Source organism: Astyanax mexicanus, chromosome 20 (assembly GCF_023375975.1).
Source record: "Astyanax mexicanus isolate ESR-SI-001 chromosome 20, AstMex3_surface, whole genome shotgun sequence".
Lineage (NCBI taxonomy): Eukaryota > Metazoa > Chordata > Actinopteri > Characiformes > Acestrorhamphidae > Astyanax > Astyanax mexicanus.
The window spans coordinates 10,922,823-10,978,507 of NC_064427.1; the positions used below are offsets into that span (position 1 = coordinate 10,922,823).

General features: G+C 38.3%; 1 protein-coding gene across 1 annotated transcript; it reads left to right on the forward strand.

Moving 5' to 3' along the window:
• Window positions 1–3,270: 3,270 nt before the first annotated feature.
• LOC103046216 (LHFPL tetraspan subfamily member 6) lies at window positions 3,271–50,928 on the forward strand. Its single transcript, XM_007259451.4, has 5 exons — window positions 3,271–3,444; window positions 5,275–5,367; window positions 10,312–10,703; window positions 49,203–49,301; window positions 50,304–50,928. The coding sequence occupies exons 3-5, from the start codon at window positions 10,319–10,321 to the stop codon at window positions 50,420–50,422; spliced, it is 603 nt and encodes a 200-aa protein (XP_007259513.1). The 5' UTR covers window positions 3,271–3,444; window positions 5,275–5,367; window positions 10,312–10,318; the 3' UTR covers window positions 50,423–50,928.
• Window positions 50,929–55,685: the final 4,757 nt, after the last annotated feature.

A 55,685-nucleotide genomic window follows, 5' to 3' on the forward strand; every position in this document is an offset into this window, starting at 1 on the left:
ATAGTGCAGCAGAGTATGCCTTATCTGTGTAAGGGTCTGGATTTTTTTTATTTGGCTTTATGCAACCAACACTTTTATAATTGTCCCGAATAAAGAAGATCGCACCCTGGACTGATTCTCAGCTCGTTTAGGGAAGGAGCTCATTTAACTTTAGGGATGCTCAGCACTTCACCATGCAGGAGCTTCTTCAACCATGCAACTGGTCTCTTATTAGAAGATTTTAGATATATGCAGGCCAGCACAAGATGGAAGTTTATCACCATGCTGTCAGTACCTGCACTCACTCCACAAAGCTGAACTTATTACAGGACTGACCAGTCCTGTGAATGTGTGAGTTTATTAGGCATTAGGTATTATTATACTGATGGAAAGGGATGTAATGCATGGAAGTAGTCATGTTACAAAATGAACCAATGCCATGACCTCACATGCAGCACTGGGAGCAGATTGCTTACACCATGCTTGATTCTAGGCAAAGGCTGGTTGTCTTCATAATTCTCACCAGGGTGCCACCACAGATTTTGTACATCACCTGAGCCAAACAAGTTTATCTTCAGTTTCTGGAAATGGCACTTAACTTGGTGGACTCTGGCAAGGCCTGGTCAGAGTGGAACCTTTCCTGGAAAACTGCTGTATAGCCTTGATCAATGTGCTGTATTTAGTTTTAGTGTGTTAGCAATATTCTTATAGCATAGGTCATCTTTGTTAAGAGCAATGACTCTGTTTTTACATCCTCAGAATGTATATGAAGTTTCATGTTGAATACCCAGTGGCCATTATGAGAAAACTGTCTCCATTTACACCTGGAATCTTGTAAGTCTAGTGAGTCACATGTCACCATGCAAGCACAATGACAAAATTGAGCACAATCTGGACATGTTCACTGTGAGTTTTACTCACCTGTTTTGCCACTGTGTGTTTAGTTATTTTCAGAAGACAGGGATTCTATACTGTTGTACAAGAGGTACACTGACTACACTTATATTTAAGTTTCATTTCTATAGTGTTGTGCCGTGAAAAGATGCGATCAAATATTTGCCGAAATGTAAGGGGTGTAATTACTTTTGTTAGATACTCTTCACAAAAAATGACATGTTTGTTTAAAAAGCAAATTAATAGGTCTACCAAATCTGAACCCAGTGAAATGTTTAACAATGTGCAGAAGGAAAAACTCAATAAATACAAAATTTCCTTTTGAAAACTCGTTGTTCAGTATAAATCTCATAAAATATTTATACTTTAGAGTTATAGTAAGACTTTGTTTTTGTGTACACAGGCAGCATACACTCATACATTCTGGTCCAAGAGCTAAAATAATCTGACTTTTTAAAATTGATTTGAAGCCACATTTGTTTTCTTCTGTGTGTGTTTTTGGGGCAATAAAAGTGATAACTTACTATACAAACTATAATTCTAAAATATTACCAATTATATTGTTTTTTAGGCTAAACAAACAACACAAAGCATTTTTTGTTTGTTTTTGCTGTTTTGTCATGCTGAGCTTTTGTCGTTATTTTAAGATGTGAAGAATACTTTGTCTGGTTATGTTGAGCAGCCTGTGTTCAAGCTTGTTAGAGTCCTGATTCTGGAGCCTCGCTTCCACATGGGTTTTATTGTTTGATTACAGTTACAGCACACCTGATCAGACTGATCAACTAACTGATAGGCCTTTGCTGAGGTGAGCTAAGTGTTTTACAGCAGGAAAGCACTAAAACAACAGGACAGGGTTACCCCAAAAGCAGGCATTAAACACTGTATCACACTTCACCAGTGTAGATGAGTGCTATTAGCATGTTTAATGAGAAAAGAAACATCACCAATCAAACTGCCCAACAACCCTGGGTATACTGACTGACCAGCCAGACCATTAAACTCAAATAATTCCAAATGCTGTGCCGGCCAAGAACTAAGCTACTCAACATATTTAACAGGGTATCATGGATGTGCAGCTTTGACCATCATGGACCAGCTTAAATAAAACATTATAAACAGAAGCTAGTGTTTATCTATGAACTTAGTTCTTCATCTAGTTAGATCTGTGGGTCTCAGTCTCAGCTCTGGGTTACGACTGTGCTGCTTGTTTTGGTGTTTTCCTGCTCTAACACTCCCAGTACTCCTCAGCCAGGGCTTTTTAAGATGTCCATACACTACACGACTTTAAAAAGACTCTGAAAAGACTTTTAATAGACTAAAGTCTGACACCCTCTCACATCTAATGACTAGATGCAGACTTTTTAGTCACAGAATAGCATAGCATTCTGCTCATTGAAAAATTCAGCTTAGACATAAAACACCACATATGGGCATAAACAATATGGTGCATAGTACTAAATGATGATAGGACTGCAGTGGTGTATGTTGGTAATCCCATATTACATTTCCACAGAACAAAATGTGTAAGGTTCTGAATGTATTCTGTCTATCTATTATATTGTCTAGCAATTATGACTGCTTCTTTCTTATGCATATTATTTATGAATATATACAGAGAGCCAAATATGTTCAGGTCAAGGTCTACAGAATGACTCACAACTTTAGAGGTCTATGATAGTTTTACTGCAAAAATAAGGAAATCATACTAATACACCTAAATCAGTATTTATAAATGTAAAGTAAAAGTATTATATTATACAGTTAGTAGCAGATTGTAGAGTAGAATATAGTCTACAGCCCTGGGAAAGTTTCTTTGATTTTAGCAAATTGAAAACCTCTAAAATATAATCAAGAGGAAGATGGATGATCACAGTCCATCAAACCAAGCTAAACTGCTTGAATTTTTGCACCAGGAGTGGCATAAAGTTATCCAAAAGCAGTGTGTAAGACTGGTGGAGGAGAACATGCCAAGAAAACCAGGGTTATTCCACCAAATGTGTGTATTTCTGAACTCTTAAAACTTTAAGAATATGAACTTGTTTTCTTTGCGTTCTTTGAGGTCTCAAAGCTGTGAATCTTTTTGTTATTTCAGTCATTTCTTATTTTCTGCAAACAAATGCTCTAAATTTGGGAATTTGTAAAAAAAAATGTTGTCTGTAGTTTATAGAATAAAACAACAATGTTCAGTTTACTCAAACATATACCTATAAATCAAAGAAACTCCACAGCTGTATACACGTGTAATGAAACGTTTGCCGTTGAGCTCTTCATTTCCGTTCATTTTTATTCTCGTCTCCGTGTCGGCCTCTGGCGGTGCAGTGCGGTACTGCAGTGTTCATGTTTTATTACAGTGGGGGGGAGTGGTCCGTCTTGCCCCGCCCCCCTTTTACCCCTCCTTGTACCCCAGCGGAGGCGCGTGGCCGGGCAGGCGGTGGCGCGCGGTGCTCTCTCGCGGAGGACGGGCGGTGTTATAACCCGGCGGAGGGTGGAAACTTCAGGGGAAAGATCTGAGACTGAGGAGGGATCAGCGCTGCTCGGCTGGAGTCGGATCTTTTCGGAGACTCGAAACATGTAAGATCTTTACTGCTGTTTGTTGCTGTGGGACGTTTTGAGGGACTCTGAGTACTTTGTGGCTCTGATGCCAGTTTCAGCTGGGTCTGATGCTACTGGGATACTGGATTATACTGGTTATTAATTTAGAGAAGAACAGACTCCAGTACAGACTGAATATGGCCAGCAATTCAGTGTTTCCTTCTTACTGTCAGATAAAAGTAGTGAATGTTTAACCAGCTCACGTGTGTTTTCTTATACTGGGTCTGCTGGAGCTGTAGTGGCAGGTGTATAGTAACTTACTGCATCATCAGGTGGATAAATGAGAAACGGTGAACTGATTTCCAGAAGTCATGAAGTTTATGACAACATCAACATCAAACGTGCTAAGTGTATTATTTATTTTTGTACACTTCCATATTACTTCATAAACTAAACGAGCATCATGCACAAGTTTGAGTACATTAAAGGAGAATTCTGGTGTGAAATGGACTTGTACTGTAGTAAAACATGATAATGAGTATGAACTTTTGTCTACTAGTCTGCCTCTGTTCACCCCCAGTATTTATACAATACAGCACTTTTAGCCGATGCTCCCAACAGACAATGTTAGGAATATAGGCATAGCGTTGCCCAATTTTTTAAAATATTTTTTCACCATTAACAAGCTCAAAGTAGCTTCACGCTTCATTGGTACAATTCTGAGGTCCTGACATTTAAAACGAGGTACTGAGAACCTGTACAGGTGGTTTATTTAAAATACTGTATGCATTTCCCCACAATGAATTTTGCAATTCGTTCGTGCTCAACAGTTGACTTTTCATAAGTTGGAGTATGTAACAGTATTTTTTATAATTAATCTATTCAAGAAAGCAGATACTTTAATAAATTTCATTATGCTCACAGTGTCCAAACATCTCAGATAGCTGTCTCAATAATATACAATAAAATAGCGAAGGTCATACAATTTGTGTTTCAGAGTTTCCCTTTGTAATTTAACAGTATAATTTATCACTTCCCCAGGATGTAAATCACCATTTTTTTTGTTATATTTTTACTGAATTATTTTAAGACAAAAAAATATGTACATTAAAAGCAGGGACATTACTCCAATACAAATAGGAGAAAAGGAAAGATCCAAGTCAGAGGTCATTAGGTTTACAAGAAATCTGTCTTACATAAGCTAGCCATTTAGACCTAATTAAATTTGTCAGTTTGATTTCTTAATGAATAAGTAAGTTACATAAACAACATCATACCACTCTTGAATTATGAACAGTATTTTTCAATAAACTACCTGTGCACTTTCAAAGTTCTCAGCACCTCAGTTTAAATGTTAGGGCCCTCAGAATTCTGGCAGTGAACTGTGGAGCTACTTTGAGTTTGTTAATGGTGTAAGAATAGTGATTTCTTTGCAAATTTACAGATTTTTAGGTTAGTTTCTCAATGTAATTAAGTAATGACAGTGGGATTGATATAAAAAACAAAACAGAACTCTCACTTAACTTCAAAAGACTTCACGGAAAAAGACTGCACGTTTCCTGCATCCTCAGCACTAATTTAGCATCAGATGTTTTTAAAGGAACATCTAAACAAACCTGATGCAATGCATGTTCTGTTGGCTGATGAAGTTAAAATATAAAGTTTTTGGACATAATGTGCATAGTAGGTGCTGTTTGGAAAAAGGCACATCTTCAGCTGTTAAGCATGAGGGTGGGTGGATCATTCTTACAATGATATTTTGTTGTTATAAGCCTATAGTGTAGTAGACCTGCAGCAGAGCCAGTAGACATCTAGCTGGATGGTTTATGACCATGTTTTATGTGTTTCAATCTCTGTTATCTGTTCCAGGTCTGAACTAAAGATGCAGTGAGATGTGCCAGTTCTCCAACACACACACAGGAGATGTGTACTAACAGAGCATAGGACACACACATACACTCGGTAAGTGTATCTCTTAGGAAGCAGCAGAGTGTAATTTAATAGATAGTATCTGAATGCTTGACCAGAACTGTGGAGAAGTGATTAGTGCAGGCAGTGACTGTGAGTGTGTCTCTAATAAACTGGGTCTCAGAAGCTGTTAAATGTTTATACTCATTTCAACTGGTCTGATGGGAACAGAACAGATTTAATTCTTTGAATCTCAGCAATTATGGTGTGTTTTTTCTCCGTTTTTGTCAGTTACCTTTTCACTTGTTATAACACAGTTATGTTTAAAAACAGACACATGCTATTATTGTTCTTTATCCAAGAAGACATTGAGCATCTTCATGGAATTGATCTTGGTTTGATCTATATTTTACCCAGCGCCTGTTTTTTATTTACTTATTTTTAAATGTACAGAATTCAAACCAATTCACACAAGAGTTTTCTTTTCAGTAACAGTTAGACTAGGGTGTATATTAGTTGAAAGTATGAGGATTTAGATTACATGGCTTATTGTGACAGAATACAAAAGCAGCACCCGGCAGCTTTATTTTTCTTGATTTTCCCACCTCAGATTGCTAAGAGCTTGAGTCATAGCAGTAAGAGTAACAATTATCATAAAGATTTCTTCAAATAAATGATCAGATAAATACTCTTTTATTATAATACACACAACATTTAAAACTACAACCCCTGGCAAAAAGTATGGAATCACCAGTCTTGGATGAGCACTCCTTCAGACATTTCATTCTGTAAAACAAACTCTGATCAAAAACATGATACAATAATAAGGTCATTCCAAAGTGCAACTTGTTGGCTTTCAGGAACACTCAAAGAAATGAAGAAAAAACATTGTGGAAGTCAGTGAATGTTACTTTTATTGACCAACCACAGGGAAAAAAATATGGAATCACTCAATTCTGAGGAAAAAAGTATGGAATCACTCAAATTGAAGGTAGAAAATAAGGACACACCCAGTCAATTTCCTTTCCCTAAATGGACACCTGCCTCAGATTAGATCTGCTCGTTAGTCTGCAGTTAAAAACACCTGCAGTCATGACACCTTGGAGGGCTGCTGGACGAATTAGAGTGGCAAGAACCATGGCTCCAACAAGAGAAATGTCTCTTGAAACAAAAGAGAGGATTGTGAAACTTCTTGAAGAAGGTAACTCTTCACGCATGGTTGCTAAAGATGTGGGCTGTTCACAGTCAGCTGTATCCAAGATATGGACCAAATACAAACAGCATGGAATGGTTGTTAAAGCCAAGCGTACTGGTAGACCGAGAAAGACATCAAAGCGTCAAGACAAGCAACTTAAGGCCATTTGTCTTGAAAATCAAAAAAGTACAACTAAACAGATGAAGCATAAATGGGAAGAAGCTGGAGCCAATGTATGTGACCGAACCGTAAGAAATCGCCTAAAGGAAATGGGATTTCAATACAGGAAAGCTAAAAGAAAACCATCATTGACACCTAAACATAAAAGAACAAGACTGCAGTGGGCTAAGGAGAGGCAATCATGGACTGTGGATGACTGGATGAAAGTTATCTTCAGTGATGAGTCAAGAATCTGCATTGGACAAGGTGATGATGCTGGAACTTTTGTTTGGTGCCGTTCCAGTGAGATTTATGAAGAGGCCTGCCTGAAGAAAACAACCAAATTTCCACAGTCCTTGATGATATGGGGCTGCATGTCAGGCAAAGGCACTGGGGAGATGACTGTGGTTAATTCTTCTATCAATGCACAAGTTTACATTGACATTTTGGACAGTTTTCTCATCCCTTCAATTGAACAGATGTTTGGAGATAATGAAATAATTTTCCAAGATGACAATGCATCGTGCCATAGGGCAAAAACAGTGAAGGCATTCCTTGGAGAAAGACACATTCAGTCGATGTCATGGCCTGCAAATAGTCCAGATCACAACCCAATTGAAAACCTGTGGTGGAAATTGAAAAAAATGGTCCACAAGAAGGCTCCGACCTGCAAAGCTGATCTGGCAACTGCTATCAAAGAGAGTTGGCACCAAATTGATGCAGAATACTGTTTGTCACTCATCAAGTCCATGCCTCAGAGACTGAAAGCCGTTATAAAAGCCAAAGGTGGTGCAACTAAATACTAGTGATGTATTTTGAATCATCTTTAGTTTATCTGTTTTTCATGATTCCATACTTTTTTCCTCAGAATTGAGTGATTCCATATTTTTTTCCCTGTGGTTGGTCAATAAAAGTAACATTCACTGACTTCCACAATGTTTTTTCTTCATTTCTTTGAGTGTTCCTGAAAGCCAACAAGTTGCACTTTGGAATGACCTTATTATTGTATCATGTTTTTGATCAGAGTTTGTTTTACAGAATGAAATGTCTGAAGGAGTGCTTATCCAAGACTGGTGATTCCATACTTTTTGCCAGGGGTTGTATATACAAATATACAGGGGTTGGACAATGAAACTGAAACACCTGGTTTTAGACCACAATAATTTATTGTCCTGACAGACAGTTCTTGTGGAAACAGGAGAGTTGAGATACACATTGAATTCTGCCGTGATTTGGGCAGCTGTGGTTTTATGTTTTTTTGGATACAATCCGGGTTAGCACCCAAACATCCCTTTCAGACAGCTTCCTCTTGCATCCACAGTTAATCCTGTTGGATGTGGTTCGTCTTTCTTGGGCGTATGCTGACATTACCCTGGATAACGTGGCTCTTGATACACCACAAAGACTTGCTGTCTTGGTCACAGATGCGCCAGCAAGACGTGCACCAACAATTTGTTCTTTCTTTTAAACTCTGGTATGTCACGCATAATGTTGTGTGCATTGCAATATTTTAAGCAGAACTGTGCTCTTACCCTGCTAACTAAACCTTCACACTCTGCTCTTACTGGTGCAATGTGCGGTTAATGAAGATTGGCCACGAGGCTGCTCCAATTTAGCCATGAAACCTCCCACACTAAAATGACAGGTGTTTCAGTTTCATTGTCCTACCCCTGTATTTGAGTACAATGTGTAAACGTTGCAGTGTGCAAGTGGCTATAATCAGGATATAATCCAAATAGTAGTCATTACGTGACAAAGTTTAAACAGGGTCTGAATGGACAGAAGTGTCAGCACACACGTTTTAATCAATTAATTCAGGTGTTTAGTTCAGTCCCACTGTTACAGGTGTATAAAATTAAGCACTTAGTGATCCACTTAGTGTTCTCTCTCTACACACTTTAGTGAAAAAATGGGTGGTTTGTGAAGAGCTCACTGAACTCCAGGGTGGTATTGTAATAGGATGGCATCATTGCAACAAGTCAGATGGTAAAATTCTACCACCAGCTGGAAGTGGTATTATTGAAATGCGGAGGTGTTTAGGAACCACAGCAACCCAGCCATGAAGTTTCAGACCACGTAGTGACAGAGTAAGATCACAGACTGCTAATGCCAGTGCTAGTGCTAAATACGTGCTTAAAAGTCTCTAATGTTCTGCTGACACAATAACACCTGCACAATAACACCTGCTGTTCACATAGGTGTAATGTACAGGTGTTGTAAAAGTTTTCCCCATATATTGTATGTTTAAGTAATAGAACACGAGAGGGAGTGTGTTATCACGAATAACATGCCTGCTTTGCTGGGTGGTGTTGGTTTTAGCTAAGTTAGCTGGACTGTGGTTAGGTTAGCGTAGCTCGCTTTAGCTCACCTCGCCTTCGGCTCGTGCCTACGACAGAAACACAGCCGTGATGTTATTCGTGATAACACACGACCTCGAGTGTTCTATTGCTTTTATACAACAGTTTTTTTTTACAAAATGAATAAAGAAAATAAATCAAAGAACTTTAAGAAATTAAGTTTGAATATGCTTTAACATGGACTGTGCCTTCCGCCAAAAAGTAGTTCCACAAAAACTGTAACAGAACTGAAACTTAACTACAAAACGGTGCATGGTTCATACAGACTAACACCAAGAAAGTTAGCTTGAAATCAAAATTGGGAATAAACGAAGATGGTAAACGTTAGGAACGTGAAATAACGCTGATACTCTCCTCTCCTGCTCTGTGGAGTCGTCTTCAGGTGAAAGCTGTGCATTTTTTGAGCATTTCTGCTTGTTTTGCTGGGTGGTGTTGGTTTTAGCTAAGTTGGCTGGACTGTGGTTAGGTTAGTGTAGCTTGCTTTAGCTCAGCATTACCTTAGCTTAGCCTAGCCTGGCTGGTTAGCGCTCTGGCTCTCAGACGGCATTAACCGAGCGATTTTCTTTCTTTTTTTTCCACAAAAGTCGAGCCAGTGCTGCGGGCGAGCGTGCCGCGGCTGAGCGCTAGCCTGTGCTAAGCTAACGCTGCTGCGGGTGTCCTGTGTATATACGCCATTACTAGGCAACACGTCGGCGGAGTGTTACAAGTTTGATGAAGGCCTTGATGTTTTCACAAATATCATCACGGCTAGAACACTTCTCAACCAATCAGATTGTGAGGTCGGAACTAACTGTTTTATAAATTGACTTAATAGATTAAGGTGTGTATAAGTTCTAGTCACATCCTGCTAGCTCTAAAAAAGACATTAGAAAATAGTAAGGTGGAAATAAATGATGACTATATTTGTTTCTGACACAAAAGAATTAAATGTATAAAAAAGAAGATTTCAAGGACTTCTAGACCTGATGTGGAGCTTCTTAGTTCCTGTAGTATTTTTCAGTGCAGAAGATGATGTGTGTAACTCAGTTTTTCTCAATTTGCACATCTTTAGCTCCAGAATGAGACGTGTGATTTACAGTAAAGCAGTCTAAGCTGCACCAACACAATCAACTCAAACACAGTCAACTTAAACCCAGAAAAGAGAATCGGGAGATAAATATTGCTTAATAAAATTTCCATTGCTCACCAATGGAAGTCACCACTGGGGTAGAAGATAAATAATAAGCATTTAAAGCATTGTGTGAAACAGTATAGCTGTGTTTATGACCTGCCTCTGTCTGCTTGTAGGTGAGAGATGGGCTCCAGTCTGACGTGTGCAGGGGTGCTGTGGGCGTTGTTGTCGCTGCTGTGCGCCTCTGCGTCCTGCGTGGGCTTCTTCATGCCCTACTGGCTGCTGGGATCTCAGATGGGGAAACCCGTGTCGTTCGGGACGTTCCGCAGGTGCTCGTACCCGGTGCGGGATGAGGCACAGGGGGGCACAGTGATGCTGGAGCAGTGTGGACGATATGCCTCTTTCCAGGGAATTCCAAGCCTGGAGTGGAGGATCTGCACGGTGGTCACGGGGACAGGCTGCGGCCTACTGCTGCTGGTGGCCCTGACTGCTATTATGGGCTGCTGCGTTACTGACCTCATCTCACGCACCATCGGACGAGTCGCCGGTGGGATACAGTTTGTAGGAGGTGAGTTGAAGGATAGATTGTGGATGGATGGATGGATGAATGAGTGAGATGAATGATTGATTATCGACTAAACATTTTTTTTTGGAAGCAATTCAGTGCATCACAACATACTAGATTTCACTACATTACAAAAAAAAAAATTATTATTCAGTGTATCAATAAATGTCACCATGATTTGATTTGATTCTTTTGAAGTGATGTAGTGTATCTTAAGATTAAATATTTTATTACAATTCTGTTAAAGTAGTGATTTAGCAAATATTTAAATTAGGGGTGGGCGATATGGCTCTAAAATAATATCACTATATTTCAGGGTATTTTTGCGATAACGATATACTTGGTGATATAGGAAAACAGAAAAATAATTAATTAATTTCAGGAATAGAGTATAATAGAATAACAGCATAATCATAATGTGGCAAAATAAATAATATAGCATAAAATAATATAATGCAGCAAAAAATATTGCAGAATATTTAGTGCATGCATATAAACTGCAAACTAAAACAACTATACAATAAATAAACCTAAAGCTTCACAGTAAATAACAGACTACTTTTAAGACAGAACAGCCCTATTATCACGATATGGATTTTTAATATCACAATATTTCGGTGTCACGATATATTGTATACTATATAATATTGCTCACCCCTAATTTAAATCTCACACTTTACAACGATTCTGGTTTACTCTTTAGTTAATGTTTGTTATTCATAAGCAATTTTTATATATATTGTTTGGTATAAAAATCCTACCTACTTTTTACTAGGAATTAATTCTGTTTATTAACAAAATTATTAATTGCAATCTTCATTCTGTCATGATTTTATCAGGATTTAGTTTGTTTCTCTTTGGGAGGATTAAGCACAGCATAAAAAGCCCTTTCACTATAATTTGATTCATTGACAAATGATTCAGGTTTATTCAGTTATGTTCTTTAAGGAAACACATCTGTGAATCATTAGGTATTAGTGATGTTTTTTACTAACTAATTAGGTCATTAGTTTGGTTTGATTAAATAGGAGTTCTGTATTAAAATATCCAGTTTCACCATGATTCAATTAAATGTAATTAAAGACATCAGATTTCTCTACAATACAGTTTGATTCGTTTCAAGATGATTCATTACACCTTGAAATCACACTATTTGCTTTGGTCTGATTTAATTGTGAGAACCTGCATTTACAGATGTGGCGGGAGGGTGGTGTTTACTGGACATTATGCTTATTTGGATATAAAAGCTGTCAAATGCTGTACTGTCAATAACAGACACACACAAATATTGAGATATTGAGAGAGGCAGTGTGGAAGACTGTCTGTGCTATTCTGAGACGCTGGTCTGTGTGAGTGTCTGATTGAGCTGAAGGTATGAGTCTAGCAGGTTGGTGATAAAGAGCGTTAGTTTGGTGACAGTCAGTAATGAGAGACAAACAGACGAACTGTGTTTTTTTTCTCAACTGCACTCGAAATGCCAAAACATGAACTCGTACAGATGTGTGCCGATCAACTTTTCTCTCCTTCTTGCTCTCTATTACTCTTTGTTTCTTACCTTTTTTTCTTTTACTCCCTCCTTCCCAACAACAAGATTAGATTCCTGTCACATCTACTCTTTTACACCCCCCCCCCCACACACACACATATATGCAAGCAATGTGTTCAGTCTTGTCATGCGTGAAAGTGTGTGTGACAGGCAAATGTGTGCAGCCGTGTGTGTGTTTCATACATGGTGTTTACTGCTGGATTAATGGGAACCGTATGCCCGATCAGCAAGGACACCAGACTGCTGTGACCTGTGTTCAGTGTTCAGAAAGAATTAAAGCTGTAGTTCTGCTAAAAACTCAGAATACCGCAGCCAGTGCTAAACACAGATTATTTCATTTGGATTCTGTATTAAGTGTATTAAATAATTTTTAGTGGATATTAAATATTTTTAGTAGTTCATCAGTAATTCATAGTGGATACTGAATAATTCATAGTAGATACTGAGTAATAGTATTGATAGGACTTTCTGAATGATAAGCATTGAGAATATGACAATATAATTAACAAATTCTGTATATATAGTACATCAGCAGTTTAGCAGATAAATCCACCTTCTCCACCTACAAGACTAAAGATGTCAAGTTCTGTTATAGCTTCTAATTGGTGAGGTTTTCAAAAGCTTGTTTTCTGTCACCTGATGTTCAGAGAGATCTGTGTGTGTTTGTGAAATGTTTGTGAAATGTGTAAGGAGGGCAGGTGTCCTCTCATTTTCCAGCAGCCATAATCCTGAATCATAACATGAGCTGACTGATAAGCATCCACCTGACCTTTAACTAACATCCATCTCCATATAAATGATGCTCCCATTTCAGATTCTACCTATTTTCATGCTTACATGCTTACATTCCTATGGTTCCATCACCCTGTTTCCATAGCTGGGCTACATCCATTATTATAGTTAAGTTACACCTCGTTTCATCATTACAATACAGTAATTGTCATTGATCATTGATCATTTCCATTGGGACATGAGTCAATGACACCAACACAAGGTTCTTAGGGTTGTGCTGGCATGTGCTTGTGTGTGTGAGAGTACAGGCCAAAAGTACCACATGTTAATTCATAGTTTTGATGCCTTCATTGAGAATCTACAATGTAAATAGTCATAAAAATAAAGAAAACGCATTCAATGAAAAGGTGTGTTCACACTTTTGGCCTGTACTGTATATGTATGTGTTTTACTTTAGCAGCCCCTGTGGCTGGTGCTGGTTGAATGTGAGAAACTGTGGTGACCTCTGGATGACAAAGTGATACTGAAGTACATGTGTGTATGTGTGAGTGAGAGTGTGTGTTTGTCAAGGGTCTCCTTCTGAGGAATGTTAGGAATGTCTTGTGCAGAAGTACAGAGAGAAAGAGAAGCTGCATTCCTAATCACAGGCTGCAGTCAAGGTAGGCTGGGTACTCTGTAGGACTGTCCTGTGAACACTTCTACTCAGTAGCCTATTGGTCATACAAATAGTAGAGTCCAACAAGACTTTGTTATGATGTCATCAGATAGGTCCTGCCTCTTGCAAATGTGGCACAAAACTTTTCTTTGCATAAATAAATTATATTTATGAAAAAAAAAATATGGAACACAAAAACTCAATGATACTTCTTGGCATCTGTGTTACTGAAGATGATAAAATATTTCTAAATTAGTAAATACCAAGAATTATAAATTTATTGGTGTCAGTTTCACAGAATTTAACAAGCAGGTTAACCCTATTCATCTGATTAGCGCCACCATGTGGAGTAATGAAGCAGTAACTTTAATATATCACACGGGGGAGCGAATCTTAGGAAGTTTAGAGTTAATGTTTTAATAAAAATATCTATATTTGACGCCATCTATCAATATGATATATATGATATACCATTTTATTGTTCCAACCCTATTCTATTACATAGCTGTTTTGAAACAAAGGGACAAGTGGGGGAGAAAGAAGTACACCAAACGAGAGAGAGATAAATGTGTTTGAAATGAATGAATTACACTGAAAAGGAGAAAAAGGAGAGAGAAGAACAGAGAGAAAGACAAATGCACGTGACAAACAAGTACAGCGATAAGAGGGAGATGAAGGAAGGAAGGAGAGGAGAAAAAAAGGAACAGAGAGAGAGAGAGAACTTTCGAAAATTGAAAAGGCTCTTTATAAATGGTTTAAAGTATACCCTGTGTTTGTTAACTTTTTTTTTTAGCCTAAATAAATGTATTAATACTGTATATGTTTAGTGTTTTTAATTATTAAGTTTAATTATTAGTAAAGTCTCTTGATTTAGTCCCACAGTGGAGTTATGATACTAATATAGCTTAAAAAAGATACACCGAAAATCTGGCAGAAATGCAGATTAACTGAAAAATATTTTATACTTAAATAATTGTACTAATACTGTCTATGTTTATTGTGTTTAATTGTTAATATTATAGTTATATTATTGGCTGCTGTCCAAATGTACCTGGTAGTACAGCCCAATGGTATTTTAAAAAAGTATGGCACAGTCTCTTTCTAGGGTTTCCACCACTGGTAGCAGATGGTGTGGGGTGTTATGGAGTCTGAGCAGCAGCTATTGTTAAATGTTATCAGCACACATTTAAACCTTTAAAATGATTCCGATGTAAAAAGAAAATAATGCCTTAACTCTGTTAATACTAGGGGTGTCACGATTCTCTAAATCCTCGATTCGATTTCATTTTCGATTTGAGGGTCACGATTCGATTCGATTCTCGATTTCCTTTTTTTTTTTCTTGTTATTATTTTATGCCTCATAAAATTTAAATAATATATTTATTATTATTATTATAAATATTATAAATATTATTATTATTATTTATTAAGATATATATGGTAATGCCATCTAGTGACTTTTTTTGGTAGCAACAGTGTGCACTATTAAAACAAGCAGTTTATCAGAGCTGTGTGTGGATGGCTGGTGAAACTGCTCACTTACATGAAGCTGCAGTTCTTCATCCAACCACTAGTCGGAGCTGCAGCAGCAGCACAAGCCCCGCTCTCTTCACTCAGTCACTACTTCAGTACAGCCCAGCCACGGGCTACGAGCTCAGCCAGTCCGTTTTTACTGTTTCTGTAAACAAATAAAGGTTTTAACCCCACTAACCGGATAATACAGCTCACTACAGTTCATCTTTCAGCCCAAGCAGCTAACAGCAGCAGGTTAGAACAGCCGACACGGAGTCACTGCTCGGATTACATTATAAACAGGTCAGTTAGCGCGCTGCTAACCTCAGGATGTTTATAACTACGGAGTTTAGTGGACACACCACGGCCGCCAGGTAAGTCTTTTAAAGGCTACTGAAGACTATTAAAGGCTATTAGAGGTTATTGAAAGCATTATTGGGGGGCAGAAATCAGTACAGGCTGGTTAGATAAGTGATGTGGTGAAACTGTGACTAGCGCTGTCACAGTGATGTTTATTAACGTCATTAAAACAGATTTTGTCAGGTATTGTCTTATAAATATTTACACATAACTTATATCTCTCCTGAAAAGCTTTTATTTTAGTCAGAAACACGCTTGTGTTTACTTTATCTGAGAGAAAGATGTTTTTTTAATTCAATGGAAAGCAACAGGTGTAGTCAATTATAAGTTTAAGATTTTTAATCCACCTCACTGTGATCTATAGTCAGTGTTCTCAAGTCACACTGACACACGCATTTCAGCGAGTTCACACGCGCTCACCTGCGCGCACCCACCCCTCCGTTAGATACAGATACAAAACCTGCGCGCCCAACCCCCGCCCCCCCTCCCCCGTTGGACAGATAAAAAACAGTGATCACACTCCCGCCGACACTCAAAACTTGAGAGCCCTGTCTATATTTCTATAAATCCGTTTTCAGTTTCTCCTCCGTGGTTGAAAGGCAGCTGTCTCTCACACAGCAGAACTGAGGGCGGGGCTGCGCTCATGCAGCGGCTCTCTCTATTTAAATGAATAGGATGCGCTGTGTTGGTGCCGCGCCATTTGCGTAGCGCGCTGCGCTATTTGCGTAGCACGCGCGGGAGGGATCGTCGATCCTCTTTTTGACTTCGATACTCGAGACCATGACCTCATTTCGATTCGATTTCGATAAAATATCGAGATCGTGACACCCCTAGTTAATACCCAATAGTGCATGACTGATTTCGATTAGTGCATTTGTGCTTTTGCCAAAGAAAGGCAAGTGAGTCTGCAGGTTCCTCTAAAGTGCACAAAAGAGAGCAGATTAAAAAAGAAGAGCGCTTCACTGCAGTGAGTTTCTCTATTTACAGACCAGACCAGTGGTAGCAGGGCCTCCAAAAGGTGCTTAAGAAAAGGGCACTGTATGCAAGCAGGAGTGAGGGAGTGGAAGAGTCTGTGTAAAAGAGGAAATAGTTGAGATTGGTGTTTTCTGTGCCTGTGATAATGGCATTGGTGCCTGTGTTTAGGTCTCTGGTGGCTGTAGTGTGTAGGGAATGATGTGGGCTCTTTCGTGGCAATGGCAATCTTCAGTGATTGAGATGGTAGTGTATTTGGTGTCTGTGCTCTGGTGGTGGTTGTGTGGCTGTTGTAGTGTCTTAATCAGAGACCAGTGGTGTTTTCGGTGACTGTGTGACTGTGGTGGGATATTTGGTGGTGTCTTCCATGGTTGAGGTGGTGCCTTTTTAATTGAGGTCATGTGGCTGTTGTGGTGTTTTGGTGGATGTGTATAGTGGCTAAGCTCAGTACACTAGCTTGGAGAGTCTTTAATCATAAAACAGGTGGAGATGCACACACACATACACACACTGGACCTCCTGCTGTTTTTGTGCTGAAGTGTTGATAAGGTGAGCAGTAACAGTGATCTCTGTACAAACAGACATGATTCTTAAAGCCTCACAGCCTTCAAACCTTCCACTTCTAAAGTCATACACCTGTTTTCTCACTTATCTAACTCTCTCTCTGTTGCTCTCTGTTGGTAAACGTAAATAACAATAAAAAAATCCAGAGTTAGGGAGAGTAGCATTGTAATATATAATCACTCCTCTATCCCATTATTTCCCATTGACCTCCATTAGGCCCTATCTAAAGATGTTTTACCTTTAACTTCTATTACTTTTGTACTTCCTTATTGTAAGTCGATTTGGACAAAAGCGTCTGCCAAATGTAATGTAATGTAATGTAATATATGACTGTGTGTATACACAAACATTTATATACACACTCATATACTTTTAAATATACTCTATAAGTGACAAAAGTGCTAAAGTTGGGCTTTTGCTCTTTAAAGCTAATCGAGTTACACACAGACAAAAGATTATACATTTTAGAACATAGCTGTTAGAAATATTTGATTGCATTCCCGTGAGAAAGAGAGCATCAGGTAAGGTGGTCAGGTGGAAAATCCAACATCCTGACCTCATTAGTGCTGTTGTTTTTGTTGAATTTGCTGAATCAAATCCTCACTGTGATGTTCCAGAGTCTAGTAGAAAACCTTCCCTGTATAGTAGAGACAGTTACATAAAAACAGAATACTTTTTTTATTTATTCCCTTAATTTCAGAAGAAATCCAAATAATGTAGCTGAATTAGACGGGGCATCTGTATACTTTTGGACAGACTTTATTTCTTAAAGTAATGATGGCCACTCATTTTTCTTTAGTTAGCTGATTGGTTCTTGCCATAATATGAATTTTAACAGTTGTTCAATAGGACTGCCGGGTGTGTAGTAACCTGACTTCTGCACAACACAACTGATGGTCCCAACCCCATTGATAAAGCAAGAAATTCCACTAATTAACCCATGAAAAGGCACACCTGAAAACCATTTCAGGTGACCACCTCTTGAAGCTCATTGAGAGAATGTCAAGAGTGTGCAAAGCAGTAATCAGAGCAAAGGGTGGCTATTTCGAAAAAAAACTACAATATAAAACATGTTTTTTTCAGTTATTTCACCTTTTTTTTGTTAAGTACATAACTCCACATGTTGTTATTAATAATGATGCCTTCAGTGAGAATATACAATGTAATAGTCATTTTAAAAAAAGAAAACGCATTGAATGAGAAGGTGTGTCCAAACTTTTGGCCTGTACTGTATATAGATTTACAGGCAGTGAGCTGGTGCATTGTTAGGGTGTTTCTCTCTTTCTCTCTCATTACACACACACACACACACACACACACACACTTGATCAAAGCCAACTTTCCATGAACGAGTGAACAAAGGCGTCTCTGTGCGCAGACCTTTCAGGGGTCGGGCCCAGTTACGCCGCTGCTTGGTCTCTCTCAGGTCCGCTTTAGTATGCAGCTTTGCATTCTTCTCAGGGCAGTGCTTCTGGAATGTTCCCTCATTCCAGATGGCCCTCTTACCGCTGGCTCCAGCAGAGTGGCAGCACGGGAGAGGGTCCGGCCAAAAGGAGTGGATGCTTTCCCAGTTAGTCTGAGTGACATTTTAGACTGATGGCTCGGCCAGAGCTCAAAGACCCCCTAACACCCCTCACAGCCCTTAGTAGAGTCTCATGCTTTAGTCTTACAGTGGAGTTATGATACTAATATAGCTAAAAGGGATGCAAAGAATATTTGGCAAAAAGCAGAATAACTGAAAAATGTTTTATACTCAACAAGAACCTGTTTATTTTTTGTGTTAAAATTTTTAAGCGTCAGCAGACCCACACTCCAAACCCTTCCTCATCCCCCAGCAACATTCAGAGCACTGATGTATACAGAGACATTATACAGCGGGTTTAAAATCGTTTTTACTCTCAACTCACATAAATAAAACAAAATAAAGCATTCAGTATTACAATTTGTGTGCTTGTTATCAATTTACAGCCCCTTCACAAACTGGCTGTTTTTCAGCTGAAAGGAATGAGCTGTACAGGGCTTAATCACACTTGTTTGTTTACCAAATGAGTGGCTGTTTTTTTTTCTGTGTAACTTTCACTTCTGTGATTAGAGTAGGACTGCTGAGGTAAATTTCTGTTTAAAATAGCACAACTAAGGAAAATGTTTGACTGGGATAGCACTGCTTAAGTGAATTCATAATTAAAATTGCAACATGGTTTGTTAGTTTGTCTGCTGGGGTGTTAACAAGGTTAAGTGTTCAATTATTATTTTTAAGTTTAGTTTTCTAATTGCTTTTTCGTTGAAAAGAAAACTGAAAATGAATTTAGGGCTTTTTTATATTTATTGAATGAGAAAAATAATTGGGGAAAAATAATGACTGCCTAAAAAACCTGTGTGTTTGGTATTCTGCCTTTAATCAAATGTTTCACTTTGTTTTTTAGTTTTGGGATATATTGGTGCATCTCTGTTAACATGTATTGTTAGTCTAGACCTGTTAAAGGTGGTCTGGGGGAATTGTGTGATGATATTAACATTTAGTTTGCACCATACTAAAAGGTGGAGTTCAGGCTTCTGTTTAGGCTTTTCTAGCCTCACAGCAACGGGGTTAAACTTTAAACACCAGAGATGTCTTGCCTGATAAACGCGGGGGAAACTGAGGGGGTTATATTTTTTTGTCGATTGGCCACTCTCTGAGCTGAGTTTTGAACAGAGACAGTTGAAGATAATTAGTTCTCTTTTGCACACATCAAGTGTTCTCCATATGTGGGCTCTGAGGTCAGCCGCTGATGCTGAGCTGATCTCTCTGAGTGAAGAAGAAAGTTTTGGAATAATCTTGCATTGTTATGGTTATGAAAAACACTTTTGTCATCTGTTGGCAGCTCGAAGATGATGAAATGAAAATGAACCCATTTTTGAACTCAAGTTCACAATAAAGCCTCTTTTTCTTTCTCTCTCTCTCTCTCTCTCTCTCTCTCTCTTTCTCTCTCTCCATCTCTCTTTTACTCTTTTTTACTTTGAACAGTTTAGTTTCTACTGTGAATTATCCAGCATGAATTATTTATATTTTCACTATATTTTATTTAGTGATTGTTATGCAATAGTTATTCAGTATTTAATATGGATTATCTACAAGGAATTCTTAAATATTCACTATCCACTATGATTTATTCAGTGTTAGCTAATGAGTATCCACTTAGATTTTTCAGAATTTATTATAACTCAATAAAAATTATAATATCATACATATATAAAATGATTTAGGACCTACTGTGTTTAGCATTTAATGATTCAGTATCAATAAATTGTGCATCATCTTCATTCAGTTATTCAGTATCCACTATAAACGATGCTGTATTTACTATAATATATTTAGTATCTACTGAATATACTGTAAGTGATTCAGTGTACTCTATACAGTACACTGCAAGTATTTTTGTGTAAATACAGACCCTGAGCTTTAAAGGGTTAAAAACTGTAGTTCTGAACTTTACAGTAAAGCTTGTGAAACAAACAGGAATGTAAGTGAAAGTAATCCAATTACCGTTACCCAGCAGTCCCAGTGATGGTTGTTTCCAGCTGGTTTTAATGGCAGCACATGGTGTATGGTGTCTCTGTGTCGTTTCCTGCTGAGAGACATTTTATGGCTTTTGTTTCACACATTAAAAACAGCACACTCCCACACACACCCTGACTTAACACTGGTATTTCTGGCGATATATGGTGTTATATTTTTAGCCGGTCTTGATGTTCCAGAACAGTTTTTGCAATTTTTTCAGATCCTCTAACCTCTGACCTCTGATTCTAAGCCTGTTATTTTGAACTAAACCACAAGCAGTGGCTTCTTCCACCAACCCGGACTCACACCCCAGCCTGCAGGGCTAAACTCGAAACACAGCGTGATCACACCCGTGCATATGTCTTATTTTGTTTAGCACATCCCTCCTGCTCACACTGCCAGACGTCTGGCTCCCTTCCCGAGAAACAAAAGTGAACAGACAGAAATGGATTCATTACTGCGCTCCTGCCAGGATGAACCTGCCAGCCATGACCGAAAAAATTGTCTTTGTGTCTCCTCAATGTGTTTGGCCCACTACACTTACTGCATCTCTAATTGGTGCACAGTTTTTTCTGTGGGGAGAGAAGCACATCTGAGTGTGGAGTGTGTGAATGTGTGTGTGTCTGTGTGTGTCTGTGTGTGTGTGTACTGTAATCTGTAGGCTGAGTGCTGAGCAGCAGAAAAGCACCAGTGCTCTGCACGATCTGGCTGGGTGACTTGGCAACAGTGAAGTCAACAAATCTCAGAGCCAGCGGTCATCCTGTAGTCCTGCCAGGTCACTTTATATACACACACACACACACACAGTTTGTTGTACATTAAACTATAAAACCTTTATACATATTTTTGGGTATACAATAGGGGTGGGAATCCCATGATATTATTGCGATAGCAGAGGTGTCAAAAGTATTTACAATCATTATTATGGTAGACATTTAGATACTAGGGTTTAAAATACTTCTGAAGAAGTTAAAGTATGAACTCAAGCTTTTATAGTCAAGTAAAAGTGTAAAAGTACTGGTTTCAAAACTACTTTAAGTATAAAAGTAAAAGTAATATTAGGGTCATTAAGGACAAAAGCTTAGGCTGTGCCACAGGGTCCTATACTACCCGCCTCTCCAAAACACATTTTTCTAAAAGCCATAATAAATATAATGTTATATTAAAATTTGAATGTGTAAAAATGTAGGATGCACTAGGCTTTCTGTTTCAGCTGCATACAGTGTATCACAAAGATGAAATGAGTGGAACACATATTTTTCAGTGCAAAAGAGACATAACAAGAGTTTGTTGAGTTTGTGTGTGTGTGTGTGTGTATTTGTGTATGTCTGAATTGCCTTTTTCTTCTGCTGTGTTTCTCGGCCTCAGCTGTTGTTCCGGAACGTTCCACACAGCCTCTCTGATCAGAGAGTATGGATTTTCCATTTTGTAAAAGTACAGTAATTGAATTGGCACGAGGCAAAGGGCATTAAGAGTGTGTGAGCTGTGTGTTTTCTTCAGCTGCAGGAAGTGGTATTGGATCAGAAATGACTTCTAAAGACAGACTGAACTTCTAATGAAGCATTTCCATTGATTTCTTCAGAGGAGGAGAGAGGAAGAGGAGGGGCAGCAAAAGAGCTGCCGTGTGTGTGTGTGTGTGTGTGTGTGGGTGTGTGTGTGGGGGGTTGTTGTGTATGCAATCAATCATACATTCTGTACCACTTAGAAACAATTCAGCATCAATAAAGCAAGAAAGATTTGAAATTGCCCTCTTCACACGGCACACACAAATACGTTCACAATCCACAGTTACATAAAGTGAAAAGGTACATGTTCTGGTGGTGAATTAAACAAGACATCTCCATCTTTAAAAGCTATTACAACAGTTACAGGGGTTGTGGTCTACTTTTTTTAGACCACAATAATTTATTGTCCTGACGGACAGTTCTGGTGGAAACAGGAGAGTTGAGGTGCACATTGAATTCTGCCGTGATTTGGGCAGCCGTGGTTTTATGTTTTTTGGATACAATCCGGGTTAGCACCCGAACATCCCTTTCAGACAGCATCCTCTTACAGTGTCCACAGTTAATCCTGTTGGATGTGGTTGGTCCTTCTTGGTGGTATGCTGACATTACCCTGGATACCGTGGCTCTTGATACATCACAAAGACTTGCTGTCTTGGTCACAGATGCGCCAGCAAGACGTGCACCAACAATTTGTCCTCTTTTGAACTCTGGTATGTCACCCATAATGTTGTGTGCATTGCAATATTTTGAGCAAAACTTTGTTCTTACCCTGCTAATTAAACCTTCACACTCTGCTCTTACTGGTGCAATGTGCAATTAATGAAGATTGGTCACAAAGCTGCTCCAATTTAGCAATAGAACCTCCCACACTAAAATGACTAGTGTTTCAGTTTCGTAGTCCAACCCCGGTATGTATGCACCGTCTGATGCCTCAGACACTGTTTTACAATAGTTTTGAAAGGACTTTTGGTTTGAAATATTTAGGTAGCATATCAATAAATTGTTGGTAGATTCAAATATCTTGTGTGACAACATATATTCCACAAATAAACCATATAATCAGATTTTTCACGGTTTTACTATCATGACTAGGAGTGGGCGGAAAGCCAAAAAATAATATAATATAATATCATAATTTCTTTTTTTTTGTGTAATTCTTTATTTTTCCAGTGTGTACTTCCAAGAATTGACATTCACAATATACATTTTTGATTTCTTTTTTTTTTTAATAATATCATAATTTCAAGAACTTTTTATAAGAACAATATTATTGCTGAAAGGACAGAAATAGTTTTTTTAGATTCATATTTATTGTGTTGCAGTTTCATTTTCTTGAATTTAAAGCTTTATTTACAATAACAGATTAATACATTCAGTAAAAACTGAAAATTATATATAAACTTTTGTCTATTTCATAAAGTGTCATGCCAAGACTAATTTTGAATACAATAATAATCCAAAAATAAAACGTTATGCAACTACAACAATATACCTTTATATGCAGCAAATTTATTGTCTGCATATAAAGTGCAAACAAAGTAAATAGCAAAATAAATACAGAAGGGGCTGCTTTAAAGAATATCACTATTTTTACAATATAGAGTTTTGTTATAGTCTTAAAATCTTTTGTGATATTATGTGTAGGTAATTTCATAAGTGAAAGGGTAGATAATGCAGACTGCCCAGCAAAACTTTATTTGTTTAAAGATTTCGATGCTTTACTGTTTGGTTTTATTGAGCAGTGTTAATGTTTATTGTGTGTGTTGTGTAGAACACCACCATGGACATCAGCCTTAGTGCTTTATTGTGTTTTAATTCTTAATGATTAGAAGTGCGAAATGCAGTGCATGTTTAGTGTATGCACTTTTAAACCATTAAAGAAAATCAGTTAATATCTTTAAATCCTTAAATCCGTTAATTATACCTTTATGTGTTTTTGAAAATAAACTCTTCACTTGTTTTACTGTGTGTGTGTGTGGGATGTGTACAAACACATGGTGTACAGGCAGTGGAGTGAAGCCAGTTGTGGTAGGCCAGTCCCACACACAAGAGAAAATCAACCATACTGGCTATTTAAAGGCCAGGGCTCTGTGGTCATCCAGCTAAACCTGTGTTTATCTGCAGCTCCGTTCTACCAAAATAAACTGTACGGCTCATGTCAGGACAGATAGAACACTGACGGTCCATTTTGTTTTTAAATTTAAAGAATAGCTTTCACTCCACAGGCGTTACAACAAGAAGGATGAATGATGTAACAATTACCAACAATTACCAACAATTATACAACATAGATAGATAGATAGATAGATAGATAGATAGATAGATAGATAGATAGATAGATAGATAGATAGATAGATAGATAGATGTGCAGTAGATGTTGCTAATGGTCATTAAATTATTAACAGAGCAAAGTGCAAGGTGCAATGACATTGATTTTAAAAGTGACTGATGTGCCATAGAAATATAAATATAAATTTGCAGATTCCAAAATAGTTCTGAGAAGTGAATATGTGAATACCCAATCATGAGTAACTGTACTTGAAAGTAAGTAACATAGAATATTTACTACTTTACACATGCTTCATCAATTAGCACTTATTATCTGTGATGGCAAACTATAAAAAATCAGCACTAAGCATCAGTAATATCAAATTAATCAGCACTCTGTAGCAGTAAAGTCAGCCAATCGGCACTCAGTAGCACTAATGCTGAAGAGTCTGCGCTTAGTAATAGTAATGCCAACCAATTACTAAACAAGCCATCACTCACTTAGCAGCAAAGCCAACCAGTCATCACTCAGTATCAGTAAGTACAACCAGTATGCACCCAGTAATAATGCTTACCAGTCAGTGCTCAGTAATAGTAATGCCGGCAAATTAACCCAAATTAATAGAAGTAGGTCTAACCAGTCACCACTTAACATCAAATTAACATCAAACAAGTCAACATTTAGTAGGTGTAATGCCAACTAATAAGCAAGCACTCAGTAGCAGTAATTTCAACCAGTCAGCACTCAGGAGAATTAACATAAAACCAGTCAATTGGCAGTTAGCAGCAGTAATAGGTATCTAGTTATGTTCTGAGTGGCTGCAGGGTGTAGAAGTGTGTGTTTAGAGCTCTGGTCCAGCTGTGGTCAGAAAGGACGACTGATCGACTGGGTTGGATGCCTTTGCAGGACAGATCAATGAAAAGATAATCAGCGCTGACCTGAGGACGACGCTGACCTTTAGAGGGCAAAAGGGGCATCTGTGGGTGAGAGTGAAGAGGGGGAGGAGTGGAGAGAGGGGATTTAGTGGAGTGTGGATGAAACCTTGAGCAGTCACTTTGTGTTCTGGGTTACTTTCCCAAATGCTGCTTTGATGGACCCAGATTCTCCCTGAGCTCCACTCATGATGACTGTGTGGGTTAGTGAACCAAAAACAGACATAATTCATTGTCCTATTCTTCTTATTATTCCTTAAAGTAAACACAGTGATAATGTTACGGTACTTTTAAGGCTAATAAATGTAAATGAGCTTCTCTGTTCTAATTGGCTGCCTTGCTTGCAAAGAGCAGTCCTGGTTAAAACACTCTCATATTTTCGTGTCATTTAAATAGACGTTTAGAAATATATCTACTCCAATGGATGTGGTGGTCGGGAGGTTAGGTGTGTTCCAAATAAATATCTGACGTGTTGCTGTCTTTTCAGCAGAAAACACAGGTGCACCACTGACTGATTTAAAGCCTGACAACAATCAAGAGTCAGACATTCATACTGTTTATGCAGGTACGTCGTGTAAACCCTGCGTGTTGGACACACACAAGGACACACCGCTGTGCTGATACCCAACATTTACATCAACAATAAACAGAATACAGAATAAAATAACATTGCTGTTCCCGTAAATAAACTGCTCATGCATCTTTACAGTGTGAACAAGCTGCACTCCTTCACCGTTAAACAACCAAAAAGGGAATAGCAAGTAACACAGTGATTGGCTGGCCGACAAAAATATTTCCAAAAGGGCATTGACAGCTCATCCAGGAGGTCACAAAAGAACCCAGAACAACATTTAATGAACTGCAGGTCTCACTCGCCTCAGTTAAGGTCAGTGTTAATGACTCAATACAAAGTAAGAGACAGGTCAAAAATGGTCTCCATAGAAGACCAAAAATAAAGCTGAATAAAAAAACACAACGTCCCATCTCACATTTGCCAAAAAACATCTTGATGATGTTTAGGTAAATATGCTTTGGACTGACATGACAAAAGTGGAACTTTTTGGAAGGTGTGTGTTCCATTACATCTTGCGTAAAACCACCACATAATTTCAGAAAACAAAACATCGTACTGAACTTAAAATGTGGTGGTGGTAGTGTGATGGTCTGGGCTGCTTTGTTGCTTCAAGCTGAGGCGTACTTGGGTTCTACAGCAAGACAATGATCCAAAGCACACACACAAGTCCTTCTCTGAATGGCTTAAAAAAAGCAAAATAAAGGTTTTGGAGTGGCCCGAGTTAAAGTCTGATTGAGACGCTGTGGATGATCTTAAACAGGATGTTCATGCCCAAAAACCCTCCAATGTGTCTGAACTTAATTCTGTAAAGAAGAGTGAACCAAAATTCTTCCACAGAGATGTGAAAGACTCATTGCCAGTTATCAGTAAAGCTTGATTGCAGTTGTTGCCCACAGGGTGGCACAACCAAGTTATTAGGTTTAAAGGGCAAACACTTTTCTCACAGGGCTAGATTGGTTTGAATAGTTTTTTTCTTTTAATAAAAAAATATCATTTAAAAAGTGCTTTTTATATTTCCTCAGGTTATCTTTGTCTAATATTAAAGTTTGTTTGCTAATTAGAAAAATATCAGTATGACAAAAAGCAAAAACAAAATAAATCTGAAGGGTACAAATACATTTTACACCACTGTATGTCAGTAAATATATACTGACTTCTGTTACATTTTCAGTGGCTAATGTAACAAATGATAAAATCGTATGTACATCAATTAGCATGTTGCTAACTGTAGGTGTGTGTGTCATCACACTCTACTCAGTTAATCAGCTCATTAATTGAACATATATCAACCAATCTTCCTTTTGGGAGAAATCAGATATTTTCTTTACTAAGGATGTAACAAAATATAGTGTATCGAAGCATACTGATATTTTGTTTTGCATTACTGCATTGATTTTCTAAATCACAGTACAATTTTTGTATTACTTGTTTCAGTATTATGAGAGTTTTCGTAACATTTAATTTAAACAATTGCAATATTTTCTTGCTTACTGTTACAAAATATATTGTGTTATGTTGAATCATAACCACCATACTGTGATACATATCTTATTGCCACGTTTCTGAAAGAGGAGAAATGATTTATTTTTTGTTGGAAGGGATCCACTGATTCACTTTCTTGTAATAAAATGCATGAAATGTTCATGTTGAAGGGTAACGTGTGTGTGTGTGTGTGTGTGTGTGTGTGTGTGTGTGTGTGTGTGTTTTAGGTAATAAATGGTTGGGCTGAATCGTGTCCTTTACAGTTACAGGTCACAGTCTGAGAGTGCAGCCACTTCACTTTAATCTCCATAAACCCCCCATGAGGCCTGTTAATTATTCGCCTTTGGACACCCAACACTATTACTCATACATATTAATCTCTCTCTCTCTTCCCCTCTTCTTTCTTTCTCTTTGTTCTCCTTTTTCTCTCTCTAGCATTCTCTGTATTGTCTTTTTCTCTTAATTCTCTCTAAAATTCTCTTTGTCTGCCTGTCTCTCTCTCTCATCTCGCTTCTTTCTCTCTCTAACATTTTTTCTCTGTGATTCTCTCTCTCTCTCTCTCTCTCTCTCTCTTTTTCTCTCTCTTTATTTCTCCCCCTCCCTGGTGTGTCTTTGAAGTCACTGTTCTTGGGTTCTTGAGGCATCTTTTCTTTGTTCTAATGAAAGGCTCTCTAGCCGACCCCATTTGTTTCAGTGTGTGTGTGTGTGCAGTTTTTTTTATATATATTATAAACACTTTATGTCCAAATGTATGCAGACACCCCATTTACTATACATTCATTCCACTACATTACATTGCACCCATTGCTGACACAGGCTTGCAAATGTACACACGCAGCTTGTCTAGTCCCCGTAGAGAAGTGTTGTCAATAGAATAAATAGGATTTTTCATGGGCAGATAAACTTTAAGCTATTGACACCTATACCAGGTGTGGGCTAATGAGGTGTAACACCCCCAGCAGTGAGCTGTGGAGCAGTGGAACTGTGTTCTCTGGAATGATGCGGTTCCATCCAGTACTTTTGGAATGAGTTGGGAATGACAGCAGAGTCTGCAACTCAAGCTAAAGCAGGATTTTTTTTATTTGAGTAGGTGTCAGATAATCATAAAACTACCACCACCAGGTTTCACTGCTGTTATGAGGTTTTATGATGGATTACAGAGATAGCTTTAGTCCAGATGTAAAGGAACCCATGTCTTTCAAAAAGTAGCACCACTGACTTTTCAGTCAGACTACCAAAATGTTTTTGGTAAAAGCTGAGCTGTTGTTTGTTTTGGTCATCAGTGATATGCATCTTGCAACTCGTCCATGTTTCTCATTGTGGAATTGTCCTCACTGAAAAACTGTAAATGTGACAAGGGAAGTGTTGCAGTCAGGCAGATGTTCCTGGGAAAGCCTTGCTGTGTGTGGGTGAGCATTATCCTGCTGATATGTCAGTTGGAAGCCGTGCTAAGAAAGGCAACATATGCACTCATTGATCAAGAGTCCAGAGGCTTTTATTGTCATTACATCTGAGTACAGGTACACAGTGCAGTGAAAGTATGTTCCTCCGGAACCATGGTGCAACATAAGACTAACACCACAATAAATACAATAAATACAAAAGACAATTTGCAGTACCGATACGGTATAATAAAGTGTATAGTGAGGATAAGGTGCAGAGCAAGGTTATAATAGTTTTGGATTTTTATTTATAGTTTAGTTTTATTTCGTTGTGACTTTTTTTTCTGTAATTTAGTTAGTTTTAATTAGTTTTTAGAGCATTTTTGCTAGTTTTTATTAGTTATTATTATTTTTTAATGCTTAGTTTTAGTTAGTTTTAATTAGTTCTAGTATCAGTTTTAGTTTTTTCATACTTTGTGCCATTTATCAGGTGCAGGATTCAAAAAGGTCAGAGAAAGTATTGTGAAATAAAAACTCAACAAAAGATACCATTTAAAAAATGTATTCAATTACTGTTGAACAACAGTCCACAAAATGTCAGCCTTAAGTGCAAAATATGTGTAATACTGCTCCTGAAAACAACCAGCAGACTAAGCACACATATGAACATAAAAATATCAACTTATTAATGAGACTTGCATCAGGAAGCTCAATCTGAGAAAAATAAACTCAAAAACTTAGCTTTTTGACCAAAATTACAAACTCAATAATACATTACAAAGTGGAATGCCAATAACTAGATGCAGGTACAACTTTTGGGGATATCAGTGCAGTAGAAGTAACCTTGCTTGTTGTATTTAACATCAAAAAGTGAACAGACAGAGAGAGAGAAATTGGTATACTTCAGTCAATCAACAATTTCTTGTTGATCTTGAGGAAAACAGCGCAGCGAGCAGCGAGCAATGCACTCCCCGGTGTGTGGGTGCTCTATTCGGTGTAGGTTAAGCAGAGCATGATGAACCTGGCCTCCGGGTGGATGATAAAAACATGCTGACACACCCATGAAAGATGCAGTTAATCCTCTCTTGCTCCAACCATCTACACAGAGGGTCAGCTTCCTTGCGTCCTTTATGATCTCCTTCAGTTTGTGCTTTGCCTTTTCCATTTTCGCGCCAATAAGGTTATTCACTCTTGCAGCACCGGGTGACTTGAATTTTGGTTCAAGCGAAACGGTAAACTTTTTGAAGGCAATCAAGTCACACAGTCGTGTGGACATCCCAGTCTCAATAAACATATTTACTAATGCATCTTCTCATTTGCAGTGTTCCTGCGTATTAACTAACCAGCAGCTTTGACGACGCTGAAAGCAGTCCATTATTGTTGTTTCCTTACCGCAGCTGCCGGGCTGGGATGTGGATTCTCTTCCAGCAAAGCTACTCAGAGAGGCTAGCTTGTCTAGGTACTCACAATTAGCCTTCTTGTGTGAGCTTCGCAAATGGACCTTGAGATTTGTGGGGTTCTTCCCCTTGAGAAGTACACCACAATTTTTTTCGCCGGTTTCCACTACGAGACACTTGCTCTTGTCTTTCTCGCAGTCATATTCAAAGAAATCCCATATTGGACTCTGACGCTTTCTCCCAACTTTTGCTGTGGCCATATTGCGGCGAACTAACGTTGTGAGCACAAGGTAAACAAGTGCTGTGCGCTGCCGGCAACTAAAACGGCTCGAGTGGAAACAATCAAGTCCATATCAGTCCATAATATACAGCAGCGTATAAATAAACTGATTAACACGAAAACTAAGGGCATTCTCTCTATAATTTTAGTATGGTTTAGTTCGTTTTATAAACTCTCAATACAGTTCTAGTTAGTTACTGTTTTTTTATTTTAATTACAGTTTTTATTTATTTCAGTTAACGAAAATGTTTTTTCACTTTCAGTTTTCGTTATTTCGTTCGTTTTCGTTTACGATAATAACCCTGGTGCAGAGATGTGTAACATACTGTAACATACAGAACATACATGATCACAGCAGTAACTGAGGTAGAGAGTTTATAGTTTTTCGGGAGTAGCAGCAAATATTGCTGATAAGGATAGAGATATTTCTGTCTGTGTGCTAAGTGTGTGTGTTTGTGTATATGTGTGTGTGTAAAGTACAGTCTTTGTGTGTGTAAGGGGGGGGGCTCAGTTCAGTTATGTGTGTTGAGAAGTATGACTGCCTGGTGGATGAAGCTGTTGCAGAGTCTATTAGTGGAAGCTCGGATGCTCCTGTACCTTCTGCTGGACAGCATCAGAGCGAACACTCCATTTGAGGGGTGGGTGGGGTCGTCCACAATGCTGGTGGCTTTGCGGATGCAGCGTGTGGTGTAGATGTCAGTAATGGAGGGGACAAGGGGTGAACAAGGGTGAACAAGTGTCGTATCCCTGGATCATCACACCAGCATTTGAAGCAGTGTGTCACTCCACAATAAATACAGGATTGCAGCACTGGCATGGGTGCCATGAGTCCTCCATACTCAAAAAAAGACCATTGTAAAATCCAAAACAGGCAATTTATGGAAACAACCCTCCTTCTTAGAGGCATGTCTAGTCGTCAGTGATCTCTCACTAAAAAGTACACTACCCAAAAATAACCACTTTTACACCCTCTTGTGGCAAGGTCACAGTGTTAAACATATAAAATATATATGAATGACCCCATGTTTTGAGTTTGTAGGTGTGTCTGTGTGTGTGTTCTGCTGTTGCCATATTAGATGACTCCCAGTTTAACATGCAGGAGATGAAAAAGGATCCACCTTCCAATATTCCTCGATCAGTGATAAGCCGTTCTTGTTTCAGAGAGGGATCAGAGCCTGAATATGAGAGTAGACCGAGAGGCTGTAATTGGTATTCTTCTTTTCTCTGGTTACAAATATCCCTCGCTCCGCAATCCATTTCCTCTCAGCTTAACTGGAATCCTTTTTTCTCCTCTGAATTGATACCTCCACCCTTACAACGCTGTGTGCTGATGTGGTGACCTTCAGCTTTCCGCATTGTCTCTAACGGCACTTAGCAGATTATATTACCCATATACTTTTTATTTTGCTCATTTTCAGTGTGTCATTCAGAGTAATGGAACTGTTACTTTAACCCTATTATGTGTCCCTGTCAAATCTGCTATGAGGCGACTCCATCCACAATACACAGTGTTTGTCTCTTTTCACTGATTGAAATGAGCCCAGAGTAGTGTGTGTGTGCTGCTTGACAGTAGAATGGATCAGCATGGGCAATTGAGCTTTCTAAGCGTTTCTGTTTTTCTATTATTCTAATAAAGAAGCTCCTACTTCCTTTATCCGTGTCAAACATTCAGAATTCAAACCTGCATCTCTATGAAAAAGCTTATTTTTTGGCTGATTTTTGGCTGATCCCAAGCCATCCCCTGAGAAAACACCCCATGATGACTTTACTACTTATGAGATTTACTACTTACTTTTTCTGGGATTTGAATGGAATGTGAATGTTAGTAAAATACACTGCCTGGCCAAAAAAAAAGTCACCACCAAAAAAAAGGTGACAAACAGTATTTTGTTGGACCGTCTTTAGCTTTGATTGCAGCACACATTCACTGTGGCATTGTATAAAAAGCTTCTGCAATGTCACAAGATTTATTTCAATCCAGTGTTGCATTTATTTTTCACCAAGATCTTGCAGCAGCATTGATGATGCTAGAGTCTGACGACTGCTCAAAGTCTTCTCCAGCACATCCCAAAGATTCTCAATGAGGTTAAGGTCTGGACTCTGTGGTGAACTCTCTCAATCCATGTGTGAAAATGATGATCTCATGCTCCCTGAATCACTCTTTCACAATTCCAGCACCATGAATCCTGACATTGTCATCTTGGAATATGCCCGTCTATTGATGGAATAACCTGGTCTTTATTCAGTATATTCAGGTAGTCAGCTTACCTCACTCTTTCAGCACATACTGTTGCTGAACCTAAACCTGCAGACCAAATGCAGCATCAACCCCAGATCAATTGCTTATTTAAACTCAGGTGGTGACTCTTTTTTGGCCAGGCAGTGTAGTTGCAAATCTGAAATAGTTTTTTGTACTGCATGTATCCATCCACCATTTTAATGATATGTGGTTTTAACAACACATTAAGATGAAAACTCTTCTATATAAAATGCAGTACAACAGTGTTATAAATGTCTGTGAGAGAGCTTCAGAATCCTTTAGAGTTTATCTTATTTTTATTCACCACCACTGTAAGCAATTCTGAATAGCTTTGTCAATCTTAATAATTGATTTACAGAGGAATTGGCATAATTCATGCTTTTTTGTAGTGCTGTAGTATGTTTTACTAAGTATAGTGTGATTTCAATTCGATCTTCAGTTTTTCATGCAGGTGCTTGCAGTTGTATCTTCACCCCACAGTTTTTTTTTTTAGTTTTTTTTTATAGCTTTTTTAGCTCTCAAAATAAACAGATAAATGTTACTATATTACATAGTAACTGACAGTTAGCTGTAGCAATCTAGCTAGTTCTGGTACACTTTTGCATGAATCCTCTGCAGATGCTTATATAAACTGATTAATCTAAATGACGCAGCTGTACTTTCATTCCTCAGCACGCTGGTTTTACTTACATCACTTTCTTACAAGTGACCCTCTTGCTTCTTGTTTCTACACTAAAATACCTCCAAACAAATGGCATTTAGGCTAAGTAACAGCTAATGCTCTTTACAAACTCAGAGGCTTAAGCTGCTGTGTGTAAGACTGGAATCCAGTTCGGTAATCTTTTGCATGTTAGCGTTACAGCGGTTTCATGGTTCAATGCAAATTGAAGACTAGAAACTAGATCAGTAACTAGATCAGTATGCAGATCTGCACAGTCTGTCTGATATCCCATATGTTGATTACGTCAATATCAGACCAGTTACACAGCAAAAACAGGAGAGTTGAAATTTCAGAGTTAAATAGCTGAGAGTTGATTTTCACTCTCAAAGTGTAAATGGTGTTCAGTGTTGGAGTTATTTGACAGAGTTGAATATTTCACTAATCCCACTAAACCCAATAAATAATGGCCAACTCCACAGAGATTTAATTAAACTAAGCCCAGTTAAACACGTTATTTGTATAATGGGTGTGTCCCCCAGATCCTAACTTACCATCAGTGTGAAATCTTGCCCACCAGGGCTACCTTCCATTGGGTATTGTGTTATATTTTGTTTAATGGTTGTTTATCTAGCCAATATATTGTAGGCTATAAGAGCAAGTTACCATCCTTTGTACAGTAAATTGTGATAAAGTGTTGGTAATGCACTAAGAAATACAATGGAAAATTACACGCTAACCTGAATAATAATTTAATAATGAAAAGTCATATCAATTGAATAATCTTCTTCTCATTTATAATTTTTTTTTTACTTTTTCCAGTGTTAGTGTAAAAATTTAGTAAGTTAAAGAAATACAAATGTTAAAAAGGAACTCTGGCAAGGTGTTAAATGTTTAACTATTTTGAAAGTGTTGATTTAACTCCGAAGAGTGTGGAGCTATATAAACCCTGAAAAAGAGTTAAAATCAACTCTGTGGGAGTTAATTTAACACTTGCCTTTTGCTGTGTACTGTTATTGGATTGGCTCTGTCCCATCTCTAGCTAAGTTGTTGCTCAGCGGTTGCTATCATATTCTAGGTGATTGCTAAGATGTTGGTATAGGTGGTACTGTAGTATCCTATATTGTTGCTAAGGTGCTGCTAAGAGCTTGCTGAGCAGTTGCTATGGGATTTTGGGTGATTGCTGAGATGTTTTTATGACTATCAGTATAGCATTCAATATGGTTGCTAAGCTGTTGTTAGGTGCTTGCTTTGGAATCGTAAGTGGTTGCTAAGGTATCTATAGGTGTAGAATGCAGTGTGTGTGTGGTGTGGGGTAGAGAGTTCAGGGTAAAACAGTATATTTTTATGACATAAAACTGTATAAGCAAGTTTACACTCATTTAAAAAGACAGTGCTTGTTTTAATATTTTTGAATGGAAGTAAGTAGCCACCAATTAGCATACAAAAAAACACATTTACTGGTTTGGATAGTAATTGAGATATATTTGTGTATCTCCTCCACTGTAAAGAAATCCAATACATTTCTCTAAAACAAATCACTTCACACCAAACCTCATTCTAAATGTGTTTCTCTCAACCACATTACATTAATTGTGAAGACATTATGATAGTTATATACATATGACTTCTTCTTTAATTCTTAAGTTAGTACTGCATGCAGGGAGATCATTTCATCAATGTCACCAATAACCGAACCCTTTGGAACACAGACTAAAGTAACTGTAATTACAGAGTGACTTTAAAGTGAGGCCATTGTTCTCCAGCTGTCGTTGCTGAGCGTGAGCTGGGCTTTAGTGATAGCATTCATTAAAGCTGCTGTCTGCAGTCTTAAAAACCTTCATTGTCTCCTCTCGTCTCATCGGATGAACGTGAGCTGTGCTTTAGAGACATTGCAAATGACTTTCCTACAAAACTCCGCTCTTATTCACTCTCGTATCTCGCCTCATTTCTTTGCCTCTCCATTTTTCTTTCGCTCTTCACCTCTGAAATGCCCCCGCTGCCGCGCTTTTAATTCCAGAGCCAGGTTTTTCATTCTTACAAGAGAGAAGGAGGCAATTCAATAGGACTGGAGACTCTCAAAGGGGAAACAAACCATAAATTCGATTTTATTGCTATAAAAGGAGAAGAATGAAATTGAGTTAATAATGGATGAGGCCTTCGCTCACGTTAAGCGCATAGATTCCTGCCGTTTCAGACTGAAATGAGAGAAACGTGGAAGGCCGTTTGTTTGAGCTGTAATGTCGGCATGGTGTTTTCTCTGGAGAGAGACAAACATCAGATTAAACTCTTGAGTCTTTAGTTTAAAAGCTGGATTCCAGAAACAGCCTGCCTGAACGATAAATGTCTTCAAAGGCAGAGTGCATGTTTTTGTGTGTTTTCTAAGCCTTCTGTTTCTCTGCACTTGTTTGAATTGGGTGATAATCTGAAAGAGATGCGTTCATTAACTGATCGCTGAATGAAGTATTTCTGAATGGTTTTGACCTTCCAGTAGAAAACTTTGCAACTTTGAAGGAGTCTCTTTTTCTTTGTGGTTGCCTCAGCTGTCATTCGTCACTAAGAGATTATCAGGTCCTACAAGAAGCATCACTTTTCTCTTATTTATTTCCACATGCTCTCCTGTTTCCTGCTTTGCAACAGCTGGTCTGTCAATGCTCCAACATTATTATTTTTTTAATAATAGGAATAAAAACTTTACAGTGAGCTTCACAATGCATCACTCCATGTTTCACCATTAAAGTAAACAAAGAACAAGATTAAAAACATAAGTGGCTTGAAATGTGCACCTAGAAAGATACTATGCTACTTTCCAATTGAACTCAGATTTCAGAAGTTCTGGGTTAGGATCAGTGTTGGGCACGTTACTTTGAAAAAGTAATTAGTTATAGTTACTAACGGAGTTACTCCACTATAAAAGTAATTAGTTACCAGTAAAAGTATCTATCGCGTTACTTTTTATTATTCGCCCATCAAAAAAAAGGAAATCAATTATTTATTATTATTATTATTAGAAAAATAACAAACGAAAATAAACCCAAAATGTTGACAAAAATATAATCTAACGAATTTCAAAAAAATAAAACAAAATTCTCCACACAACCAAAGAAAATTACTAAAACTTGTAATACTGAAAAAAACTGAAAAAAATGAAAAACAGGGATGAAATAAAAAAAACCAAGCCACACTCAAAGGAAATATGTATATATAAACAAAACAAAATAATGGACAAAAACAACAATCTAATGACCGTTAAAATGGTATTAATATAACAGCTTCACCAAAAGAGAATAGAGCTTAGATCAGGCCCAAAATGTGCACGTTCTGCCAGAGCCCGACCCAACCTGAACCATGAACTGTCTGTTTTGGCTGTTTGAATGAGCGAAATATAATCAGAATTATGTTAATTTACACTGTAACATAAAAGCATAGAACTATTATTTAATTTAAATGATTTTTAAGAACAGCTACACACAATGCTGCAAGTCAAACGCGGAGGCGTTCACGTGCGCCCAGAGCTACGTGATTACATTTTTCATTTTATTATAGTTTGATTCAGTAAGTTTTAATTTGTTTTTAGGGTGGGCTTGTTAGTTTTTATTAGTTTTCACACATCTCATCAGAGAGATCAATCTAATAAACGTGAGAGAGAAAGAGAGAGAGAGAGAAAGAGAGATTTCTGGTATGAGCTACTCACAGGTAAATGTTCTCACATACTGTATCTCCTGTTTCTCTTTCATCTGCCTCGCGCTAATATTGTAATCCCATACACAGTTCTGCATTTCTCAGTTTTCTCTATCGTATTTTGCAGCTAGCGCGAGCGCTTTACACAAGAACTAATGCCACGGACCACAAGGTGCCGTGCGCTCGGCACAACACCTCCCGCTGTACAACTCCGCTGTACAACAGCGCTTATAAATAAATTAAACACGAAAATGAGGGTATTCTATCAGTAATTTCAGTTCGTTTTAGTTAGTTTTATAAACACAAAATACAGTTCGAGATGGTTATGTTTTTTTCCTTTTAATTACCGTTTTTATTAGATTCAGTTAACACAAATGTTTTTTCACTTTCAGTTTTCGCTATTTCGTTCGCTGTAGTGAACAATAATAATTGCTTACTTAGCAACTTTGTGATTATCACACCAGAGCTTTATATAAAATAAAAATAGGAGCCCGATTTCGGGTCGGTCCTCGGGTCAGGTCGGTCTCGGGCAGAGAATCTAAGCTCTAAAAGAGAAAGCAGCAGCACCACAAAAACCGGAGCAGCTAAAAAAGCTTAACGTCCTTAATTCGGAACTTGGGCTGTCCACGGGAAAGAGGAGGGGTTAACCATGGCAAAGCGAAGTTAAAACAAAAAAAAAGTTCATAGAGCGGCTAAAGTAACGTGCAGTAACGGGGTGTCGGAAATGGTAACGGCTTTATAGTTACAGTCATAGTAATTAGTTAGATTACTCGTTACTAAAAAAAGTAACGGCCGTTACTCCCAACACTGGTTAGGATTAGTTCTCAGTAACACATTTCACCTGAAACAAGTCTTTTTTTTGAATGTCAGGAAAGCCTTGCCAAGAATCCAAAACAGCTATACTGCTCATCAGAAGTAGTAAAAGCAGTAGTTTACACATCTATTTGTGTTCCATCAAAGCAGTTGTTCTAATGTCGTTCTGTCCATCTTAATCTGTGGATGTGTTTCAGTAGTGTTTGTATGCAGGCCTTTTGCAACAAGACAGGCAAACCAATTGCAATTTCCAGACAACAAATGGCTATGCAACAGCAAACTATGTGAGAGGCTGTTTAAATTCTGCGACTGTCAATGAAGAAAAGTACTTATTTAACTGAACTGAGTTTAATATGGTTATATTTGTAGTTGCGGTCTCTCTGTTCTGCGTGCTGCAAAACAGACGAGGCACGGTCCATTTTGCCTCAATCTTGGTCAAACAACAATATACCATTTTAGCGAAGATGGTGGTTATAGTGTGTTTTTTTAGCATTGCTTTGTTGTTTGAACTACACTTGATCTGACATTATTTATTACAACTTTATTAAGGTTTTGGCCTATACAGAGGCGCAATGCAACATTTTAGAGCACTGGACAAAACTAGTGATGGTAATGTGTGTGGAGCCTTGAAACAGCCCTGTTTGTATGTGCAAAATATTAATTTTATATTTTGGTTTGCTAACAATGCTAACGTGGGACAATGTTAAAAACAATAACATAGAACATAAAAGAGGGTCATATTTTGGTTGGACACAGTCTTACACAGTGCTATCAGAGGGCTGGTAGGGGTAGCAGGGAGGGTTAGTCTTTTTTTATTCACCACATTTTATAAAGTGTCACTATATAACACCACTAGAACACATTTTGAGGAGAATGCTAACTGGTAATTCTGTGATGTAAGCTTTCATATGCCTGCCTTGGCTAGCACTGGCTTGCATGACTGGGTGAAAGGGAGATCATTTAACTTGATAGGTGCAACTTTTTGAAAGCTTTTTTATGTATCACATTCTTTTAATAAATGCTCTATATATTCAAATGGTTGTGATCACCCATTCTGATGAATGCATAGTGCTGTTTTAAGTTGCACCCATTGCAAATACAGATGTGCAAATGCACACTCGTATGCACCTGGCCAGAAGTATATAACAGGTGCATCTTGATCCTAGTCTACAAACTAGCTATGGATATTTTGAAGTAACGTCGAAGCACTGTTGTAAGTCGCTCTGGGTAAGAGCGTCTGCTAAATACCTTAAATGTAAATGTAAATGTAAGTATTGCCAATAGAATAAGACTAAATATTTTTTGTAATTTTCTACTCTAAATTGTTGTTTCATGTCCAGTGTCCCATTCCAACATTTTTTCTGTGTTAATATTGAAGCATGTTTCAACGGAGTAATCAGTTTATGCAACTCTTAGAAATAAGGTAATTAACAGGCTTGGCTGGGGAAAAGAGGCGGGTCTACCAAATGAGTAGGCCAATCTGGCTCCACCTTTTAGTCTTTACTGTACAGGCTCATGTTTAAAATTGTACAACATGGCGTCCATGTTTCTACTGTCACTGCTCTGAACAGTTTCTCAGAGTCATTGTCACTGAATGCTGAGACCTAGCTTTCAGACTAGCACTCATACATCCAGAGGCACATATGCAGGAGCCATGACTCAGCTGCAGTGAGGTTTTCCTGTGGAGGGTTAACCTACATACACTAAACTCCGTCATTTTAAGCTACTTTTCAGTCTTTCACAACCTCGAATCCTCTGGACTGAGCCAATGTAGCCAGACAGAAGATTTCTTATGCTGAATTTGCATCAAATAAATGGAATTGTATTGGTTCAAAAGAGCTTTAGGAATCCACAAAGACACATTACCACTTAGGAAGCCACTTATGTGCTGCTGTGATTTCTATTGAGAGCAATGACCAGACAAATCAAAACAGGTGTAGCTCTTGGGTGAAATTCAGCAACACTTTACAAGAACGTTCTCTCATTTACATGTGATTACACTCAAAGCTGCTACAAATTGGAGGGAACCTTCAAAGCTATACTGTTTTTATGAAGCTTTCCAACAGGGCATTAAGTGCCATCTTTGATGGTACCAGTTGACTTTGTGTGTGTGTGTGTGTGTGTGTGTGTGTGTGTGTGTATGTGTGTGTGTGTGCATTTTATGATGAACATTTTATTATACTAGTATTGAACGTCATTTTCCAGACAATCCAGTTCCATGTCTTACACAAGGGCAACCCCCTGAATCAAAGTAGGACTGTACCAAATATTTGGCAACCAAGTTATCTGTAGAAAATGGTTAAACAATTGTCTGAATAACTGAAAATATCAAATTATTTCTAACAGACAATGACCTTGGAAAGTTATGGTAAACTTTAATATCACTTTTTACTAAACTGCCTGGTTACTGGTTCCTTTTTGTGTTATTACTGCAAAAGCAAGTCAACAAACACGTTAGTCTTGTCTAAATTTAAGCTTAATCAGTGTCAAATAAAATGTAAAGCAATTATTTGCTTCTTTAGCTAATATTGGGTAATGATAAACTAATGTGGCTAACATCAGTTTTTTCTTTGTACTATATATGCATGCCCATGATCTTTTATTATTTTCACTCAGACTCGTTTATCAAAAAAATCAGTGCATCCAGTGATGGAGTCCTAACATTGATCTATATTAAACGTACACATGTTCTGAGAAGAGGTGATTTTTTCCTTCTTATTTTTGCAGTTTAGCACAGTTTTTGTAATAGTTTCAGTTATTCTATGTAACAGTTCATAATTATTTACAAAGGCAAAACTTTAATAGCGCGAATCTTACCCAGGATTCCTCTTGGGACTTAGCTGGGTCACGTCCCAAATCCCCCAGAGTTCACCTTTCATTCCCAGCCCAGTATAACGGGGAGGGTAGGAGAGAGAGAGGGGTGAGACAGAGAAACAGGAAAAAGGGCTCAGAGCCAGAGATGTAGTTTAAGTCATAACAGAAGGGGCCTCCACTTGATGGATGATCCCAAAGCCCTTTAATAAGCATCAGAACTCTATGAATTTTTCCATGCCAGCATAAAACACGGTGATGTCAGAGTGAGGGACTCCAGCTCCAATGTTGGAATTAAAACCGACCTGTGTTTGTTCTCAATCAGAGCCGATTGAAGCCGGCCCTGGGCCTTTTTAATATAGAGGGAAAGGAGATTTATGTAGACATCAAAGTGATTTGCTAGACGTCTGACATTGCTGTAAGCCCTTGCTGTTACAGCTCACAGCAAAAAAACAGCCTACAAACAGGCTGACAGCGGGCATATCAAACACACACACACACACACACACACACACACTCTAACACAGAGAGGGTTTTGCTGCCTTACTGACACTCACTGACTCTAAACATGAGGAAAAAGTCCTACAGTAGTTTGTGAGATTCATGATAGCAGTAATTTGGGTTAGTGTGTAGTGGGTCTGTTTGATGTGAGCAAAAATGTATATCCCGATATAGACCACTTCGTATCCCGACAACAATAATTATTACATATTGAATTACATTCAACAAGTAAAAGTATATTTTCCTATTTTATTATATTTCTCGTTTTTTTGAAAGTAGTAACATACTTTTCACTTTCTCTTTTATATCAGTGTTTCTTAATCTCGGCCCTGCCCTGCACATTTTTCAAACTGCTGGGAGCAGGATAATCATTTAGTGTGCAGACACTTTTATATGGCAGAAATTAATGCAGGGACTCTTAAATTGAAATAAATGATAGTGTAAACCCTCTTCTTGAGAAGTGTAGGTAGCGAGGATGTGAGTACACACAAACTCATGGACACACACGAGTTCTTTCTTAATACTTTCTTTATATTCCTTTTCTCTTGTCTCCGCACACCAGCCACACCACAGCCTCCCGCTCTCGTCTCCCCCGCTCTCTCGCTCCTCCCCTTTTCTCTCCTACAAGTCCTACCAATTACCCCAGTCAGAAACCCTGCTTTTTTTCTTACACTACTTCCCCCTTACAAAAAGAAACGTCCTCGTTTCAAAGCTGCAAATTGTACTGGACAGATGCTATAAAAGAAATTAACAATTGAGAACAGTCCAACAGAATGTAACACCTGTACTACAAACAATGCTTAAATGCATATTTCAACAGTCAACAGTTGACTTTTTTTTTTTCGTTCTTAATACTTTCTTTATATTCCTTTTCTCTTGTCTCCGCACACCAGCCACACCACAGCCTCCCGCTCTCGTCTCCTCCCCTTTTCTCTCCTACAAGTTCTACCAATTACCCCAGTCAGAAACCCTGCTTTTTTTCTTACAATAGTAAGCTAACGCTTATCAGTGATCGCTGGTAAAGCACACCTCAAAACAAAGTTCCATCCAGCAGTTTGAATGAAGAGGATGCAGATTCCTGTGACCAAGCAGTGAGCGCCACAGAGCTGCTGTGTAAACCTTAACTTGGATCATCTAAATAAAGAAATATAAATAATGTTAGCTGAGATAACTTACCTTTACACTTTCTTTGGTCACTTAAAGACTGGCTACCATTGTGTTAATTTGTTCCATCTTACATGATCTATTGCCTCGTTCTCTGTCTCCATATAGCTTTAATTTACTGTAGAAGTGTCAAAATGCTGGATGTGACGTTGTGGCATGCTAAAAAATCTAAACATTGCCCTAATTCTGTGTGTTGTCGTGTGGCACCAGCATTACGTTACATTGTAAATGTACTTTTAAACTGTAAAACATATATACCTTCCCATTATTTATTATAATCCACCTTTTTCTCCTCTTTCCTTTTACTGTCTTTCTCTGGCATTTTTCGTTTCAAATTAAAAGCCTTCTGCTGAGTTTTGTAATTGCGATTTCACAACGTATCATAGAAATCTTAAAAAGAAATACATAAAATGTATCTGGCAGAAACACTGCTATGTAAAGGCTTATTCATGATTTCTTTAAAACTGTAGCACCTTACTGAAGTTTGAACCCAGAGCTGTTAATGTGTGCCACTCAAAATTAAAGGGACATTGTTACACTTTGCTCACCAGTCAGTTTATTGGGAGTAAGTTGCAAAACAGCCTGTTTTTTGTTCCATGTTTTTGTAATGTCATAAATACAACAAAGCCTAGGCCCATAACAGAGGAAATCTAAATAAAAGTTCATATACCTGCCTATTCAGAATGTTTTTTCAGCCCCATTCACTTTACATTTACAGACGTTTGGACTATGATTTAAGCGTTGCCAATTACAATGAAAATCATTTATCACTTTTGATAACACGAAAGGCACCGCCTGTTTAATTACAAAAAAGTTTAAGTACAGAAAATGAATTTTGTTTTTGGTACATAAACCTATAATATTACTAAAACCTATACCTATATCTCCACACTGGCAGCTTTATAGGGGGAAATAAATTTTGTCATTTTTAGTGGAAGTCACAAGAAAAACATCAGTTTAGAACATTTCTGTTCGTTCTTCATCTATAAATTTAGTCACAATGTGAGAAATAACTGCCATCTTCTTATGTTCTTCTTATGTCAAAAAGTAAAAAACTGCAAAAATAAAATAATATAAAAAAGAGAAGAGTGTATGATTTGGTTCTTTTCAATAAATCTTTCAATTTGTTGGCCTCTATATTCAGCCTGAAGGCCAGCACACCTGGTTTGTATTTTTGAGAATTTTAAAACAGCTGTATGCGCTGGTTTATCACCCTCTAATTTGCTCTGTATTTAGAAGTGGGGGATCGTGGGAAAGGATCGGAATGGAGCAGTGAAGTGGAGACACAGGGGAAAATTTCCAAGGAAGAGAAAGCTAACTGCAGACATTTCCCATAGTGCTTTCATATGTTTTATGCTTTTTTCCCCTATCGCATCTTCTATAGTCGTTCACATGTGAGTGTAACTCAGCAGGGCAGGGCGGCGCTGATGGACTGCAGATACGACTTGTGTCGGCTGTGAAAGACTGAGATGTGTGTTATCTTCTGTGGTGGGCCGGAACGCTTTCTCAACAACCTTTCAATTCCCTGGCTGTCGCCAGTGTTCCTGACTGCAGTTAGTCTAGGCTTTGTTTATCTAGGCCATTACTCGTGCATGTGTTAGAATGCGCTGCATTAAAGCGTAATTTGCGAGGCTGAGAGCGGGACGCACACTCGTTTATCTCAGGAATGGAACGATAATATTTCAGACGGCTTTTGTTCGTAAGCTGTTACACCTCGCATCTCAATGAACATTCAGAACGCACCTCTGTTCGCTGAAACCACTCACGTCTCGTCTTTTCCTCAGGATTGAAGCTGGCACCCACCCGGCCCTCCTGCTTGCTCCTGCTTTGAAGGGAGTGAGCACATGTTGGTGGCACTTTGAGGTGTTGCTTGAGAAGACTCCAGATAGAAACCGGCGCAGCTGTCGAGGCCTCGTCATCTCGGCTGCTTTAGCGCCCTGTTCCCCACGGTGCTGTCGAACAGTGGGCTGTTGATTCACAACCATCTGCTCTTCCGCAACCTCATACGCTATTCATGTGAACCCGCACTCACTAAAAACACATCCTGTGATGTGGTGGGTGTGCTGGTGCAACTTCTGCCTGCAACGGGGGCAAATCCCCCTGACTATTTGACATTATAAGAGATCATGAGGGGGAGGGTGGAGGTTGCAGGCTGGTTTACCACCATCACATTTTTCTTTTTTGAGGCAGATCAGACTCAGAATTGTGACAGACAATGAAATGACACAAAATGAAATTAACACCTCTATACTGAATATGAATCAGAAAACACATGCCTGGCATTAGATATGGTGGCAATAGGTTCATGTCAATCTGCTCCAGAGAGTCCTGTTCCATTGGCAACCCTTCACTACAAGAACTAGACAAGCTGTGTGTGTGCATTTGCACATCTGTGTGCAACCTGAATTAGTGCATTTACTGGAAGGGGTGTCCACATAACATCTCTAAAAAAGTAACTTTACAGTAAAACAAAAACATTCTTCATCATTTTTAATGTATAAAGTTATACATTTATTATAAGTGGTCATCAGGTTTGCTCACATCTCATTGGTAATTTTGGCCCACTCTTCTTTCCAATCTCCAAATCTTGAAGCTTTCAAGGATGTCACTTGGCAACTCAATATTTTGTTCTTTATCCACATATTTTCTTTAGGTCTGCAGGATCTGATGCTTCTTTTTATACCATTCTTTTATTGTCTTGATGGTATGTTTTGGGTCATTGTCATGCTGGAAGACCCATCCACAGTGTTTTGGCAGAGGCCTGGTTGTTCTTATTCAAGATTCTTTGGTACTTGCCCTTCTTTATTAGCCGTATAATGCAGTAAAGTCTTCCTGTACCCTTAGCGTAGAAACAGACCCAAAGCGGAAAGTTTTCACCTATATGTTCAACAGTGAAGATGGTGTTCCTGGGGTCATTTCTCTGCCTCTAAACAAGGCAAGTTGAGTTGATGCCAAAGACCTCAATTTTGGTCTCATCTGACCACATTATTCATAACATTCTCCCAAGCTTTCTCTGAATCATTCAGGTGTTCATTGGCAAACTTCAGAAAGGCCTGTATATCTTATATACTGCAGGATCTCAATCCAATACGGTGAAGTGTGATGCTAATGTTTTTTTTGGTGGCTATGCTCCCAGCACCCTTGAGATCATTAACAAGCACCCCCCTCCTTCCTCAGAATCATTTTTACCCCAAGAGATTTTCTCACCAAGCTTCTTGATGACGGTCTTGTAGCCCATTTCAGCTTTGTGTAGGTCTACAATCCTGTCCCTGACATCCTCTAACAGCACCTTGGTCTTGCTCAGTAACAGGTGAATTTTATACACATAACAATTGAGATTAAGAGTACTTTCTTAAAGGGACTTTCCTTTCTTCCTGGACTTTTTGTCATACCTATCATATACACTAGCCAACAAGCAATGAAAGCTAATACCTCATCAATTAGCATGATGCTAACTGCATGTCTAAAACATCACATTTTCTCCTTAAACTGTGATCTCTTATAAACTTGCTTTTGTAGAAACCTGTAGAACACACTGTTTTCTGGAATATGGTTGGTATCAGATATTTGTTGTGGGAAGTTAATGTTACAGAAATGTGCTAGCTTCCTCTAAACTGATTAGCCTGTGGAGCCCCATGCCTAAAGACACGTCCTGAAAGCTGGTGGATTAACACTGAGCTAAAGATAACAGTGTTTTGCAAACACACCCGCACACACACACACACATCCAAACATAACGTCCCAGGGAGCTTTGGACCCACTTTTATCACATCACCTCTTACTTTAGCACACAGGAAGTAAACAAACCCTCACTGCCAAGTGAGATCATTAGCCAGCAAGTCAAACTTTCCGGCCCAGCTCCTTCCTGAGTTTTTTTTCCAGGCCTGAGTAAAACTCCTTTTAAGTCCCTCAGTGTTCTGGGAATGCTGTGTCTATATCTGGGCTACATTCCTGTTGAGTATTTTCCATTTAGTCACTTCTGTCCCCCAAAACTCTTTAGCCATTGTAGCTAACACAGGGTGAGCATATTGCAGTTAATAAAAAAGATATTCAGTGTGGTTGGGATGTTGTGGATTTAGAAACCTTCAGAAAGACAAGAGAAAAAGACAAAGACAGAAAGACAATTATTCTACTCACGTTTTTATTTTAGTAAAATAAAGGCAAAGTTCAGTTAAGATCATCAAATACAAAGGATGGGTTGAAGTTTTAGTTTGTGGTTTTCCATCATTTGACGATGAAACTGCAGCTGCACTGACTGATGTCTGTTGTGATAAATGGTGAGAAAGAAAATAAATCTGAATCTATAGTAAATTCACTTCAGACCCATGCAGCCTGTCAGGTATTCCTCTCTGATGCCTTTTGGGAGGAGGTGTTGAGTATGTTGAGGGGTGTGGGTATAAAATGTAACAGTAAAAGTTTAAGAACCTCTGATCTAGAACCTTCAGAAGGACAAGAGTGACATTTATTCTGCTCACTCTATCACTCTTACTTAGCCTGTTTATAACCTCTACAATTACTAGATTGGTGTTTCCTTTCACTTGGAAAGACATCGATTTTCAGTCAAACTCTCACTTTAAACTCTTTCTCAGACAGACACTCAGGAGCAGGGGGTGAAAGTTGGGTCGTAAATGTGTGTCTGCAGTTCTGCTCACACACAAACACATACAGACACAAACACACACACACACACACACTGAGTATTGGCATGGACTAAAGATATGGATCATCCATTCATAAATGCCTCTACTCTGGCTGAAAACAGAAAAATCAAAAACACCCATTTCCGTTCCAGCTCTGCTTATATAAAAGCGTCCATGCTGGCTGAGGTCGGGTGGTGCTATTTGGAGGGCAGGGCTCTGTGTAATTGATTTTCAGGCCGTGCGGTGGAAAAGCAGAAGTGAGAAGGCTGAGGCATCTGAGGAATTCAAAAGACAAAGGCATTAGCGTGCTGGAACGACAGGGGGCTAGCCGGAGACCCCCTTCAGGCTGAACTGTAGAAATGTATATGCTGACTTGAAGCTTTAAACTATGAGGGTTTAATCAAATGGATTCAGGCTTGTCTCTGAGGGATATTATAATATATACCCTGTCACCTTAGCACTTACCATACATCTGTTCAATATTTAAAAAGTGTGCAAAAATATACAGTACGTAAAGCTGTATGTAAAGGGCCTAATACTAAGAGGGTCATGGCAAAATCTTAGCTATCCTTTTATTCTGTTATGTTTGTATTTAGGGCTGCACAATGTATCGTTTCATCATTGCATGTATGTGCATGAGCAATAGTCATATCCCAAGACATGCAATGTCAAATTAAGCTAAATTACTTATACATATTGTGCTATAGCTTACTTGATAGAATATATTTAAATTTTTTAAGTATCTAAAACTGTGAATGAAGACAGGGATGCAGCTTGTTTTTCACATCGGCTTCCTTTCTTTTCCATGAACTTCTGAAAAAAAAAAAGAAACAATCATTTTATCTGTCCATGTTAATTTTTTTTTTTTTTCTAATTTTTCCCATTTTCTCCCCAATTTACACAGCCAACCCAGGACTCCCCCTACCACTAGTAATGCTCCAACTAACACATGCTTCCTTCCATACATGTGAAGTCAGCCACCGCTTCTTTTCGAGCTGCTGCTGATGCAGCATTGCTGAGCAGCCAGCACGCTTGGAGGAAAGCGCAGCAACTCGGTTCTGGTACATCAGCTCACAGACACCCTGTGCTGCAGACATCACCCTAGAAGTGATGTGGGGAGAGAGCTCCATCTACTGTACCCACCCAGAGGGCGCAGGGTCAATTTTGCTCCCTCAGCCCACATAAATCAATTAAATTAAATGTCCAAATGTTTTTCTTTGCATCACTAAATTCAGATTTTATCAGCCCAATATTGTTTTTTTTACTCCAGTATTGGATACATGGATTTAATTATTTAATACAATGTGTGTATTTATTAAATACCAATACCATCACTAATACCATGATTTTGTTTTATTAAATTGAATCCATTTTTAATCAGATAACTGTTCTCTGTGCCACTGGCTGCAGCACAAACCTAAAGCATAATTAACCCACCCCTGTGCTAAACAGTTGGAGGAGTGTTCTTTTTATGAAATTTTGCACCCTTCGATCAATCTTTGCAGCTAGAAACACAAATGATTTAACATCATTCCACAGAACTATTTTGGACTATTCTGGAATTGTGTTTCTTCTAAAATGCCTGATAATGAATTTTGTGGTGAGAAAGCAGGAAAGACTTATTCTATTCTCTTATTAAAGCACTAGCACCTTAGAGTCTGCTGGACCTTTTGCAACCCTTAAGAGGTTTTGTTTTGTTTTGCCTTTTTTATTAGTCTTTTAGCAATTTCACTGTGTGTTCAGCTCAAGTTTGCATTAAAGTGAAGGGGATAGCTTCTTAATGTGGACGATTTACCCCAACGGTCCACTGGGATCTGCTCTCTTCATGCTGAGCGGAATGCTGAATTACACACTGCTCTACCTTTGCTAAATTGTTTGTAACATGAAAGAGAATTCCTGATGAAACAAACATTCAGGATGAATAATTCAGTGCTTACACACTCCTTACAGCATTCAGCTAATGCCTGATAGGCTCATATTCCCTGTCCTCTCAGAGCTCAGCTCAGAGAGTCACAGAACGCCACTATATGTGATTGGAAAACATATTACAGTATATTAGTGGTAAATAAGCATTTAGAAAGGACAATCTACAGACTGGCCTTAAGTAAAGGCCTGTATGGAAGCAGCCATACACCAGTAAATTCTGGCATCTACTTGTATTACCTTGTTTTTTTTTGTTTTTTTTTTTTGTCCCAAAAAAATCACAGGATTTTATCATAGGCTTTATCTAAAACTCTGAACTCTGAACTGGCTGCTCTGTTTCTGTGTCCACAGGTTTGCTGATTGGTGCTGGCTGTGCTCTCTATCCTCTAGGCTGGGACAGTGAAGAGGTCAGACAGACCTGCAGCAACACTTCCAACCAGTTTCAGCTAGGTAAGGTGATCAAATACAGATCAATAGAGTAAATATATAACATTATCATGTATAGATGCTTACATTTATATAATACATATGCCATGCCTAAATACTATTGCAATACATTATAATTTGTCATGTTAAGACCATTTAATACATCTGATTTAGTGAATATATAATAGTGTAAAAGTGCATTTACACATTTCATTAGTAAAGTAAACACAGTGAGCAATACTGAGGTCAGGTCAATACTATAATTATTGTGACAGGCCTTTATATTTGCAACATTATTAAAACATAATAATACTTTGTGTTTACTTTGATGTTTTTATGATTTTGAAGACATTAAAGCTGTATAAGAACACATGGAATTATTTTGTAAACAAAAAGTGTTAAACCAGAAGAATATGTTTTTTCCTAAGTAGCCACATTTAGCTCGAATACAGATCTGCACACTCCTGGTATTTTAATCTCAGTGTCTTCATGAGGGAGAGTTACCTGGAATAGTTTTCTTAGCGTCTTGAAGGAAGGAGTTCCTGGAGGTGCTGAACAATAGTTGCTGCTTTTTCTTCATGCTGTGAAGCTCCAGCTCATCCCAAATAAATCACCTCAAATCACCATCTTAGTTCATCAGGTTTAGATCAGGTTTAGATAAGGGGATTGTGGAGGACAAACACATTTTTTGATTACTGCTTAATTCCATATGTGTCTCTTAATTGTTTTCATGTCTTAAATATTAATCTACAACATAGAAAATAAATTAAACATGTCTTAATACATAGAGACAGATGAAATCTGTCTAACACATAGAGGACAATTTACTATAGATACCTACACCATATATATATAATACATGAGGGACATGCTATTGTTAAGTATATGTATTTAGGGTATAAAGGGTATATTGTTCTTTTATATACAGTAAATGCCTGTAAGTAGGATTGTATATTCTGACATTGTATTTAATAACAAATCTGTACTTGTGTGTGTGTGTGTGTGTGTGTGTGTGTGGTTCTTCAGGTTCTTGTGAAATCGGCTGGGCCTTTTACTGTACCGGGGCTGGAGCGGTGGTTGCTATGCTGGTGTGCACATGGATGTCCTGCTTTGCCGGGAAGAAACAGAAGCAGTATCCGTACTGACACAACACAGCAGCACACACTCCAGCGGGAATAAACCCGCATTTACAGACTAACGACAGATCAGAATACATGCCTTACGGCTGCAACGCTTCCTCATGAGAATCAGCCTCCTGCCTTCATGACTCCTTCACCTGCCTTTTGGGCTCCAAAGGCTGTGTCAGTACACTTTACCAAACTGACGGTTTATAAGAGACCTGAGTGTTTCACACTCACTGCTTAGGGCTGCATCTTAAACTGAACGACCTCCAAGAAGAGAAGAGACGGTTCTAAAGACTCTTTTATTCTCTTTTATTTTTGCATTTTTTGGCATAGAGTAACTATTGTTCTCAGTGTGTGACTAAAGTTTTCTGGTGCTGTGTGTGTGTTTGTATTTGATTATTATGGACATATTCTGTATTTATATTAATATCTTGTTGTTTGCTTTACGTATCTTCACATGCAATAAACATTATTCCAAATGAAAGGTTTATTCATAAAAAGAAAATAAACTCATTATTCTGTGCTATGACATACAGACACTTTTGTCTTCTTAAATATTATCCCATGTTTTTGGTCTGGAAAAAATACTTTTTTATATTTGTAAATAAATATTATTTTATACATGTTATATGTCCAAAGGAAGGATGTGAACTGAATTTACTGATTCAAATATACAGGATTTCTGCATTAATAAAATATAACTCTTATTTCTTAAAGTAAGTAAACAGAGCAATTAAACTAGTGTTGATGTGAAATTTTAACAATGCAAAAATAGTGAACACATTTGAATTAAATGGAATCAGTCTGTCTATCAGTGTTTTGGCTGACCTGTCTATCAGCCTGTCTGTCTATTTATCTATTTATGTTTGTCAAGCTACCTGTCTATCTGTTAATCTGTCTTTCTCTCTATCTGTCTTACTGTATCTTACAGGGGTGATAGCGTTCCGGCGCCGCGCCGGAAATCCGGCGTAGCGTGGCTCTATAAAAATATATATATATATATATAAATAAAATAAATAAATAAATAGAGCCGGTTCAGGTATTAAGTCCCGCCTCTCAGTAGAAACAGCCAATCAGCTTGATTGATTTAAAAACAGATCTGGATATACGGAGATTTTTCTCAAAAAAAGATAACGGTAGGCTAAACACGTAAACTGTGATGATATGTTTCTGATAGCTGGTTAAAAATACACTTCTTGTATCAGCACACAGATTAAACCCACTGTGATTAATAAACTGCAGCTGTGTTAGTGAGTTAGCTTGATAGGGAGTCAAGGTTTTAGAAAATAAATAAACTATATATGTAATGTTCAACTTGCCCTGTACCTGATCAGCTAATCACTATTTCACATATTTCACTGTCGTTATTAGTTTAGGATTACAGGAGAAAATGAATATAGCTAATTAGCTAGAAGCCAGATGTAGTGGATAGTCAGAATTTAGTACAGTACTTTATGTTTGTAGTTTAAAGCAGTTTCTTAACCCTGATCACTGAACTAAAATTGTGTTTTCCACAATTCCACAATCATTTCACCTAGATTTTCACCTGATCTTGATTTTCACCTAGAGTGACAGCTGTCACAGTGAAAATGAAGCGGAGTTATGAAAGTGGTTCTGCTAAACGAAAGAAACGGGCAGAGAGCAAAAGAATCGCAGATGCACTGCCAAAATTCACCTCCTTTTTTACACCTCCTGAACCGATCAGTGTTTTTGGGGCCGATTCCGATCGCCGGTCGTCTTTCACCACGATGGGCCGATCGCCGATACCGATCTTGGGCGGGGCCAAATGCCACATTAATGCCACACAGGTGCCTGGCAAACCTGGCTGGTACAGATTCCCCTAATTACATCCACACCAAAGCAAACACTGGTAATTTACGCTGCTAGTAAATAAACATGAATGTTACTGACCAAAATAAACGCTTTTTAGGAGAGATATAAGTTCTGTGTAAATATTTATAAGACAATACCTGACAAAATCAGTTTTAATGACGTTAAATAAACATCACTGTGACAGCGCTAGTCGCAGTTTCACCGCAGCAAAGGACGAGGACGTGAATCACTTATCTAACCAGCCTTTACTGATTTCTGCTCCAATAACCCTTTCAATAACCTCCAATAGCCTTTAATAGTCTTCAGTAGCCTTCAACAGTCTAACCTTGCAGCCGTGGTGTGTCCACTAAACTCCGTAGTTATAAACATCATGAGGTTAGCAGCGCGCTAACTGACCTGTTTATAATGTAATCCGAGCAGTGCCTCCGTGACAACTGCTGCTGTTAGCTGCTTTGCCTGAAAGGTGAACTGTAGAGAGCTGTATTATCCGTTTTTAAAACCTTTTCCTACACAGATGAACTTAAAAAAAACGTGTAAAAAAAAAACGCTCCAGACTGGCTGAGCTGAGCTCTGTAGCCCGTGGCTGGGCTGTAGCTGTGACTGAGTAAAGACAGCGGGGGCTTGTGCTGCTGCAGCTCCCACTAGTGGTTGGATGAGGAACTGCAGCTTCTTGTAAGTGAGCAGTTTCACCGGTTTCACCAGTTTCATCCACACACAGCTCTGATAAACTGCTTAACCCTAAACTCCTGAATCAGATCGGCTAAAATCATAAGAATATCTGCAGAACAGTGTTAATATGCAGAAGAATATACAGAACAGTGTTAATATGCAGAAGAATATACAGAACAGTGTTAATATGCAGTAGAATATGCAGAACAGTGTTAATATGCAGTAGAATATGCAGGATCAGGGCTGAGAAACACTGCTGTAATGTGACTTCTGTTCATTTGTAGTTCACAGTAAGACCACATGTCCTGACGTTTATAAAAATCTCTATGAAACATAAAGTTACATTATTTTACACAAGGACACCATCTTAAGAAGAGCTCTCAGTAGAAAAAAAATAAATAAAAGTGCACTTTTTTTTACAAGAGTGGAGAAAATGTAAATATGAAAATGAAAACGTTATCTAAAATGTGTCACTTGACAATAAGGTTATACACAGACTATTAAATGTTTGAATAATGTGTCAACATTTATGCCTATGTTACGTCACATATGCAGTCTGTTGTCCCTCCCCAACAACCCCCCCCCCCCCCCCTTCCTCACCCTGTTGGAACAGGAAAAAAAAGTTCAGGCTCAGGATTTTTTTTCACTATCACCCCTGATCTTACTGTCTTTCTGTCTTTTATGTCTATGCTTAGTGGCTTATTTAATTTCCACATAAAACAGAAATTAGGTTTTTTAACTGTTTTCTCCATCCAAATGTAAGTAAACTAAAGGAGATAATGATTATGATAAAAACATTTAAATCAAGTAATTGTTGAAAATCAGTTCTTGATTTTAGCGGAGATGTGTGATAATCGTCATGAGGAATGACGTGTTTCATATTTTAATTTAAAATGTACTTTCTCTTTATAAGTGATGGGTGTCCTGGTGTTAATGTGTCTCGGTGTAATTGTAATTAGTAGACGGATGTGCAGACTGATGAGAAACTAGCAACAGTGTGGCACTTTCATTTAGCGCTACATGCTAACTGCTGTTAGCGCCTGCTGTTTTTCACCTTGGACCAGGTTTTTAGAGGACACCCCTATCAGTATTACAGTTTCCCTCTTTTGTGAGCAGTTAAAGTAGCTAACAATAGAAGAAAAACTTATTAGCAAATCTCTACACCTAAAATTGGCAAAGGTATGTGGAAGATTGGCCTTAAAATAACAAGCTTACCTTACAATAATCATGCTTGCTAAAGCCTTAGCTTAGATAATTAAAGCACATTACACAAATATATCTATGTAAACTATAATCTATATTCTCGTAATCTTCTCGTAATCATTAATCACTGAATTAAGACTTAGTCACTAATCCACACGTAGACACATCATATACTTGCTTAAATGAAGCTCTCATATCAGCAGCACTGACCCAAGAGACCCTTGACCGGGTCAACTGCAGAAAACATACTTCCTCTTTTCAATGGTAAACATCTTGCAGTTCCAGAGGGTAGCAGACTACAGGGTTCCTCTTTTCAGCTAGATTGAAACTAATGAATAAAGTACATTTTGTAACCTTACATTAAAAGATTACTCTGAAAAGTTATACATACAACTTCAAGCTTTGTTTAAGATATACTAACTAACTAATCTTACAGTAGATATAACGAAACCATCATAAAACGGAGAGTATGAACTAAAACTTACTGTAGATGTACAGCGAGACAATGTGAATGTTAATTAACCATGGCCCGCCACAAATAGGGGAAGTTCATTGACCAGGGGAATTAATAACCCATAGGGCCTGCCACAAAAGGGGAAGTGAATCTTCCCCTCTTCATTGAGCAGGGGAATTAATAACCCTTAATAGAACCTCGTTTAACCAAAGGCCCGCCACTTAGGGGAATTGAAACTTCCCGAGCAGTGTTTTTGGCAACTCACGATTCCCCAGAAAGCCTACTGGGCAAAGGTCAAACAGAAGTTCCGAGAAGGTCTAAATAAAACGAGTTCTGAGAAAGACTGAATAAAACTAAAAATGGACTAATAATTAGAAAAACAGAAGTATTACTCATTCATGCCTAGCAACCACCTAGCAACCGAGGTACGTCACAAAAGGGTATAAAAGATGGAGTCAGAAATGCCGAGGTTCAGAAGAACTGGGGGTGACGTCTCGCTTAGGATGCATGCCTGTAAAGTTCTTCCCAGAATTCTGAAATAAATCATACTTGTTCACTCTCAATCTCCGTGTCGTCTGAATCCTTGGATCAACGAACATGCAACACAAAAAGCTAAGATAGCTTTTTCTACAATTTGGTGACCCCGACGTGATCCAAGGTTTCGGCCGGCAAGGACCACAGCTGACAGACTTCATCACTCATCTGGGCCCATCCTAAACAGGTGAGCAGATTACCTTTTTATTAAAAAATCTGCATATTGGATATTTAAAACAGAATGAGTGATGGGATCCAGTAAGCTTAATCCTGGTAAATTGGATTGAACAACTAAAATTTTTATTATTATTTTCTCTTCTATTTTTATGTTTAAGAAACCGGTATAAAGGATAAAAGGATAAAAGGAAAAAGGATAAAGGATAAGGAAAACAGTGCTAATGAGACCGGGTGCTGGCGTACCCAAATCTGCCCATATTGGGTTAGATGAAAGGCTAGGACGTGGGGTTCCTTGAAAGTGGTCAATTCTAAATAAAATAAACGGACTGGGAGCTGGCGTACCCCCCCCCACCCCTGATCAAGGTGGGATAATTGCCGGGACAGACGGGGTCATCCTGAGGCTTGGTCCACCTT

Excerpts from the sequence above, each read along its gene's own strand:
- LOC103046216 (XM_007259451.4), top strand. The coding sequence starts at position 10,319 with ATGGGCTCCAGTCTGACGTGTGCAGGGGTGCTGTGGGCGTTGTTGTCG. Across the intron at positions 10,704-49,202 it reads TGGGATACAGTTTGTAGGAG|GTTTGCTGATTGGTGCTGGC; the intron begins GTGAGTTGAAGG and ends CTGTGTCCACAG. Across the intron at positions 49,302-50,303 it reads TTCCAACCAGTTTCAGCTAG|GTTCTTGTGAAATCGGCTGG; the intron begins GTAAGGTGATCA and ends GTGGTTCTTCAG.